Here is a 72,089-nt window from a genome sequence, read left to right on the forward strand (position 1 = left end):
ACGGTGAACTACATATTTTTAAATTGCTCTTGTGAATGTTGTAGGTGGCACACTTTCCCTGGTCAAGGTTTTCATTACATCCGCCGCAGTCCCGAACACACCCCTTATTTTGCCGACAATTGCTGGGGCGACTATCTTTCACGAGGTGGTCGATGAAGATCCTATTGAGTGGAACTATAAGGATGTATGGATCTACTTTCACAACTTTCACGTATGGCTTCCAAAATCAAAATAATTATTACTTAAACTAAACCTTATTTTGTTGGTAATTGCAACTCATGCGCCACCCCTGAAGCATATCGACCGGTTCCTTTATGTTTTGCCTCTATTTGCATTATCAATTGCATGTCGTGGATGTGCTTGGATGGTATGTTCTAATGGCTATGTGAAATACCTATGGAATAAATGCATAGACATTTGGATGTATCTTTTGTGTGGTAAGAATTGTTGCTATGGATTGATGGATTTCCCCACTTGCTTATTACTAGGTTGGATGTTTGAAATTCTTGTGTTTGGCGGAACATAATGTCGAAGTGGAGATGTTGCTAGCCTTGTTTGATGGGTTAATTTACTTTGTTATTTGGTGGAGGACATCGACTAGTAAATATTGTTATGTTAATATCCTATGTTGGGATTTCGTTATAGTGTTTATTGTTTGCAATTATGGCCGATTGTAATATTTATAGCATGGTTGTATAATAAAGATCACAGCAGATTACTTTGTTACGCACAAATTCAATTGTTCCACAACTACTCTTTTTTATGAGACGCTATTTTTTCGAAACAAAAACGAGAAATGACGTAACAAAATGTTGGTTTTGGTGTTTGTTGTTACGACCGGTTCTGTGACCATAAGAATGGATATTTTTGTTAAGGGTTCAATGACGTAACAAAAAAATAAATGACGTAACAAAAAATGAAATGATGTAACAAAAAGTGGTTTTTGGACGTAAAAAATATGAAGGGATATTTTTGTTACGGCCGGTTTCATGACCATAAGAGAATATATTGTTTATTATGACTTCAATGACGTAACAAAAAATCGTAACAAAAAGCGTACTCTGACAAGGGATCAGAGTAAAATTTTTTGGTAACACGAGACATTGTTGTAACAAATATCGTGACTAAAAGACCTGGCACACGCGTGGAAAGCTCGAATTTTTATTACGAGCAAAAATTTGTAACAAATATCGTAACAAAAAGCTTGCCATAAGAAACGTTGACTAAGAGTAGTAGTTACGAAAATGTGCGTGGCAAAAAACATTCATTATGCGAGTACACATTACGGATAAAAGTAGTCACTAAGGCGTAGCAAATACGCAAATTGCACAAAAATTGGCTTTTTGTTACGAATTTCCGACCGTAGCAGAAAATGGTTTTTTTGGTAGTGGTACGAATGCATACCCAAATGACGTCCAAACTTTTCAAACCGATTAGCATCCAACGTCTTCGTAAGAATGGTTGCCTTTTGATTATCCTTGGGCATCCACACCAATCAGACTTTAAAATTTTGTCTGAGTTCTTCAGTAGGCCACTGAATATTTCTGCCATTCATAATGTCCTTCGCCAATCTGAAATATTTTTCAGCTGTATGTCCAAGACATCTGCAGTATCCGCAGTCATTACGTCGTGATGACATTTGTCTAACACCCTGTGTTCTGCGATTTTCATTTGTATCTCTGTTTTTGTTGTTCTTCAAATTCTGCTTCACCATTGGAACTTATTTGTTCTTTGGAATTTTAACATCAGCAAGAAGTCCACCCTGGACAAATGTAGTAGGTTTTCTGTGTGAGGACTCACAAAAACCTAATCCCTTATGATCACCAAAAGATTATCCAATCGAAAGTATTTTATCCAACTTTTCTTTTCCTTTCCGAAGTCTATCATTATCTTGCTTGAGCTGCACATTTTCAGCCTTTAATCTATCAGCTTCAGTTGATTTCTCATGAACATCCTTCTTCAAAATTTCAATTTCATCATCCAACTTTTCCTTTTGAGCTTCCAGCCGGTAAATGGTGCCCAAGAGTTCTTTATTTTTCACTAGTGATTTCTTTTGTTCTGCCACCATCTCCTCATAGGCTTCAATCAATTCATCAGCATCAAGATTCCTCTGAAGCTTTATCAGTAGAAGCACCATCATCTTTAATAGATTCAGATTCATCGGCCAGGAAAGCTACAACTTTGTCATCTTCTGAGTTTTCTTCGCCTCCAACAGACCTTTCATCATCATTGTTACTCTATGTGGCTTGGTATGCTTTCTTCTCTCTTTTCTTCACCGTTGGACATTCAGATTTAATGTGACCAACTCCTCCACATCCATAGCAGGTAGACTCTTGAACTTATTCAGACAACTTCTTCTTGAATCCACAATCGAACTTCTCTTTTGGTTTGTTGTAATTTGATGGTTTTTGTTCAGAGTATTTTCGTTGTGAGCTGGAAGTACTCACACCCTGATAAACACCACGGTTCTGAAGGTTCCTATATTTCATCTTTGCTGCACGTTTCGCACTAATCATCCTTGAAAGTTTTCGACTCAGAATGCCATTTCCTCATCAGATTCGATCAGCTTCATGTCTTCCACACTTAAAGCCATGCTTTTTGGAGTTTCATCTTCGAGATAATTCATTTCATAGCTCACTAAAGTGCCGTATAATTCATCCAACGTCATATTTTTCAGCTGTGGTGGTTCATCGAGCATAATCACCTTTGGCCTGAAATTTTTGTGGGACTTTTAAGCATCTTCCTCACCAGCCTCTTTTCTTCAAAGTGCATTCCAAGAGCTTCTGCTTAATTGACAACATCCATAAAGCGATTATAGTAAACAGCGATTGTTTCGTCCTCATTCATCTTCATTCCTTCGAACAATGTCTCCACATGATCTAGTTTAGATTCTCGGACTTGCGCTGAACCTTCGAATGCATTTTCCAGAATGTCCCAAGCTTCCTTGGCAATTTTGCAGTTTGATATAAGCTTCGCCTGAGTTTCATCTACAACATTAAAAATCGAAAATAGGGCCTTCGAGTTTGCTATTCCAGCAGCTTTTTCATTCAACGTCCATTCTCTCTTCGGTTTGTTCACAAAAGTAGTAACACCATCTTCATCTTGGATGGTTTTCATAGGATCAGACCATGCACACTCAACAACATCATAAACATCTTCACCTTGAAGCATCAGAAAGGCTTCCATTTTGTTCTTCTAACTTTGGTAATTTGTCCCATCGAACAATGGAGGTCTTGATGTTGAACGTCCTTCCTTACTCATGTCTACAACTGTGACCAGATCTACTCAACAAATTAGAGAACACTGATCTGATACCAGATGTTGGGGAAGTGATTTATCGAACAAAACACATTCGAACACTTTAAAGGGCCAACTCCTGAAGAGTGGGCGGTTCACAGTTATAAGTACGTTTCAACAACGAAAAATAATGCAGAACATAAAACAACAATAAGACAAGGTGTTTGTTGACCCGGTTTGATAATCAACCAATCTACATCCGGGGGATTCCAATCCAGGAGACATTCTACTAATCAGTGCTGATTATAGAGTATAAACAATCACAACTCCTTCAACTCAAACTCCTATCATGGTCTACTTGGAAAATACCTCCACAGGTTCACGTTGTCACAAACGCATACTGACAACGACCATATAGCAGAGCCGCTCAGAGTTTGATCATCCTCTCCGGTTGGAACTCCTTTAACTCTGATCACGTCGACCTCTCTGGCGAATTTTTTTGTCAAAAACTCATTCAAAACAAAGGAGAATCGATATAGATAGATGGATGAGAGCTTTACTCAATATTCTTCTCTCTAAAGTATGATCTCCAAATCACTCACATTCCTTGAATAAAAGATTCCACATTAATTTCCCTTTGCACCGAAATGGAAGGAGTGAATTTCCATGTTTTGATCTTTCCTCAAATATGTCTTTTATCTTTTGGAAAGTCTTTGCTGCATAAATTAAGACATCATTAGTTCATATGCCAAAATAACTTAGGGAATTTCCATTCACAATAGGATTTCGGAATTAGATCTGAGATTGGGTTTAGAGTGTGAGTCAAATCGTCATTTTCTTAAATTTATAGCCATGGCCGTCAAGTGGATTGCTTTATTTTACCTTTTTTTTTTATCTAGTTACAAATATGGCCCTATATTGCTTTATAATTACAATTTTCTCTTACTTACCAATTATTTTAGTGTATTTATATAATCTTTTTGGCTAATATACATAAAACTCATTTATGGTACTTTCAATACTGCTTCGAATTATCGTAGTTTCATAAATTCTGCGTTAACCCTTTCAATTGTCTTATGAAACCATGAGGGATTTGACGACAGTTTTGAAAGTACGAGAATTTTGCGCCTTTTTGGAAAACCACATATGAATTTTATACCATACAATCAAAACAAAGTAATATTGGTCAGGTGCTATACTACATGAGCACAGACTGCTCTTAGAAGAGCCCCTAACTAAGAGAGACTCATATTTAAAAGTATTATCTCATTATTATTACATTTTAAATTTTAAATTTTAAAATTAAATCATAAATATATATTTTTTTTTCGTTTCTTTTTCTTTTTAATTATTCAATTTTTTTAAAAAAATTTTAAATTAATTTTTAAATTCTAATTATATATTTTTTGCTATTTTCTTCCTAATCATGTTATTCCTTATTTTTTCAAATTTAATCGTAGCTAAATCCGTATCACCACGCCCATCCACCCTGACCAAACTCGCCCATCTCTCTTTCTTCCTCCTTCAGTCTCTCGGTTTTCAAATCTCCACACCATGGTGAAGCCCCCAGCAATTCGCCTTCCATCTTCTTACCCTTAATCGACACTGTTAGACCGCCGCCAACCTCTTATGCAGCCAACGCTAGCATTGATGATATTATTTTGAAAGTACATTTAGCCTAGTGTTTATAGGAACTGTTTTGAATTTATATCCCGGATCTTTTTGGATTTTGTAATTTATTTGAATCCAGATTGGATGAGGACAATCAACAAGGAACACCGACGGAAGATCTTCTTATTCGGCAGCGAGGTTCCGGCGATGAACACATTGTCTTCCCCGGTGACTGCGTGGCGCTGATCTCCAACAGTGGAGGCAGCGGACAGAAGCTCTTACACCAGCAATCCACCGTCACGGCGCGGCTGGACAGCGACTCCAGGCAGATCCGACTGGCGGCGCTCCAGCGACTCCGATCTGCTTTTGACTCTCACCAGAATCACATGCCGGAAGTCGTCCAAGAAACCTCACCCTCTCTTCTCTAACGATCTCGCCCTCACTCACTCTATCGGATCCTCAACCGCACATCTTGAATCGGTTTTCACCACACCAATAACTAACTCCCACACCTCACTCTCTATATCTTACGAAAATAAGTTTGAGGTAAATGGGTTTGGGCTGCCTTCAAACCAGATTGGGCCTCTATAGACAATAGGCCAAGCGGATAAACGGGCCAAGAAGCTGTTGGGCCTTGGGCCACATGCTTCGGGTTGCTTTACATGGGATCTTTTCCTATCTTTGGACTCTATCCACAAGTATTTGACATTCTTTCTACAAAAAAGTTCCCCACGTGACCTTTTTGATCGAGTCCACACATAGACCTACTCTTATAGAGCAGCTAGGCCCAAGAAGGTGAAAAAATTTGCTTCTCTGTAGACCTTCTCCACGGGTATTTGACTTTCCTCCTACAAAATTGCTCCCCACGTCACCAGACCTACTCTTATGGGCTGCTGTAAGGCTGGGCTGACCAGAGAAGGTGAAAGGATTTGCTCACACTACAAAAAAGTTTTAGCTAAAAAAACTTCGTACAAAAAGGTAATAATTCATAACAAAAATATTTTTGCGACGAAACTCATTTTGTCTCTTATATCTCGTTAGTAAAGGTCTTTGATAATAAATATGACTTTCGTAACATAATATAAGTTTTTGCAATAAAAGTTAAGATAAGAGATATAGTTACAAAAATATAATTTCGTAAATAAAGATTTTTTGCTATAAAATTAAAATTTATAACAAAAGAGTTTTAGCAATGAAATATGTATGATTGTTTTAGCTAATAATTTTAGCTATGAAAAATAATTTTGTAGCAAAAACTTTTTTGTTACGAAGATAGAATTTTCTAGCAAAATAATTTTAGCAAAGAAATTAATTTTGCAGTAGATAATTTATTTGTAGCAATGAAATTATTTTTTGTTGCTAAATGACACGTTGTAACTATAAAAATACTCTTTTGTCATTTCATTTTGAGCATTTGATTGCAAGATCTTCGTTGAGCAAGATACTGATCCAGGCCTGTTCTTTTTTATGGATTATAATTATAAAATAATTAATATATTGATAGAGATAACGTATATTGTTAGAGCATGTGCAGCAGTGGCTTTTCTAAAGACTTCTTCCATCAACTAAAGCTCTTTGATATTTCGTGCTCTTTTTTGGATTTTAAAATTTTATGATGAAACAAATTTATTTTATTTTTCTTTTTAATATTGTTCTCTCTCGTCCGTGTTCTTAAGGTATATTTTTTATTATTTTTGTTTGTTCAAAAGTACAATTTGATATTTACATCAAAATTGAAATAAATACAATTTGATATCAATTTTTTTAGCATAAAAAAATGCACAAAATCCCTCCATTCTACAACAGAGATCTTTTAACCCTTTCAAAAAAAAAAAAAAAAAAAAAAAAAGATAAAGAAAAAGAAAGACACTAAACAACAACAACCATTTGCAAATCCAAAACAAAAGTTCTCTACTATTTTAGAAATGTGTTCAAACCCTTTTCTATCCCCTAAAGCATAAGATTACACTAGACTAGCTTCATCTAAATCTGCCCACATATATATAATCATCATCATACAATCATATCAAACGAACTAATTACCAAAATTTGATTACATTGAATGATGATACATTAATATATATAATTTTTAGTTTAAAAATTTACCTTGTATGTACCCTAATAAGGCAATGGATGTTATGAAATCTACGAATAATTAAGAATCTGTATATGTGCCTATGTCAATGTGATTCTGAAGGTGCTTCAGCCTCTTCAGAGGGACCGTAATGCTCAGCACTATGTTCTTTCCGATCAGCTTACGGGGCCTCAGGTTCCAAGTCTTCACTTCTTCATAGGTGTCATCTGCTAGTTTTGGGTCCTTCTGCAGCACAGGTCTCAATGACTACCAGATCTCTTCTCGTTCACATTTTCCTGAGAGAGGACTGACTTGCCCTCCGTTTTATTGCGCGGATGTCTCTGGCAGCGGAGGTTCTCTTTTGGTGATCGCCGGATGGTGCCATCACTGAACCACCACAGATATAAGAAGATTTGATTATAATAAGATAATTGAAAATTGCAGTGAAATGATGAAGTGGTGAAGATATTACTTATACTCCTCACCACTCACTTACCTGTTTTTCTTCTCTTTCTTATTATTATGATTTCTATAACATACATACATTCTATTATTATTATTATTATTATTATTATTATTATTATTATTATTACACGCATACCTTCTCTATATTATTTTTTACGGAGATTGTTCGATAATTTATTGAAATAATGTTTTTAGATATATACTATCACCATCATTCAAATTTATGGTTTGGATGGTTACAAAAAAATATTCTAAATTACTTTGTATAAAAACAGTATGTATATTTTTTGTATTTTCTAATTAGTATAAAAATCAAAAAGTAATAATTATTACTATTTATATTAAAATTGGTGTCCAAATATTTGACCACATACAATTAGATGATAGATGCAGTATAATCAAAATGTTTGTTTTAAATTGGAAATTAAAGTAGGAATGTGAAAATGAATACATATTAAAATAATATCTACATTTACCCAACTCGCAAAATATTAAAATATATTTTGGTCTGTATTTTTCAATTATATTAGTTTCTTTGAGTGTGTTATACTTGTAATATATAGGAGTATCATCTCGTCCAATATACATATAAGTATGAAACTACACATATCTATCATAACTATTATTTTAACAGTTCCAATACTTCAACGTGCACACAAAATACATAAATTGCTAATAAATGAATGTAAAAAGAGAATTTACTGAACTAAAAAAATAAAATAAAAATCTGTTGAACAACTATGTAAACGAACATTTAGGGCACCAATATTATATGAACATTATATAATAATAGTAAGGTGCTTTGGCCTCTTCTTGGGTTGCCAGGAGGGCCTCCCTCCAGTCATCGAAAAGATATCCTCTTCCACGTCTTCTTTGCTCATCAGAGCGGAGGCATGCTGTTTATTCTTCTTACACTGCAGGTGTAGCGGAACAGTAAAATTGTGGAGCTGTAATTGAGGCTTTACCCGTTCCTCCAAGGAAGACATTGGGAAGGAAGAACGAAATGGCAAGTTGGAAAGACTGAATTTGCAGGAAGGGTTCAAGAACAGAAATAAGAGAAGAATTTTGGAGAAGATGAATATACAAACAAATTAAAATAGATACCCAATATTCACTCAAACTGCAAAGGACTAGAGCATGTTGTGATTTGTTGGTTGAGTGTATAATTTGTATGCATGTTAACCTGCAAAATTCGTTATTGTAGTGATAATTAAAAGCTTTCTGTTATATTTATATCTATTTTCTCATTTATACGTCTGTTTAATAATTTTGTTATCAACTTCGGTACTTTATGCATAACAATAATTTTTTGTATAGTGCTGATTACTAGAATCAATACTATCACTACCAAAAAAAGGTCTTTTTGTAATGATAAAATATTCGTAACTACAACCCATTTTTCGTGCAAAATAGTATTTTGTGTTGACTTTGTTATGGATTATGACCGCTACGAAAAATCGTGGTACAAAAAGTTCGTGTCGCAACAAAATCCGTAACAAATATTAGGTGGTCAACTCTCAAAATAAGCACGTGTTAATTATTTTTGTTACATTTTTTGGTATGTAACAAAAACATCAATCATGTTTTTGAACCGACAAATATCCGACAAAAATACTGCGGAACAAAAGTTGAATACTGTCAGAAAAATATTTGTTACGACATATGTCCGAATCAAGAAATGCGTTACAAATGTCTAATCTTGTCAGAAAACTTCTTGTTACAAGATGTGTCTGTAACAACAATACATTACGAAAAGACTGCCCCCTCCACAACAAAAAATCATGACAAAAGTCAGACAACCATTCATTACCATTTGTATCGGCCACTATCCGTAACTAAAAATACGCTACAAAAGACGTCCCTGTGTGGCATTGTAGTTTTGTCGCCATAAATAAATTCCATTTGTCTGTATTATTAATCTGCGAGAAATAATTTAAAACTTAATCTTATCATAATTGTTTCTAAATCCATCAAAATACTACACATGGTCATCAATACAATGATGTTCATAGTCCAGCCAAAAATAAAATATTAGTTGTCAACGGTGCTAACAAAACATCCTGACAAAACAACAATCCGTACACCAACATAACAACCTCCTAAATAACGATGCGCAAAACCCAAAATTAATACGTAAATAGATAATTCTGATATCATACGGAAGTACGATCTTAAGGGCAACTTATAAACACTACTATGAATGACCCAGCTAGTCGAGTGCAGAATGATGGAGGCTGCAATCACGGGCGGTGAACCAACTGCAATGTGTTTTTAATAATATATAAGCATTTATTACATAAATCGAAGTAATTTAATTTCCAAAAGAATAAAGTAAATAAAAAATTGCGTACATCCTGGTAAATCCATTCGATATTATATCCGTTGAGTACATCACCGAGAATTTTTGCTTCAGCATTATTTGGGAGGATAAGTGCGGTCTCCGGGACCATTACAGCTGTAACATACACCTTAAAAATATAGGGCATCACCTATATAAATAGGTTAAACGAGCGCTAGTTACGAGGATGAATATAATAAAATAAAACTTACGCTCTAGCTTGATCTAGGGACCCTATCTTAAATACAAGTATAATAACAAATAAACTCGAAAAGCACTAATAAAATAGGTTGACCCCTGAACATTATGAAAATAAATAACACAACATAGACCATAGGGACCAACTCCCCTTACACATATACTAATAATTATAAATCACCACGATCATAGATGGACAATCCTTCAGTAAAAAAAAAAGAAACACAGCTCTCCAATAGCAACCAAGTAACCAACAATCAAGCTCTACAAATAACGTTCAACCATACAACTACCTTAAACCCAAATAGACATGCCCTACAACGATATAACAAGATGCTAGATATAACAATCTTACACAGGATCCATTTTATGTCCATTTCACGACGTACAATTAAATGGCCTCAAATATTTCTTTACATGGAATATTTGGAACTAGAGCATGATTGCAACACAAACATATAAAATAAAGGGAAAAATTTGTTCAAGGATAAAAAATTTTGTGGAACATATAAGTCAGCTAACTGTCCTAACTACAAATTTGAGATCAAACAACCACAAACTTATAAACAATTACTACAATGAAAATAATTCCATACAACAGAGCAAGCTAAGTAAAATTATGCTATAACAAATTAGTAGGCTAAAAGATCAACATTGCCTAAATCGCAAGTTATAAATTACAGACAACCTAATGCAGCATTGAAGCAAAACTCCAACAAACCAAAAGTATGTTTGTAGATTATACCGGCAAATCATCCATGGTGGCAAGCACAATTAAAGTGGTTAGCAACAATGAGCTATACGAACAACTAGCTAAACTATTAGACTACAATATCCTAAGGACTCAGAAAATGAACCTAACAACATAACTATATCTATCACTAACCAACAACAACTACTATACTTCTATATAAAAGGATTATACATCGAACAACTAGCAACCAAACAAGGTCACACAACAAAAATATGCAGCAGACGGCAACAGAAATAAAAAGTAAACTAGATTGACTAATTATTCCTACAATAGCAGCAGACAAAATTATACAGAGTTACACTAATCAAATTAAGTAAGCTATATATTGACTTAAATCTAGTTTCTCCTATGCTAATATTAAACTACTTGCAAACTATCTAACAAATATGGCTACAACTAACTGAAGTAATGAGAGAACTAATGCTAGGCTAAGGACTAAACTTAGAAGGCCAAAACGAAACCAAATACTAACATAGCATGGCTGAATCTATTATAACACCACCAGTTGGCTCATACTAGAAATGCTACCGCCACACTGCATCATGATGTCGTCATCTTCTACTTCGGGCCCCACAATACAGTGTTAAGGCTAAAATTAACAATAAAAGCACATTATTATATAACAAAATCTGATTTATAAATATTTACAAAACACACCCCTTAACAAGAGGTTTTTTCGGTTAAAAATTTACATATAATACAATAGATGTAAGTTCACTCACTCAGCCCGTCTTTCTATATCCCGAGACGTCCCCTATCTCGGATGTGTCATGCATACTTGAAACAAATATTTTCTTAAAAGCAGTCTAGAATTAAATCCATTTTAAGAACTACGTGAAATATGTCATTTTATACCTTTTTAAAATAAAGTTTAATTCCCGTTAATCATAAAATACGTGTCATGTCATGCCAATAGTGAAATGATGCAATAAAGATATCAAACTCGACAACAATGCACATCCACATATATATATATATACATCCGCCGAAGTGAGCAGCCGGAATAACCTCGGCTCCATAATCATAGGCTCACTACATCTGTCTAAGTGAGCAGCCGGAATACCCTCGGCCTCGTAATAACAAGCTCACCAGACCATCATCAATAAATAGCCGGAAAATTCTCGGCTCAAGGAAGGACCTAATAAACCCATAATAATATAACGGTCATCCGGTCACTCCCATATACCCGCCATACGACTCCCACAATCAATACATGGATAGCCGAACGTTGTCGCCATTAACCACAAGACGCCCCATAGTCTGTGATAGCGAAGATAGGACCCCCACTGACTAGCCCTATCCCGTGTAATGTAGTAGAATCCGTGCAACCTGGAATCACCCAAGGGAAAACTCGGAAACTCTACTCCTCCTTGCGTGCCCTAATGGGATCACGTTTGGAGTTTGGCATATGATCCTAAACTACCGGTAGACCTCACTAGTAGCTACTCCAATGAAGTGGAACACCACCGAACACGAATGATTAGACCGAATACGTCTCAACTACAATGGGTCTAATCCCTGAATGACCGTGCGACTAAGTCACCCAGTTGTCCGACTACTATTGTCCACTATCGCCAAAGTGTTACGGTACATCGGGGTCGAATATCCTAACCCCAGATGATGCCCTTGCCTAGCACTACCGCACACGGCGACTAAACGATAGATCCATAAAACATATCCGATAAACCGTGCAATATGTGTGCATCATGTCAAATAAGTGAATTTACCGAAAAGGGCTAGTGAGATAGCTCACCTATCCACCTTTTCATAAATTCACCTACACGATCAAATACGTATATCAAATATCATGAACCGTGAAGTCTCCCACATGCATACGCACACATATATATAAATTTATACATGCACTGACAAAATGATTCACATAATATCACGTTAACATATTAATCAGAATCGCATGCAACATGCATACCTAATTTCTTAAAATTAGATTTAATTCCCTACAGCTTACCTCTTATCAACACTCCTTAGCTTTTGCAATCTGACCCAAATCTCCTCCAACGTACACCTGTCCCATTATCTACTCAAATCAGCTGAGCTATATGCTTATTCATAGGAGCTACCTGCTTATTCAAAAGCTAATTTCTATAATTAGCTCGTTGGGTTTTAAACTTTTATATTTAGTAGAATACGATATTCTAGCTATAAAACTCTTATACCTCCTACTATTTATATCGCCCGATTATTAAATAAAAATACTTAAAGATATGAATAAACAGACAGGTGCAATACACTGCCGTTTTCAATTCGACTCGGATCGATATGAAATTCTCAAAATATAATGCTAGGACTACGAATAGGCTATTAGCTAAAGAACTTAGTCGATTAAATAGCCAAATAGCCGGTTATGAATTTTTTGAAGAATTTCTAATTTAATATCTTCAATATCTAAATTCATATTAAAATTCATAATTAAATTCTATGTATAACAAGGAATACAATACCGAAATCGAAATCAAAATCGAACGGCTAAATCTTTTTCTTTCTTCCTTTCTCTTTCTTTCTTTTTTCTTCTTCTTTCCCTGCGTTTCGGCTGCTTCCTTCCTTCGCAGGTAAGATTGATTTATATATATAATTATATTATTATTATTATTATATATTATATTATATTATTATTATTAGTAAAAGTTATTATTAATATTATTATCATCGTCCATCCATATCATCATTATCATCACTTATTATTATTATATTATTATATATATTATATTATTATATTTATCCGTTTAACAGTCATTTCAATCATAATCAATATATAAAATAGGAATAAGATTTATTCCTGAATATTAATTTCTTGATCCCAAAATATTATAAAAATATTTATTTTCGATAATAATATTATTTTATACATTCCAAAATCGGAGTATTTCATCTATACTAAATTACTTACTACTCTAATATCTAACAAACTAATCTAGTTGAACTTACAATGCTAGTAGGATGCAAAATACAGATTAGACTACACTAAGTCTAAATAACTACAACACGAATTATCATAGCCAATATTAGAAATAAATAGCCATACATACTCCCCTTTAAAGATGAACGCCTGTAAGCTGAGAAGTTTTATTATTGGGGCTAATCATAATTTCCTCACATTTGAATTTTTGTCCGCCCTCGAACATTTGCAGTTGACACCGAAGAGGAACTACAGTTAAACCAAACAACAAGTCATGAGTAGCTTTTAATTTTTCCCAAAGCAAAATGCAACAACAACTAAAAGACATTTAACCAAACATATTTAGCGCAAGGGCAATGGCTAAAACTAATTTCAACATCGATCGAAATAAAGCACATTGCAATCATTAGGTATAGCACAATCTAATTTAACTAAAATCGTAAATGAGAACAGCCTATAAGCCAATATATCATACAACAACTCAAACAATATATAAAATCATCATCTGGAATTTTAGAGAGGAATAACTAAAAGTGCAAAACTAAATGTAAACTATTAATAAGTTAGTGCAAAATTATATAAAAACTCTTCATAACGAAAATAAAAAATAAAAAGGATACTTCATTTGTGCATTTTCCATAAAAGAAAACTAGAAAACATAAAATCATTAAAAGTGTGTTTGCAATTACTCACTTTTTTTCTAACCATTTAAAAAAACAAATTTCACCTAGAAATGGGAAGACAATGAAGAGTTCTTCTTTCACAGAGCTAAGCAGAAAATCATATATTATTTCAAAGCCTTTAAATTCATTTAAGAAGAGCCATCATCCTATCATTACTCTGTAGGATCCTCGAAATAATTGTTCATTGTGATTTATTTAATACAGAAACACCTAAAAACTATACAAAATGGATTCCAAAGGAAACACTCGAGTCACCACCAATGCTTATTCACTTCATTATATCAATAGAAATTCAAAAAACAATAGACAACAATCTCATACCAGCTAGCAGAAAGGAAATTGAATTCCATTATAAAAATCAATACCAACCTCGAAAGTAAACCTCAAATTAAGCCCAACAAAGACAATTTACCTCACAAAAATTAAGTCAAAGTTTAATTTAAGCTCAAAAGGTTTCATATTTGAATCCACCATCAAAACTTTTTGCAACCACAAACAATAAGTCAAAGAAGAAGACTATATTCAAGTTAGAATTAACAATGCCTATCATTATGAAATATCAATCCAAATCATCGAATGTGCCTAAAAATAAGCTGATTTCACAAAACATCAACTAGAAACCACAAAACAAGAACAAGAACTCCCAAGAAAAACTAAATTCAATTCGAAGTTGTCACTTAGGCAGTATCAGTCCAAAGCAACTAACTACATGCCCCTATATCACACCAATATTCTAACCAGGCTGAAATTCCTTAAAAATCAATACCAATCTTAAATCAAACACAATAAGAACAATTAACCTTATAATCGTGACTGAGAAGAGGGGAAAAAAAAAAGAAATTTCACAAAAATTAGTGTTCATAAATAAAGTACAATTGGAACAATTTTACCTGATAATCAGTTGAAGGGGAAGATAGAAAAATAAACAAACAAACAATTTTAAATGAGAGGAGGAGATGACGGCATCGGTTGGATTTGTTGGGCTGGGCGAAGACGCGGCCACGGTGGTGGAGACTGAGAAGTAAGGGGGTGGTTCGCGGTGGCCTTAGCTCGGTCCAGGAGACGATGGTGGATGGAGAGGCTGTCGTCGCGGTGACAAGTGGTGGTGGAATGAAGATGGTCTGGGCGGCGTTCCACGGCTGGGGGTGGTGGGGCATCGGGTTTGGGCAGAGGCAGTCGCGATGGTAAGGGGGAGCGGTGGTGCAGCGTTGACCTGTTGAAGTGTCGCCGACGATTGGACGGTGGTGAGAGGAAGAGGAGTAGATGGTCGAGCCGTCGAGGGCACCGTCGATTGGGGTCTGCAGATGGGAAAGAATCAATTTAGGGGAAAGCCCTTTCGAATCGATGTGAATTTTGTCTTAGTATACTTTTTTAGTAACTTTATTTATTTATTTATTTATTGAATTTTAAAATATATTTATATAGTTTTTTAAATTTTTATTTATAATTATATGGTTAATCTTTTTGTTACAATCTAAAGTGCATAACAAATATAATTAGTTAGGATAATATTTCGTTTAATACGTAGTTGTTACGGATAATTATCAAAACAAATGATTATTTTTTTCTTAAATTTCAAAATAATTTTATATGAATTTTTCTATTTTTATTATAAGTAAAATATTGACTTTTTATTACGGTTTGAATTTTGTAACAAAGACATATAGGATGACATATTGTCCTATATGTATTTGTTACGGATAACTTATCGAAGCAAAGAAAAAAAAAGTTGACTACCGAAAATAACTTTTTGTATCGATTAATTTTGCAACAAAAACTTCTTTTTGTAACGAACTTATTGCTACGGGCAGTTTAGGCGCTACAAAAAGTCAATTTTTTGGTAGTGATATATGCTGATATGATTTGTGCCGTACATCTCAAGATTATATCGAGATTGGAGTTAGGGATTAAAATATAATTATATATTATAGTAATTATGAAAATATTTAATTATGCCTCTTTCCCAATAACAAAAAGAATTTATGATTTTTAGCATGCTTTCCATATAAGCAATATATGATGTAAACCATAGAGGAATATGCTATCTAAAACTGTGAAATATATTTTAGCATATATTATAAACAACCACCTCCAAATTGTATTTATAAGCTTACTTGCCTTTGAGGGTGATGCAAAAGCATTATGGTCATAAGCAACAGAAGGATTTAGCTGCATGTCTTCTAAAATTTATTCATCTCCTTCACATGGCAAAAAATGATCGAACCGATGGTTGAGAGAAAAATGTCTAGAAAAACAATGGCCAATGTAAAAAATGGTAAAAATTTTCATGAAAAAAAATATTTTAAGAATACTTTCTTTGTTAAGAAGAATATTTTTTTTTTTAAGCTTGCAAAATGTTTGCAATTATAGTAACGGATTACATAGTGCAGTCAGACATATATGTTTGCAATAATTTTTTTAATCCACCCAATACGGGTACCACGGCTCTGATATTATTTTAAGAAGAGATTTGGGCTTCCAACCTAAAACTAATCGGTGATAGGCGGAGTGGCCTTCACCCTTATAAGCCAAAGGGGGATTCCACATTTTTCCAATGTGGGATATATTCAACACATACCAAGATGAAAAAAAAAATTGAAAAATGATCTACAATTTATACAATATATTGATTATTGTTGCAATAAGGAATAATTCAAGACAAGGAGCATGCTTGATATAGTAAGCTTAGAAAAATATTTCAGAGGATGTAAGCACATCTTGTAAAGATACGAGATTAAGGACAACACATGAAACAAGAACCGGGTGTATGTCGAAGATAAGATTGCAATATAATTTGGAGTCCCACACATACTATATAATAATTAATATTCAAATATTAACACGCAAAAAATATGTGGAAAAATTGGTGGTCGAGCGAGGGAGTACTATCAATAACTTGTTCAACATATACCATATATATAGAAACATATTAGGAAATTACGAATAAAATGTGTATATATTGCCGATATCACAATATAATATGATGAAAATTTGGAAAATATTTAGAATCATAATTAATACTAATTTTCGTAACTATAATAAGTGTGTAATTAATATAATATCGATTCATTTTCAGAATTAAATTGTTTACTTAAATTAAAAATAGTACCAAAAGTATTTCAATTTTATCATAATTTGTCATAGATAATATATATATATTTTAATACTATAGATAACATGTACAACATACACCACATAGAGTAAAATTATATCATGAACTTATGAATAGCGTGTGTATAAAATATGGATAGATATATAGCATGATCAAGATTTGTATAAAGATTCATAATTAATGTTTGTAATTAATGCAATGTTACTCTTTTTTTTTTTTTACTAGGTTCCTTTACTTAAATTAAAATTTTTACTAAAATTTTTTCTATTCAAATTTACAATATTATCCTTGTTTATTGATATTCATTGGATGGATCATTAAATCTGATCCTACGGCTATAGGAAAAATAAGTAGTGTGTTGACAGTTTTATAATATAAGCACCTTAAAAGCAGCAGTTGGCCTGACGGTAATTGATAGCCGTCACATGTTATTAATAATTAATATATTGATAGTGATTACGTATTTTAAAAGATAAAATTGACAGTTCCGTATTTTATATTTGGCTTGCCATCGCCATTTTGAAAAGTAAAATATTTTGGGTTTTGTTAGAGCATGTGCAATGGCTTTTCTATTCAAGATTTCTCCCATAAGTAAAATTTTTGATAGCTTTTCTATTCAAGACTTCTCCATAAGTAAAGTTTTTGATATTTCATGTTCTTTTGGAATTTAAAACTTTTTGATATTATACTCTCTTTCCGGTGTTCTTAAGGTATATATTTTATTATTTTTTTGTTCAAAAGTAAAATTTGATTTCTATATCACAATTGAAATCAATACAACTTGATATCAATTTTTTAGCGTACAAAAGTGACCAAAATCCCTCAATTCTACAACATGAGATCTTTAAAGCCCTAAATAAAAAATGAAATAAAATAAACAACAACAACAACAACAATTTCCAAACCTAAAACAAACGTTCTCTACTATTTTATAAGTGTGTTTGTTGGATTTCTTGTCCAAATGGATCCATCCCATATAATACACAAACACACTCATTCTCGCAGCCAAAGTGCACCTGGGCCCAGACATATGACACAAGCCCACGATCCACTTACTTACCTTGGCCTGTGACCCGCTGCTTCACCCATTCCCGTGAACCTGCGACCCGAACCACCTGACCCGCCTGTTTTGACCCGCGTCCCTTTTATTAAACTAGATCTCAACCGTCAAATCTAGGGTTGAGATCGTGGCCGTCCATCCCTTTTTAACCTATAATAGAGATGACAAAGACCGCCGTCCCTCACTTCACTTTCATAATCTTCTCTTTATAACTTTCCCTCTCTAGCCTCTCATCTCGTCTATCTCTTGCACCACTTTCTGGAGACGATTTGTCGGCGGCTCTTCGATAGTTGTCTTCCTCTTTATCTGTGGAGCTTCTTGGCATATTTTTTACCCGTGTTGTTGATTTGAGCCGCAAGGGGCTCTCTCAACGTGTAGGCTTCTGTTTACTTTGTTTCTTTGTTTGTGGGGGTTATATTTCTTGTGTGTCGTAGGTAATAGGCCAGTGTACTTGTGTTCATCGCGTTTTTCGGTGTGTTTGTGTCGATTTTGTGTTTTCGAGTTGGTTTGGAGTTGAGCCTACAAAAACCAAAACTAGTTCATTATTTTTACTCAATTTCGTAATAAAATCTTCAATCCATAATAAAGTGAGATCTGCTCATCCACATCGAAATCTAAAACAAAAATCAAAATCAAAAAATCAAACTTCCGATAGTTCATAAAGGTGATTTGTATTTCATAAAGGTTTCTTATGAATTTGTAAATTTTGTTTACCTACTTATGGCTGGTTTGGTATTGCTAAATCTGTTTACCAGGAAAGTGTTGTGGCTGTAAAAATCATTGCGATAAAGCAGGAAAACTTGCTGGCAACCGCTTCTCATTCCTCTATAATGAGCTCCACAATCACCATACACCGAAACAAGGATCTGCTCTTCGGTTTCCTTGAAAAATGGTGCGAGACTACCAACTCCTTCATTTTTCCCTGGGGAGAAGCTACTCTGACGCTCAAGGACATGGCGGTGCTCGGCGGATACTCTGTGTTGGGGGAGAGGGCGCTGCGCACTTCCGAAAGGGGCGAATTAGGGGAAATCGAGAAGAAACTGCACAAAGCACGGTCGGTGATTTCTAGATGCAAGTCGAAGAAGCCTATGTGTGGGGCCATGGATGGAGAAATTCATGGGGAGCCGGAGCGAAATCGAGCACAAAGCGTTTCTCGTTATTGGCTTTCGAGATTCGTCTTCCCCATTGCTTCTGGCATCGTTAATGGAGATGTGCTCTCCATCGCCGCCCGCTTGGGTCGAGGGGCTAAATAGCTCGTCGGACTCGGCTCCGACCCAACGGTCTGTCTGTATCTCTATTTCTTATCCTTAAGCAGAAGTGAACGCTAATGTTTTCTGAAGCTATTCGATCCCTTTATCCTTTGGTCGCTGAATATTTTCTGTGATTGACAGGCATAGTTTTTTTATGAAGATGGAGGACGAGAGTAGCCAAGACGGCACCAGTCCTGTCTTGTTTGTGCACACAAAGCCTAAGGATAGCACGCAAATAATAAAGTTATGGGATATTACATGTTGGCCGTTGCTGTAAAGATTTTTTTGGTGGATTGTTGCAAGACACAAATCATCATCTATCTTATTGCTGCTAGATTTATTTGTCACTTTGTAGAAGAATGACGTAAAATTGACTACTGTTAATGAAGATGATATATAACACCACAAATATTTTTATGTATACTATTATATGCATAAAAAAAAAATAGAAAAATGACAATAAAAAAGAAGTGATTACTGTTGAAAAATATATTTGTGTTAAAGGTCACAAACTATTATTGTTACTAATTACAATTGCTAGGAAAGTATTGAAGCATTTAAAATTACTAGTTTCTGTTTTCTAGGTTTGTTGGTTGATTTTATATTACTATTGGCAGCCATGGCCATCTGGGCCCACTCTCATGGCCCTGAATATGTATATAAACATATATATATATGTATAAATCAAAATGTATAAATGTATGAATAATATTAACATATATATATTAAAGTTTGTTTTTGTGTTTGAAGTTGAGTTTTTTGTTTAGATATTAATTTAAATATATTAACAAACTATCTTTCACCCGAACTACAATATATCATTTTCTTGAATGAAAGCACCTGAAATGAATGTAGTTTTGGAAACAATGCTGGTGGTTCTTCAGAACTTATAAAAACCTTAATAGATTCTGATATGTATAGATAGTGGTGGTTCTCGATCCAAAATATATTATGTTTCATTGCCTATAAAATAAACTCATGCACTAGTATTAAAACACACAATTCCATTCGGAAGTATAACAGTTCTATGAGTAAATTGTATCTCAATTCTTTAAGGCATCAATTTATACAACCCCAATTGCTTGTACAATGAATATGACATTAAATTTATACTTGCTCGTAAGTCACATAATGTCGTTTTAGATTCTAGATTTCCTAATGTACATACAATTATAAAAGTCCCGAGTCTCCCAGTTTTGTTGGTAGTCCTCCTTTAAAAATTGTGTTGCATGCCTTTGTTAATAGAATTGCGCCTCCATCTCTAGAAATGCTCGCCTTTTAGCCAGAATGCGTTTTAGAAATTTAGAGTATACTAGAATATGTAATAATGCATCGGAAAAAGGATTATTGATGTGTAATTATTCAAATATTTTAGCAAATTTAATGAATTTCTTATCTCTTTATTTTTGCTTGAGTGGCTAGGGGTACAAAATTCACGAGAATATCTTTGAGGATACTTGTGAATTTCCAACCTCGTCTTTTTCATTCTCAGATTTTTTCTCCTTTGTGTGTTCACGATTAATCCCTTAGTGGGAGAATGCATTATGTTAATAGGAGTTCAGGAAGAATCTTTACCTTGATATGGATTCGGGAGCTGTTTGCCACTTCTTATATCGATTGCCTTTGAAACTCATTTGGTTTTTTGTCCACAATACAGGGTAGATTGCCCGGTATTTTGACTTTTAATTGTTCGGTGACCTATATCAGTTATTTTTCTAGCAACTTTGTTCTGAAGGCTGTGTTTTTTTGAAATTGCATGCTGTCTTGTACTTTTTTCTTCATCTTGAAAGCAACTAAAGATGGAATTTGCAGGATGAAGGGCTTCTACGGTTGGTTTTGGTGGTGCTGGGGGGGATTGTAGTACAAAGCTTGTGAGTGTTGTTATGGATGCAGTAGGGTGGACAAGGTCCTCCTTGAGCTAGCGGTGGTTTTCCTTGATAGTGATGTTGCGGTTGATGGTATTGCGGGTCGTATTGCTACTAGAAATTCTGATGCTGAGGCTTTCTGTGTTGATATGGAATTTGTTGAGTAGTTGCATACCATACAGTTTCTAATTTCTGCTCACATTCAGCTAGCACTTGTGGCTTCCCATTTATTTCCCCTGTTTGTTCTTGATTTGCTACTTCTATCAGTTGATCTTTCTTTGGATTGAGTTGATTTTTCTTAATGAATTTTGTTAGCTCTTTGAACTGCATGCTAAGATTATCAAATTTGGCTTCATTAGCAATGACATCAGATACCTAATATAATCCCTTCCCTGTTGGGCGACATACTTATGGCCAGTTGCTTCTACTGGCAGACATTTTCTCAATAATTTTAAATGCATCCATCGCACCTCGACTCATTAAAGAGTGGCCAGCAGTTGAGTCTAGTGCTGCTCTTATCTGAACATCTACCCGAGTAAAAAAATTTTGAATCTCCAGATGGTCTGAAAGTTCATGATGCAGGCAGTTGCGGAGAATAGATTTAAAAATGCGACCAGGCTTGCGGCAAAGTCTCATCTGCTCATTGTTTAAACTGAGAAATTTCTAGTCTTGTTTATGCGGTCTTACTAGCAAGATGAAAACAGGAAAAAATTTGCTGAATTATCTCTGCAAAGGTGGCTGGTGCTGGAACAGAGTTAATCCACTTGCGAGCTTCCTCATGGAGTGAAAATAGGAATAGAGTAAGCTTAGCTTCATCATCCGATACTCTATTGAACTTTAAAATTGAGCAAACTTTGACGAAGGTTTCACTACCAAAAAAAGGTCTTTTTGTAGCAGTCAAAAATATTCGTAACTAAAACCCATTTTTCGAGCAAAATAGTTTTTTGTGTCGACTTTGTTACGGATGATCGTAAGGACTTTTTTTTCAAGCTACTAGAAGAATCCTTGTTTACCAATGAGATTAGAGCTGGCTTAAAATTAAAATTTCTGCGGATTTGGGGCATCATTAAGGGGCTTGGTTGCATCTAGCAATGCCTTATAATGCACATCTATGATACATTATCACACGGGGACTGCGGATTTCTAGCTCCATTATGAAGTTCTTGTGCATTACCATTGGATATAAGTGGCTAACCGTTGTAAAAAGCTTGATTCTGAAGGATTTGTGCTTGTTCCACTATGAGGACATGATCCCTTAACTCATTCATTGCCTATTGCGTAGTTTACACTGTTTGAATCAGAATAACATTGATAGCAGGTGGTTAGGGAGCAACTTCTAACTTAAGGACATACAACATACGAGGAATACATGCATTCTTTTCATACGCCATATCTTGTTTCCTTGAGTTTCTTTTAAGATTTCGCTAAGTTCGAGCAAATAAGTTGTGAAATACTTTCTTTCTTGAGGTCCCTTCCAAAATAAATAACACACAATTAGCAATTAGAATTGGAATATGTCTTCTAAACTACAATAATTATCATAAAATATATATCCCTAGAACAAAGAACCTGGCAAAGGCGCCACAAATTTGATGATTGAAAATTGGCTTTTGGTAATGGATATAGTATGAGAAGTGTACTGCATTAGTGTGTCAGATTGTCGTGTTGTAGGCCAAAACCTTTTCATCAAATAATAGATTTTTCTCATGTTAACCGGTGAATGCCGAGTCGAACTCAGGCAAAAGTGTAAGGGAAAATTTGAGTAAGGATGAATGCGAGCATATGACTCAAGACTTGAATTGAAGATGCATTGAATGTAATTCTCAATTTAAATGCGAGTACATAATTAAAGTGAAAAATTCTAAGATTTTTCTAGTCTTTAGGTACATTGGAAAGACAAATTAAATGTTGATTATTGAGCTGATAATCCATTTCTATATTCATATTTCACTTCCCTGCAAGCAATTCTCATCGACACTCCCAACTAATGAATCAATTGATCAGTTCACCACTTGCTTTTTTACTATATTTTCTAAGCCAAATTGCGTTCAAAAGGTCTCTTTTGTGAGAGTCCTGAGTCTACCTAGCACCGTGATTTCCTTTCATATTAATCTAGGTAAATTTGGTTAAATGACTTATATTCATGTTTTAGTTATATTGTTTAAGGTACTTCGTGAGTATTTAACTGTAGTATATGTCATCCAGGAATAATAGTGTGATGGAGAAATTATAGTATTTCATTACCTAGAAATTAAATAATCTGAATGTTGCAATTACATTATGAGTGTAACGTGGCGATTTAAACTACAAATTTATCTTGTGTTTTATATTATAAAGCTTGTAAATTTATCTAAATATAGAAATTAAATAGGATGGGTGGCGAGCATGCGACTCATGTTACGAGTGTTGCTGACCACCCACTTGTAGCGTCCAGAGTTACTTACAACTTGAGCTCTTTCTGAAATAGATACGAATTTTAGATTGTGAAATCTTGAGAAATGAGCTCCGAATTGGATCCTATTTATAGGTGTCGGCCAAGCTTCTAGAAGATGGAGGTTGCCATTGACAGCTGCAAATTGATTCTCCACCGTCCAATCCTTCAGATGAGTTCTAATCAACGGTCAGGATAAATTTTGACACGGATTGAGACTTGTACTTTTATCAATGCAGCCCCTTTTTTCACACAGACAGCTTACCTCACAAAACTTTGCATCTCAAACAACTTCTGAATTGTGATTAGGTATCAGAAAAAATTGGCTCACATATTTCTCATGCATTCAGGATTAATTTCAGCACACATTCCCTTTTTTTTCATATTTTTCCTCATCTTGCATCTGAAACACTTCAAAACTACCAATGCGTATCAAATCATAGAAGAATGATGTAAAACACATTTAGCAAGGCATTTTGGCATAGGTTATGACAAGTTCAGTATAAAATTGCAAGATATGCTTATAGAAATCACTAGGAAAACATGTACAAAATTAGTGTTTTCACCCCTCTCAACCAAGGGCATCAAGATGTCTATACACTACAAAAAAGTTGAAATTCAGCTAAAAAAAAATTGTAGCAAAAGATAATGATTTTTTAGAAAAAAAGCCTTTTGCGAGGAAATGAGTTTAATTTCTTGTACCGTGTTGGTAAATGTCTTTGGCAACAACTTTGACTTTTGTAATGCAAGATAATCCTTTGAAAATTAGATATATTTACGAAAATATGATTTCTTAGCAAAAACTCTTTCGCTATAATAATAAAAAAGAAATTAACAACAATAATGGCTGATATTTCTAGCCAAATGGTTTTAGCAATGAAAATAAGATTTCTTAGAAAAACAATTTTAGCGAAAAAAAATTAAATTTTTAGTAAATAATTAGTTTTAGCAACAAAATTAAATTTGGTAGTTGAATAACACTTTTTAACTATGAATATATATTCATAGTTAAAAATATTGTAGCTAATTAAATATTTTTTTATAGTGATCTTATAGTTACAAAATTCACACTAACGAAAAAGAATCCAAGCACATGATGGTGGAGGTAATAATTTCTCATTGTTGCCTTCATGATTCTCATTATTCCTTCTAGTGCCATGTAAGGGTACGTACATAGGTACTACACTACATTTTGTTCATTATGAATTAGGATCCCCACCTGTGGTTGCTGCTATAAATACTTGTCGTGAAACAACATACAAGAAATTTTATGATGGTCAGCCAGAAGTGAATGCCAATAATTAAAGTATTAATGACCATTGTGTTTCCAACAAGTCTTTTTTAAAAACTGTCATGGACTTGGTTGGAACATTTGAGAGCTAGTTGAAAGGTGGAACAATTGAAAAGCTTGGCTCATATGCTAGCACTAACAAGTTTAATATATATTTCCCCTGTTGGACTTATCTTTGAGGTGATCTAATCCCAATAGCTCTCTGAACCAAGTAGATGGTGAAAAAAAGTAGCTAAATCATTCTCTAATACATTTGCCATTACTAATTTTTTTCTTACTTCTTTTCTATTTTATGATCGTCATATTTCATAAGAAAATTTCCAAATACTATGCAAAATCTTACCTCTGTGTACCTTGAAAAGATATTATATTTCGACAAAAGCTTTAGGCTTTTCCATAGCTCACTATCCTTAATATTTTTAAATAAAATTGAAGAGGGGTGTAATTTACATCTCAAATAAGGAATATGAAGGGCCAACCCAAACTGTGACCTATGTAGTTTGGAGATAGAATTTCCCAGATTGGGGCCTAAAATTAGAGTTTGTTTTTAGTTTTTGGATGAGTTATAAAGCAAGTTTAACAAACATTCTACAACATGTGATGTGATGAATAATAACTAATTCAAAGGTACATAGACAAGTCACGACAGTCCTACAAGTCAACATCACCAAGAAACTGTAATCTACACAAGAATCAGTGATTATGAAATCAATTCTAACTGACAAGTATGCAATCAAACCCTTCTAGTTGTTTGTTTGATTTTATTTCGATAAATAGTTCTTGTATATGAAATAGCAATATTTTTTGTATGCTTTTACTTGCGTGCTTTGGACTTTTTTCCATGTTGTCAATTTATCCTTGGTTTAGATTCTTTGAGTTTCACATTGTGCGATAATGGGATGATGCTCTATTGTACATTTGTTGGTTTGATGAATTTGTGTAAATTTACTTTCAAGAGTATTGTTTTTAAGCTTGATTGAGGTAAAAATGAATATCTTAAAAAATACTATATATAAATATGGAAGCTTGATGGAAAGTTGGGGACAGGGCTGTGCGTAAATGTTTATATGGAAGTAATAATTTTCCTATTCATGTGATCTAAATATTCTACACGGTGTATAGTTAATGCAACCGGCCTAAACTCCATCATGTTCCTTCTTATTGTGTTTTCGGAGTTTCTCAGAGAAATGGTTTTTTGTTAACTGTGTTTGAATGTGATTCCAACAATATTTCATTTTTTTGTAGATATAATTAATTATTACAATTTATGAGATTGTTGTTGGTTTTTTCTATACTACAGTTGTATTTATGTTGCATTTCAAAGATGGAATATTCAAAGTCTACTAAGATTGTATTTATGAAACTTTAGAGACTCGGACCCTGAATTCATGCTCATGGTTTATTATCTTGTGTTTAAGGATCAAGGAGAGCTAGAAATGATAAGGCCCGAATTATATGATCTAGACACTGATTGAATCTAACCATAAGCTTAGAATGGCCCTCAAGTAAATTGCCTCTACTCATGCTTCATATTCATAAGGCATGCATCCTATATTGAATATTTCTTCTAAGTTCATTCTTTTTATACCTATTTCATCCTTAATGGCCAACATATAATGCCTATTGCTCAATATTTTTCTCCATCAGGCTATGTAATATCATTTAGCAGAAACAATAATAGAATTTTCTAACCTTTTTGGCTTTGCTCTAATGTGATTTTAGTTGTGTTATATATAGCCATCATCTATTAAAACGCAACCGAAATCATATTCGAGCAAAGCTAAAAAAAGTTAAGATTCTATTATTGTTGTTGTTGAATTTATAGAGCCTGATAGAAAAAAAATATTGATCATTAGGCATTAAATGCTAGCCATTAGAGATGAAATAGGTACAAAAAGAATGAACTTGGTAGAAATGTTCAAGATAGGACGTGTGACTTTTGAATACGAAGCATGAGAAGAGGCCATTGACTTCAGGGCCATTCCGAGCTCATGGTTAAATTCAGTCAGTGTATAGATCATATGATTCAGGCCTTATCATTCCAAGCTCACCCTAACCCTTAAATAGGAGATAATAACCCAAGAGCATGAATTCAGGGTCTGATTTTCTAAATTTATCTTTTACACAAACTTAGTAGACTTTAAATACTCCATCTCCAATTGCAACCTATAATAAACCAACAATAATCTTATAAATTGTTGTAATTAATTATATATAAAACAAATTGAAATATTGTTGGAATCACATTCAAACCAAGTTAACAAAAATATACATATATTGGAATCGCATTTATAAAAAGTAAACAAAATAATAAAAATTATTGAAAAAACATGAACATGTATGAAGTTTAGGCATACTGCATTAACTATACACCGTGTAGATAAATATTTAGATCGCATGTATAGGACAACCATTACCTCCCAAAACATTTACGCGTAACGTTGACCCCAACTTTCCATCAAGGTTCAATATTTATACATAGTAATATGTTTAAAGAAATTTACTACACCACAATTAACCCATTTCACCACAATCAAGCTTAAAAAAAATACTCTAGAAAGTAAATTTTATACAAATTCACCAAAACCACAAAAAGGTAGAGTAGAGTATCATCCCACCACCGCACTAGGTGAAACTCAAAAGAATCTAAACCAAAAATAAATCAACATGGAAAAAGTCCAAAGCAAAAACTTAGAAGCTTACACAAAATATTGCTATCTCATATGCGTGAACTATTCACTAAAAAAAAAAAAAAAAACAACTACAGGGTTTTGATTGCATACTTATCTGGTAGAACTGATTTCATGATCCTTGATTTTTGTGTTGATTGCAATTTATTGGTAAGATATAGTTGCGAGATTGCAGTGGCTTGCCTATGTACCTACATATATTATTCATCTTTCATCAGATCACAAGCTGTAGAATCTTTGTTAAATTTGCTTTAAAACTCATCATCAACAAAGTCTCATTTTAGGCCTCCATATGGGGAAATTGTAACTCCACAATACAAAGGTCACTGTTTGGGCTAGCTTTCATAACCCTTCAATTTTGAAATGTAATTACACCCATCTTCGCTTTAAATTAAATATATTAAGGATACTGAATCATGGAAAAGCCTAAAGATTTTCTGGTCAACAATAACATCTTTTCAAGGAATAAAAGGAATAGATATTATGAAGTAATTATAATTTTTCTTATGAGATCTGATAATCATAAAAAAGAAAAGAAGTAAAAAAAAAAATTACCTAGAAAAGGTAGGTGCATTAGAGAATGATTTAGACTCTTCTCTTCGTCATATACTTGATTCAAAGAGCTATTGAGATGGGATATCGTCAAAGATAAGTTCTACTGAAGAAATATTTTAAACTGTTATTGCTAGCATTTGAGGCAGGATTTTCATTTGTCCCACATTTCAATTGGCTCTCAAAAGTTTCAACTAAGTTAATGACATTTTTACAGTAAGACTTGTTGCAGACTCAATGATCATTGATGATTTGATTATTGACATTCACTTGTGGCCAACCATTATTAAAATTCTTGTATGTTTCTCCACAACTAGTACTAAAGCAACATCCATGACTGGGATCCTATTTCATAGTGAGGTAAATGTAATGTATTATGTTTGTATGTACCCATACATGGAATTGGAAGAAATAATGAGAATCGTGAAGGCAACCATGAGAAACTATTACCTTTGCCCTCATGTGCTTGGATCTTTCTCCTTTCTGTGAATTTTGTAACTACCGAATATTTTTCATAGTTAGAAAGTGTCATTCAACTACAAAAATTAATTTTGTCGCTAAAAATAATTATGTACTATAAAATTATTTGTGTCCCTAAAATTCTTTTGCTACAAAGATCTTATTTTCATAGCACAAGAGTTTCAAGTACAAAATCATATTTTCATAGGTAAAACCATTTGACTACAAAAATCATGTATATTTTGTTGTTAAAATCCTTCTTATTTTTTTAAATGAAATTTTATTTTTATAGCGAAAAAACTTTAGCTACAAAATCATATTTTTATAGCTATATCTTGTTTCTATCATCGCAAAACGTTATCTTGCATTACAAAAGTCAAATTTGTTGCCAAAGACATTTACCAATATGGTATAGGCGACAAAATTTATTTTGTTGCGAAAGCCTTTTTGCTATGAAATCATTATCTTAATAATTTCGGTTGTGAAGAGCAATGAAATTTCTCTGTGTGTTCCTTCATTCTTCGGGTATAGGCTATAGACACATCTCCGAGCCACTCTGAAATTACAGCACCATGAACAACTATTAGCAAAACCCGAAAGGATATCAAAATCTAGTCAAGAACTACATCATGGAGATGAAAAACAAAAATAAATAAAAATCTATTATAAGCAGAAGCCATAAATGCGATGCCTATGCAAGAAGGAAAATTTGAGTACCTAATCTAGAAATTATGCTAAATTTATTGTAAATAAGCAACCAAACATGTGGAACAACTAAATCTCAAATAGCAAATAAGTAAATAAATAAGTAAATAATAGCATATTAAAAAAAAAAAAAAGAAAAAAAGAAAAAAAACAATCAACAACGCTCAAAATTGATAACCTAATCATAAAATTAGGCTAAATTTATAGTAAAATAGACATGCAATTGTGTTTCAATCGACTACGAAGAAAATTTAAATTTTATCGAAAATTAAAAATATTGTAATTCTAAATACCCATAAAGATCCCACCGACATATATTATAATCATAAAACTCTAGTAAAATAAAAAGATCCTTAGAGAACACATCTAGCAATTTAACTATAAAAAATTGGAGGAGGACACTCACCCTTGGGCTGGAGCTGGGGCTGGGGTGGGTCAGTAAGAAAGAACAAGGATGATTCTGGAAACAGTAGGTATCTCTTATATAATCTTTCCAGTGGTGACGTAGTAGGGTGATTAGGTGGTGGGGCTCTGGCGGTGAGGCGGTGCGGTGCGCGTCCTACTTCCCACCTGTATTCGACCATAAAAACAATTGAATTTTCTAGTTCCCAAGATGAGCGTTAGAAACATAAATTTATATTAGCTCATTCATTAAATAATAATAATAATAATAATAATAATAATAATAATAATAAAATTAAAAAAAAAATTAGACATAGCTAACCATCCACGTCAAATACACATATATACGATACATACATGCATACATCCATATATACGATATATACATCCATACATACATAACATCATATATGCACATAAACATACACGCGCGCGCGCACACACACAAACATATATATATATATATATAGAACATCTATACATGCTTGATTGAAAAGGCTGGAGTAATACGGTTGAATTGTACATAAAATCAAGAAATTATTGATTATTATTTGCATTAGATATGAAATAAATAATGTCATTTTTGTGGCTCAATTTATTGGTTCCCAAATAATGTGCTTATTCTATTTTTTAGGTGAGTTTATCGATCAAAATCAAAGATTTTAAGTTGTATATTTCTAATAAAAGTATGTTGGAGTCTAATGAATATAAAGCATGAATTAAGATGGTTATTCTAGGCAACATAATTTAAATCTTCTTGAGAACAAACTAGGATAACAACAAAGTAGGTCTAAGTGAGGTTAATGGTACATAATTTAGCGGGAAAAGTAGAAATGCGTGAGCCTGGTGAAGTTTATAGTATTATGACCAAGGAATGAAGTGATCATGGATTGTGAAATATCAAGCATATATATATATATAAGCTTAGTGTTGTTGTATGGAGCTTCTGGATGTTAGAGATAATGTTGTAAGGTAATATAATTTTGATGTTAATGATGAGGGAAAAAGTGATTAAATGTTGGTTTAGAATCCTGCCAAGTAGAAGTGATAATGACTTGAAAAGAGAAGATATGTAAAGGATGGATTAAGCAAAAGAATGAGTGCAGTCACACTAGTCATTTAAGTGAAAACTATTGGATCTTTTGGTACTTGATCTAAAGGGCATGTGGACCATTGAGTTCATAACTAAGACATTATTAGCTAGGACATCCTCTATCTTAGGACATAGCTGCGATCTTGCACACTTTGCCTATATCTAGTTAATTATCTATCATTTTGCTATTTTTCTTTATTTTACGTGAAATTATGCCTATGAGTTTGATAAGGTTTATCGATTGCTTGCTCACTAGTGACAATTTAGACATTATTTTTGGCACATTACAAGACATGGATTGACAATTTAGCTCTTCTGCAACATAACCAACAAACATAATTAAATACCATAAGCGTAAGTGTGGAATTTGTGATCACTAGTGATATGGGTGATTTAAAAAAATATATATTTTATTTCTAAGAAATTTAAAAATTAACAACTATATTAAATTATAAAGTAGTAATATGTCATAAAAGAATTCCGAGTGAAGAATTTGAAGTCTATGGTGGAGTCTCTACCACATATGGCCTCTAAACGTGTTTGCTAGATCAAACTCATTATAGTTTGAACTTTGCAGAGAATTTTACACTTGACTACTAGAATGACTGAACTTAAATTACAAATGACGCAAATCAGGCCGCTACTTATAGACATTAGGGCCAGAGCATCCACTGGTCTTTTGGTCAGTTAGTGTAACTATGATAAATTTTGTAGAAATCTTATCCATCCATCTTATTGATTCATCAACCTTCGTTTCAAATGTATTAATCTTACTCACAGTCTCTTGATACACAGTTTGGGTAGCCTTAGAATGGAAGTCTTTCTAAGGGGAAAAAATCCTATCATAGTAAATCTATTGGACTCGCTTGATCGTCTAGATAGTCGTTGACAACAGTTGAGCTTTGCTTTAATCATTTGGATGCTTGGTTTGATATTAAAAGTTTGTTTGCCAAAAATTGCCTTGGTGTCGTGATAGATGGTTTACTTAACAGATTGTTTGCTTGATAGACTCCTTTCTTAGGTATAGTCATTTAGAATCCAGAATATAAGCAAACCTTTTCTTGAAATGAGGCACTTTTCACTTGAATTTCTACCTTGTCGTCTTGGGTTATTTCAAATGAAAAAAAGGAATCCCAAGTAGCATGTAAACTTTTATTATGGTGTAAGGAATTCCAAATGTCTCTATGTTTCTTACATTCTGGATTACTCAATTTATGTATTGCTATAGCTATGAGCCAATGACAAGTTTATACAAATATTTTAAATATATATATGCTAATTCAGTCTTCATTGCTAGATTTTAGTAAAGACAATACGCAATTATGCGAATTGCTAGGAAGAATATTAGAACATTAACAATAGCAACTTCATCAATTATTTGATTAATGTAGTTTGTGTTTAAATCACAGAGAAGAAACAATAGCAACTGTCTATGTAAACACATTGTATGGCCAAACAAGATAATTTCCTTTTCTTGAGGCATAAAGAATATTATGCATTTGTCAATGCCAAAAATATATTGTTCGACAAGATGCCACATTTTCATCTTCCTGCATGAGATCAGGTGCCACTTATCATATATCCTCATCTTTAGATCACCAACACAGACACGCACATAAGAGTACCAACCGATGTGTATGGTTTAAGGTTTCTTTGTTTTTATTTCAAATAAAAAAAAAAAAAAAAAAAAAAAAAGAAAAGCATTTTTATTCAATTCGTACATTTTCCTAATAACATACTATCTTAAAATACTATCTAAACTAAAATTTAAATTCAAAACAAAACCAAAAAAGCCCTATGAGTTTATAAATGTAGTGTTCCAAACATAATGAATAATATTACCGTAGAATATATATACATAATATATTTATTTTAGAAAATACATTATCATTAATATTAGAAATAACTTTTTCCCATTTAAGTTGTCTCAAAAGAATTTGTAATATATTAAAAAAAAGTTAATATTATTATATTAGTGAGTGGATTTGTAAAATAAGATGAAAAGGTCAAAATACCATAATTTAGTGAGATCGAGAGTGAGATGTGAGGATATTTTGGTAAATATGAATAAAATTTGTAGAAATTAGTAATTAAGTGGAAACTATGCAAAATATAAGTTGAAATAAATTATTTAAGTACCACGACTCTCTATATATAGTAAGTGAAATTATTCATGTAGAAGGAATGAAACTACTTTTATGATTAGCATCAATAACTAATTCCAAATATACATAAATAAGACAAATTATGTGGCTATAATCAATGGTGAATGGTTCTCGTATTGTTCTGAATATAAGATTCAGGACATCCTGAATGTTTTGGAGCCGTCAAATCGGAGGTTAGAGCAATGGATGAGATTGGATGTATAGATAAATCTATAATTTGCTCTAAATAATAATTAAGCAAATAGTTCATTTGTGCATAATTTAATAGGGTGTATATATACATATAAAATTTGTACAACAGTGGTCATGGTTATAATTCAGAACAAATAATTTCATACCCAAAAAAGAGAACTATATGTTCTCCGCCAATGTCGATAGAAGAAAAAATATAGATTTGAAACCGGACCGTCGAACAAGATGAAACCAAATGATGTGCATTTCGGTGAATTCTAGTACGCCATAAATAAAAATAATGTTCAAGAAAATTTAGAATGCGGTAAGTTTTTCTTTTCCGTGTATTGAGAAATTAAAGTAACATAGTATCTACTTTATATTATATTAAATTTTTACCTTATGAACAATATGTTGTATAGAGATATATATCATGATGATATTACTCACACAAAATATCAATATTTGCAACTATGAATATTGAAATATCACCCCATAAATAGAATGCAACTCGAGTTCATTTATAAATATTCCAAAAATAAGAAATCACATCTGTAGTAGAATTGATCAAGTTCTAACGAGATCCAAACGCCTATAATGGGTGGTTGGAAATAGTCGTGACAGCAGCCAAGTGCCCAACACTCATTTCATTTAATTTACGGACATACATAACTGTTATTGCTTTTTTAGTGTAATTATGACTTTCAATTTTGAGAAAGTAAAAAAATATCTTAATTCTTCATCGCATTATCATTAATGGTTGACACATGCTTGAGATAATCTTTTTTCGAGGTTCCATGAATTTTGATTTAAAAGCAACATAATCTAGTTAGATGAATCCGAGAGGAAATCATGCTGCTATGCTAGCAAGAACCAAGACCTCTTGCGAAAATGACTCATTGGATTTAATTTGACTTAAAATATGTAGTAAAAAGTTGACCAATGAACTAATCGCTTAATTCACCGGTTGCGAGTGTCGATTAAAACGAGATGTAGGACAATAAAATAATTCTATATAATAAAACATTAGCTCAATAATGAGGAATTAGTGTCTCTCTCCAGATTATTTATTTCTGTGAGCAAGACCAAGACTATACACAGTTCGTGATACAGTTGAAGAATATATCACACAGACATAATGAAAATAACGCATCCAAATATCTTCCGAGCTTCCAATAAAAATTCTCGAACACCAAATTGCCGCGTAGCAAGCGCTGACGAGGTCGACCACAGGGACTGTGTAGTTTTAATTCAGGTTTTGTCACAAATTCAAGTATTGTGAGGAGGGCCGGGAGAATCAGATATTCAACTAAGGTGATTGATAAAAGCGATGGAAATAAAAATTGGATTTTAAAGAGATTAAATATCTATCCCAATGAGTGAATAAAAACTCGGATTAAAGATTCAATCAACGATCATAACGCCCATATTTTTCCTTAATTTATTGGCGGTAATCGTACGAATGATTAGCCACTTTCCTAATCATAGAAATAATACAGGTACGACCATAAATTAATTTCTCCAATAAAATATAGCACGAGAAAGATCCAATTCAAATATTCAATCAATTACGAAAAGATTAAATTATTTGATCAGAAAATTCCTAGGCTAAGTTTCTCAACCTATTGATCAGTTCATCAAATAAGTACATAATTACGGATGCAAATGTTCGATTGGCACACAATTATTAAACCAATATAAAATCCGACCTCTAGAAAAGATTAAATAAAACAATTGTAAGTATGAATCACATAAATTGCACAAATACCAATTTAATAAGCAAGATTCAATTTAAATCAAAACATAATCTCATAAATCCAAATCCGGAATCTAAATTCAACCTTGGACTAGACTTAAAAAAACTAGCTACTCATAGTCAAAGTAAATGAAAGCGCTAAAATGGTGATCCTCTGGTGGTGCTTTCTCTCAAAATGTCTCGCCCAATCCTCCAACTTAGGCTTGAAGTGTGAGTGTAAGTTGTGATGGTTTAGTCCAATGCCTTGTTCTTCTTTTATAAATGACATGGTCTTCAATCGCGCCTTTAATCACTCTCTTTCTCAATCATCACGCCTACAATTACGCCTCAATTCCAGTAATCCATCACTTTTCTTGACATGCAAGCTTAAACCAAGCTCTTTCATTATTTTTTGACCGGAAATTTGGCATGGGCGTGAATCACTCCATTCCATTGCACCAATCAATAATATGCCAAAAGTGAGTAGAAATCTATCGAAAATGCTAATTATATTTTATAATTTATCTATAGAACTATAGGATAATATATGCTTTATCAAAATCAATTCTCAAATCATAAACTCATAAATATTTATGCTGGAATTTCACTTCACATGAATGCCATGAGTTCGACCCGGCACTCTCTGATGATTAATATAAAATCATCTATTATTTAATACACAATATGTACACTCTCATACTAATCCATACCAAAAGTTAATTTTCAAACATCAATGGGGATCAAAGGCGGTGTGCCAGTTCTTCACCGAACAGTTCTCTAAGGAAATAGGTTGTTGTCCCTTAGTAAAGAACATATGATTGAAACCTCAATCAGATGAGCAAAGGACGGGGCTTGAAAGATCTATTAACGCAGATGAAGTATGGGAGGTAGTAATGGCATGCCCTGAGAATAAGGCCCATGGGCTTAATGGGTTTAACTTAAGCTTCTTTAAGCAATTTTGGAGTATGTTGAAAGATGAATTGATGGAATTGATCAAGAGTTTTCAGGATTCAAATTCTATGCCTATTGGATTTGAGGTAGTATTCATTACATTAATCCTATAGAGAACTTGCCCAGACTCCTTTGAGAATTATCGTCCAATTAGTTTACTTGGAATTGGATATAAAATAATAGGAAAGGTGTTGAGCCTCCGTATTAGGGAAGTCTTGGATGAGATCATCATTCAAGAACAACATCCTTTCATTAAAGGATGGAAAAGTTTGGATGCAGTTTTGATAGCATCTAAAACTATTCATGAGACAAGAAAGGGGAGAGAGTAAAGGGTTTCTTTGTTAAGGTGGATGTGTCTAAAGCTTATATTGCATGGCATGGAAGGTGCTGGAAAATATAATTCCGGAAATGAATTTCAATGAAAATTAGAGGCTTTGGATTGTGAAATGATTATCATCCTCTTCAGAAATTGAACAACTCGGTGTGCCCGTAAGTAATATTTAATACACAGATAATTCTATGTTTTTTGTGAATGAAAGAATGGAAAATTTTGTAGTCTTAAAGATAATACTCAATTTTTAGGCTATGCACTGAATTTAAAGTAATCTTTTCTAAAAGTCCGTGTTTGGCATTTGGGTGTCTGACGACCAACAAAAAAGGCTAAAGATATATTGGAATGCAACAAGAGAGTGTGGCCATGCTTATACCTAGGAGTACCTATTGTAGGGATAAATAACGACAAAATTGTCTGAAGGCTAATTCTTGAAAATAATGGACAATATTTTGTATTATAGAAAAAAAAGATCCCTTTCGAAAGTGGGGAAGCTCTATCTAATTCAGCCAGCGATAAATATGATCCCCTCTTATTTTATTTCATTATTCTGAATTTTAGTAAAACCCACATGAAAAGTTAGAACAAATGAAGAGGAAATGTTTTTGGGGTGATAAGGAAGGAAAATAGGAATTATGATGGATAAACTAGAAAGTGATCAAGGACGCCGAGGCATAGGAGGATTAAGGGTGGGAGAAATCAATGTATTAAACTTAGCCCGCTTATATAAATAGGAATGAAGCTTTCAATTTGACGGGTCGATTTGGAAATATGTGGTCTCAAGCTTAGAGAGGCACAGGGGGATTGAAGATTCTCAGTTACTCCTAGCACTTGGTCATGCACCTCCATCGAACTCTACTTAGGGATGGATGAAAAAAGGATAGGGATGCTTTAAAAAGATCAAAATTCATAAATAAATCTGAAAATCTTTATTGGCAATGGAAAGATGAGAATATTTTGGGATGATATTTGAGTGGGAGAGAAAGGCCTTGAAATTCACATTTCAAAGAATATTTGTTTTATAATTAGTTAATAAGGGAGGGGGAAGGCAATAGATTTTGGACAATGGATAAAGGCTGAATGGGTTTGGAAAATTCAACTCAAAAGACCGTGATTCAATTCGAAAATACAAGTTTGGGATGTATTTTTTGGCGCTATCAGCTCTTGCAGCCCTAAATAGAAGTGGATGATTTAGTCATTTGGAAGGGAGCTTCTATTCTTTTAAATTTGGACGAGCTGCTTTAAATTGGAACCCATTTTCAAAAGGATATGAATAATAATAGCACCTTGAAAGTCTCTATGTTTGATGTGGCGAATTACGCATAGAGGTGTCCCGGTGAGGGATGCTTTTAGATAAGGGATATACTTGACAGCGTGAAGACGGATGTTTGTTTAGCCATGCTTCAAGGGAGATGCTAGATCATATTTTTATCTGATGGAGATTTTACAAATAAAGATGTAAGCTATAAATATTTTTTTGTATTATTAGGCCTGAGCCTGCTACTATTTATATTCTTGTAAACTATTATTTTCGTAATAATGCAATTTCATAATTTTTCCCCAAATTCTAACATGATATAAGAGCCCGAATTTTCAAATTGGAAACTCTAGCCACTACCACCTCTGTTCACCATCCACCGCTATGCTTCGACCCACACTGCCCACACCATCAGAACTTCCGTCCTTCGGCGACCCAGCCAGCCAAAATTCATTGCCAAACTGCAGCGCGTCTGGCTCACATGCGCCGCCGACACAAATCAGCAGCATCATAATGCTCTGTCATTCCGACGCTTCCATCTTCAAGCCACACATGGTGGCGCGTACGCCCGCCTCTGGTTGCCATCTTTCAGCCTCTGCCTCCCGTTTTGATTCCCTACGTCGTGGTGCGGTTGGTTTTATTTTACGTCTATTACTGGAATGGCTTCCTCAATCCGGAATAATCATGACTCTCTCGCATCAAGTTCTTGCTTCTAGTTTCTCCTCTATCATGGACAATTTGTGGTATTTTGATGCCAGTTGCTGCAATCATATGACACCTACACTTGGTCTCTTGACCGATGCACATTCTGTGTCCTTTTCACTGCCTATATAGACTGTTAATGAGAGTCGCATGAATATCACTTTTTTAGGATCTGTATCTCTACCATTCATATAACTTTCTAATACTTACTTCATTCCTTAATTGACTTTAAATCTTGTATCAGTTGGTCAACTAGTTGAGTAGGAACTTACTATTACTTTTGTCAAAAAAAAAATGGGTCAACTATTTGAAGTACAGTCTTTGAAACTTCCTCTCCGTAATTTTTCTGCTACTACTACTCATAGTCCTCCTAATACCCTTCCTTCTCCTAGTTTACAGTGGCACCTTCGTCTTGGTTATGCGTCTTCCTCTAAAATTTATTCTCTTGTTACTAAGGGTCATTTGAGTTGTACTTGTTTAGAGTCATTTGATTGCTTACACTGTCATTTAGGAAAACAACCAGCCTTATCTTTTCTTCAGAAAATATGTCGATCACAAGTAAATCATTTTCCTTGGTTCATTTTTATATTTAGGGTCCTTCCCATGTTCTCTCTATGAATGAGTGTTGTTATTATATCATTTTCATAGATGATTACTCCCGTTTTACATTGATATATTTTTTGAAACACCGCTCATAATTACCTTAAATATACATTCAATTTGCTTAAATAATTAGAACTCAATTTTCTATTTCATACTGAACCTCCATAGTGAACATTGTTTTGAGTATAGAGATTCTACCTTATAAAGTTTTCTCTCTGCTCAAGGTAAATTGATTCAAGGTTCCTGTTCATAAACCTCTTAACAAAATGGTCGCGCTGAGCGCAAACATCGTCACATTATAGATATTGTCCGTGCGTCTATTTTATCTGCCTCTTGTCCTCATACATTTTGGGGGGAAGCTGCCCTTACTGCTGTCTATACCATAAATTCATACTCCATTCTCGGTTGTCCATAATAGTACTCCTTTTGAACGCCTATATGGTTAGCCACCTGATTATAGTATCCTTCATCCCTTTGGTTGTGTTGGTTTCGTCCTTATCCCTCTGCATGAACATTCTAAATTAAAACCTCGTGCACATTTATGTTGTCTTCTTGGTTATGCGGTAGAGTATAAAGGTTAGGCTGTGGGATCCGATCTCTAAATGGTTGTGTATATCTCGTTATGTTACTTTTTGAGAAGGTGTCATGTTTTTCACCTTGTCTAAATTCCATGTCTCATCTATTTCTGGTTAACCTTCATTCCTATCGTCATGTCTTCCCTTGTTTCCTGACCCTGATCCTACGACTCCATCTCCACCGATGGATCTTGTTCTAGTTGAGACCTCTGATCCACTTACGACCTCATCTCTAGATGGTGCTCCGTCTGCGGTGCCTGGATATGTCATACCTCGTTGATCATATAGAGTAAGTTATGGACCTGCTCATTTGCATGATTATCAATGTTACTCCTCCATATTATCTCATCATGAGCCTAGCTCATTTCATGACTCAAGTGCTGATCCATTGTGGCAGCAAGCTATGACTGAGGAATTGCAGACTATGGAATAGACTCACACTTGGGATTTAGTGAATTTTCTTTTTGGCAAGACATCTATTGGGTGCAAGTGGATTTTCAAAGTAAAGACTAATTCTGATAGTTTCGTTGAGCGCTACAAGGATTGTCTGGTGGCTAAGGTTATTCTTAAGAATATGGAGTTGACTATGAGGAGACCTTCGCCCATGTTGCTCGTCTCACTACTATTTGTCGTAGGTCTTTTCTTCAGTTAGATGTCAATAATGCATTCTTACATGCCACTCTTTCTGAAGAAGTTTATATGACTCCTCTTCCAGGTTTCCCATCTTTTAGAAAGGTTTATTGCTTACGCCGCACTTTATATAGGTGAAGCCGGCCCATCGGGCCTGGTATGCCACATTTAGCTCTGCACTCTTAGAGTTTGGTTTTACCACATTCAGGTACGATTCCGGTTTATTTCTTCGCCGTTCTTCCTCAAGGGTAGTCATCCTATTACTTTATGTTGATGATATGATCATCACGAGGGATGATGCGTCTGTTTCTTATCTACAGACATATCTTCGTTAGCAGTTTGAGATAAAGAGCTTGGGTCCCTTTCGTTACTTTTTAGGACTTGAAGTCTCTGATTCTTTTGATAGTTTCTTTCTGTCTCACAAACTGTCAGATAGCCTCCACACCTCTTGCCTAGGACTTCGACTTACCCTTCATGATGGTTCTTTTCTTGATGATCCTACCATATATCGTTAGCTTGTTGGGAATTGATCTATTTGACTATTACCTAACAAGATATCGCTACTTTATATGGTGAGTCAGTTCGTGGTCGCTCTGAGGACATCTCACCACTCTGTTGTCTTACATATTTTTCGTTATGTGAAAGGTACTCTCCTTCATGGTTTACACTTTTCACCTCGCTCATCTTTGACTCTTATCGGTTACTCTGATGGTAATTGAGCTGGTGATTCTACCGATTGCCATTCGACCACTGGTTTATGCTTCTTCCTGGCTGATTCTTTCATCTCTTAGCGTAACAAGAAACAAACTTTAGTTTCTTGCTGACTTTACATCAGAACTTTTATGGCTTCTTTGATTACTCATTGATCTTGGTTTTCCTCAATCATCTTCTACGGCTCTTCGCTGTGGTAGTCATAGTGCTCTAAAAATAGCCCCACAATGATACTTTTCAGGAGCTCACCAAGCATATTGAGCTTGATTGTCACTTCAATTGATCGCATATCATCGGTGGGGTTGTCCATCTCATTTCGGTCTCCTCTACAAATCAAACAACAAATGTCTTCACCAAGTCCCTTGTTCCCAGCCGCTTCCGATTGCTCTTGGACAAGCTCAAGTTGGTCTCTACGAAGCCTACTAAAGTTTGACGGGGGAGTCAGCTATATATATTTCTTTTATTTTATTAGGCCCGAGCCCACTAGTATTTATATTCTTGTAAACTCTTATTTTCGTAATATTGCAATTTCATAATTTTTCCCCAAATTCTAATAAAAGAAAAGTGCTCTTGAGGTATGGGAGATGATTTTGGTTGCCTCAATTTGGAGGATATGAACAGCCAACAATAAGCTAATATTCCAAGGAAAATAATGGTCATTATTTGTAATAATTAAGAGAATCAAATGAAATGTATGGAAATGGGTTAATGGGAAGAACCCTTCGGTAGAACTAGTGTCGACTATCCTTTTCAGAAATATGTCTCTAATATCTATGGAAAATGACAAAAATTAGATTAGGCACCGAAGTAAAGTTCCTAGGGTGCCACCGGAAGATAGAAGTTGGAAATTAATGTCGATGGGTCAACGCTTGGTAGTCTAGGGGGTTGGATTGGACTGGATAGTCATTCAAAATCATAAGGGGGGTATTTTTTATACTTTTAAAAAACACGTGTTGCCGATTCCCATTTTGTAGAACTTGAACCCTTGCAACAAGGGTTAGTTTGGTTAAAAATTTATATTGGATTTTCCTAACCAAAAACAATAACACGGTGATTTTTATTATCGGTGTGGCCTGGTGTGGAGGTAATAGTTCATCCTTGGAGACTAGATCACAAACTTCATGATGTACGTGATTTGCTGAATCTTGCTAACGGTTTTGTAATTAGTAATATTGTAAGGGATGGTAATACTATGACGGATAGCTTGGCAAAACATGGTGCAAAGAAAATGCCAAATTTAGAGGCTTGGATTTAAGCACATGAAGAGATCGGTGAGTTGAGATGGCATGTTAGGGGTGATCGGATATGAATATTTATGTACAAACTAGAGCACAAAAAAAACCATTGGGTCAAGGATATATGAATGGAGGTCTTGACAGCTTGATATTTATTTATGATAATGAGTTTTTTTGAATAGGTAAAAGTGAAGAAATTGAGTGATATTGTGACTATACCTTTATTCCTAGTGTCCTGGACCAAAACTTTGGCCGAGGAACGTCGAGGAGTGTGCAGCAACTTACCAAGGGGATGCCGAGGAGCGGTCTGCAGTGTGCGAAAGCAGAAAGGCTAGCGAATATGACCGAGTTAGTATCTATCCATTCGACATAGTTTATCCATATTTTTTTATATAGCTTACCTTATCCGTATCTTGTATAGATAGAGTCTATCCGAGTGTTGATATACTTTGGCCTATGTTAGGCTCAGTTCGTTAGAGTGTCTATATAGGGGGGAGGACCCTTCAGTTGTACGTCACTTCACTTTTTAGAGAGCTAGCTAATATACACTCTACTTTGTAGGATGCATCTTGTGGTGTTCTTGCTTTCTAGCTTAGAGTGGAGTCATGTGCAAGGATATATTTGCGAGTTTCTCGTGAGTGTTGAGGAATTGCTAGGCCGACATGAAGGTGTTTGGGGAGGAATCATCCAACCTGTTACAAGTAGTATCAGAGCTGCGTTTGAGGGATGACCACCGAAAAGTTTGATGCTGAGTTCGTGATTGAGAATCAGGTCCTGATGCGTAACCAGAGGAGCACGAGGGACAAGTGTGCGGATATCATGGGATCATTCAAGAATAGGTTGGCTAGGGTGAAGCTAACCATCGGGGATCATCATGAAAAGCTTGAAGAGGTTGAGCAACGTATCTGCAAACTTGAGAGAAACGAGTTGCATGATGGAATACTGGCCTCGATCGATTCCGAAAGGGATGAGTCTTGAAAATGGGAATTGACGACGGTGAAGCTTACCGAGGCGCTGAAGGCCGAGGTGGTTCATCGAAGATTTTTGGAGAGATTTAAAAATATCATTTAAGATACAAAAAATGATATATGTATAAAATGAAAATAGTGTCGTGCGTGTTCGTGTAGTAACTCCAAAAAGTTTGTCAAAAATAAAAAATCTCTTTAATCGGTGAGTGTCTGGGTCGAACTCAGGGAATATGCGAATATCCTATATTTAATTAGAAAAAGTGCAATGAGTTAATGCAATCGAAGAAATTGAAAAGATAAATTGCAGAAATTAAATCTAACTAAAAACCGATAAAATATACGTATCTCGGAAAGGATGAAGCGAGGCATTTGTGTCTGACTTTTGTGTTCCTTAATGGCTAGATTTTCATGGATAAAATGAGCGGGATGACGATGGCATGATAGTGAAAAATATATGTATAATTGCGGGGCGGCTCTAAGGAATGAACGTGATCGCATTTGCTCGCTTAAGCTGATGCTCGACTCGGTTGGTACTTGAACTTAGGGGATTTACAACGAGGCTTCAGCAACACCCGGAGAAGAACATTACAAGCAAGAAACTCTACTGTCACTAGAAATTTCTGTGACCCAATAGACCACCGCCTATGCCCCATGAATTATTCTTCCAACCGTTCCGCTAGTGGCTCTACCCCTTTGACACCTATCTTTAATCAGAATCGAATTCAGAACAGCAACTAAGCAGGTCGACAAGGCTCCCACGTACTTAGCTATGTTGAACTACCCGGAATCTATTTGTGACACGAAACATGGCTGAAATAGTGGATTCTTCTATTGCCCTTCCGCCACCTTGTCGAAATCCAACTTGAACAATTCAAATCTAACATGAATTTTTGGGTAAAGGTGAGGTGGAGAAATATGATAGGAATTTTACTAGCTAAAATAATATGCAGGAATTAAAAGAAAATGAGGAGAAAATCGTTTGCTCGCGATACAAAACTGAAAATCTCGTATTATTAAACTAGATAAAAATATGGGAGAAAAGAAATGGAGAAAATGGAGTGTATGAAATGTATATTATTGTGTATATATGGTGCATATACGTGTTTAGAGGGGATATTTATAAGGGGAAAAGCTTCTAGAAGCTTCGTGGTTACAACCGCCCACAATTAACTATTTCTAAAAATAACTACTAACTACCTCTAAAAATAGCTACTAACTACCCCTAAAAATAACCATAAATAACTACCTCTAAAAATAGCTACTAACTAACTCTAAAAATAACCATAAATAACTACCTTTAAAAATAGTTACTAACTACCTCTAAAAATAGCAACTAATATAACTATTAGTAACTTACTAAAAACTACCTATTTTCTAGAAGGTTCTAGAATAAATATTACAAAAATAGCAAAAAATTGGCTATGTGATGATGCATGAATTAAATATGGGAGCTGTGTGAGTGCAGGAATAAATGCAGGAGCTGAGGGAAGTTGGGCGGATTTAGTGCAGCCGCCGCTTATTTTCCGCATAGCCGCCATCGCTCACTTTCATGCAGAGATTCCTGCTCCGCTCACATTTCCGTGCAGCCGCCGCTCACGGAGTCCTCGCCAGCCGCCATTTTCGTTTTTTAAAGCCAGTTTTGAACTCCCAAACAAGTTTTCAACTATTATATCACATATATAAATAATAAACACCTTATAAATATTTATTTAAATAAATAATAAATAAAATTAGTTTAGCCAAAATTAAATACTTAAATAGCACATAAATAATGTTTAAAAATATAATTCAAGAAACATATCAGTTAATTTAAATTATACACCAAAATAATTATAAATTACACCTAAAAAATAATAAATTAATATTATACACACAAGATGAAGTAAATACAATTATTAGAGTAAATTAACATAAACAATACCAAAATTCAACATAAATAATTAATTAATTAAATAAATATAATTTATAAAATATGGCAAAATCAAGAGTTATCAAACTCCCCACACTTAACCTTTATTCGTCCTCGAATAAATTCAATTAATGAAATTAAACAAAGTATTTTCTAAATAAGGACTGAATATTGTCGGCAATATCAATGGTGGTGTGTAAGTGAATCTTAGCTAAAGTTCATATCCTTAAGCCTTTTATCTCCCAAAATATTTTCAAACTTTAGTATTCAGAGTAGCTTCTAAAAATGATGCGACGACTCAAAGCTTTAAATAAACCGCCATAATAAATCATAAATTAAGAAACAAGGCGGCCCGGTGGACATTGCTACGGATATTAAATTAATTTCGACATTTTCTGCATCGATTTTTTTTTTTGCCAAGTCAAGTCGCATAAATATAATCGGTATCCACTACATAAAAATAATATATTTGTAATGGAATTCCGTCCCTAACGTTCACGTAGCTAATGTAATTTCATTCCTATTTCCGTCTCTAATGTCATTAGTAACGGAAAAAGTAGATTTAGAACAAAAAAAATTTGTTACAAAAATAATTTTTTCTTGTAGTGATCCTCCTCACACTATTCGTTCGTCAATCCCATTTTTAAAGAAACTTAATTCATCCTCTCCGCTAACAAGGGTAGCTAAATAGACGAAAGTTCTAAAAATTAGAATAAATTGAAATTAATGAAACGAAGGGGATATCAACCAACTTGATCAAAATCCCGATTTATACTCATACTCAAAAGATGAAATAAATACAACTATTAGAGTAAATTAACATAAATAATACCAAAATTCGACATAAATAAATAAATAATTAAATAAATATAAGTTATAAAATATGGCAAAATCAAGAGTTATCAGTAGTCACTCTAAAGGAAACCATAAAGGAGTGCAAGGTCCAGATCGCAAGGCTGGAGAAACCTAAGGTTGCAGAACGTTTGAGTGTTCAAGAGGAGGTGGCAACATTGAGGGCCGTGCTAGCTGAACTCTAGGTGAGGAGACCGATTAGGGTTGCCTTGGCAGCCCCAAAGGGGAATAAACCGTGCCCGGAGAGTTAATCTGGAGAGTAGAAGGCTCGAGTTTTGGATAATTTTCTCTATGATATGGAGAAATACTTTGAGGATTCTAGCATCGTGGGAGATGAACCTAAATTCGAATGGCATCTCGGTTCCTTAAGGGCTTGGCCCGTACTTGGTGGAGGCGGAACAAGGGGATGCATGGAAATGAGGGAGGCATCACGACTTTAAGGATATTCAAGCATGAACTTAATGCATAATTTGCACCGGCCGATGCAGAGGAGGAGGCATGATGTACAATTCATATGTTAGGGCATCGAGAGGGTTACTTGAATGAGTACATGAAGAAGTTCTCCGATCTATTGTTGGAGGTGCCAAATATGTCCCATAAGGAGGCGATGTTGACGTTTTTGGATGGCCTGAGGCCGTGGGATAACTTTAGGATTAAGGAGAAGCTCCCTTCAAATATCAACGATGCGGTCATGTACGTTGAATGGTTGCTTGAGGTTGAGCGAAAGGAGCCAAGTAAAGACGACTAGTCAAGGAGGGTTAACCAAAGCAGAAGTGGGGGAGACAAAAACTAGCAGACTCCACGGGTTAGTGATACCGGCAAGACTTGGCAACAACCCGTGGCTAGGGTCGGGAATGCGAGGAGGCCAGGGCCAACATATGACTAGTGCTTTGTCTGCAGAAGCAAGGATCACTATTTGAGGGATTGTCCAAGTCGGAGAGGTATTGTGGTGGGGGACGTACAATAAGAGGCGACAGAAGGCCGAGTAGCCTGCACAAACTCGGCCCTTGCTAATACCCTTAGAGGAAAAATGCTCACTAAAGCGTTGATAAGTGGAGTGTTGGTGACATGCTTACCTGACCAAGGAGCGAACGACAACTACATGAGCGAGCAACTGGCCCGTAGGATTGGCCTACAGTGGGTACTTCTTGGACGATGATTCAAGGGAGTCAATGGTAGGTTGACTCCCATGTCTGGTGTAGCTAAAGACGTGCCCATTCAGCTCGGTGATTGGAAAGCTACGGAGCTATTTAATATAGCTCATACGGATTATTATGAGGTATTTTTAGGAATGAGGTTCATGGACCATGTCAAACCCATAATGGTGCTGCACGAGCAAAAGTTCACAATCACAAATGGTGGGACACTGTGTAATGTAATGGTTTACAAGGAGATGGAACTCAACCCAAAAGGAATCAAGAGGGATCGAAGAGAAAGAGGGTTGAATCTAGCAGCTATTCAGAGCAACGAGAACATCCCTGGAGATGATGAAGAAGATACTAGGAGGCCTGTATAAGGACTTAGGGCGAGTCCCTGAGGGGGTGAATGAAACCACATGAGACGATCTACTGAAGTGGCCAATATACATTGTTAGTGCACAGGGCCCAGGGTTCACGGGAAAAGTTTAGATGGAGCCCTCGGGGTTAGCAAGCTCGGAGTCGAAGGTGTCGAGAATGATATACCCCTGAACCGATGGATTGACGGAACAAGTCATTCATAGAAATCAAAGTCCGAGAAAGGGCCCATTCGAGGTAGTATTTTAGTCTCAGCCCAGAACACCGAAGAAACTAGTGGGAGGATACGAGGGAATGAGTCAGCCACCATTCTGCCTTAGTAAGCTTGACGAGGATGTGCGCGAGTTTTCAAAGTCAACCTGGAGAAGTCTGAACAAGGAGTGAAGACAAGGACGGGCCAGAGAAGGGTGTTCCGAAAGTCTAAAGAAGGAGACATAGGGCTCGTGAAGATACGAGGGCTTGGCTATGTTCGAGAAATGCATAAGAGTCTGATGTACAAGTGCAAATACTTAACCCCGATATGGAACATAGCTGGCATGGTGACAGAAAAGATCGTACGAAACAAGAGGGCCCAACACTAGAGTCAACCTCCGTCGATAAAGTACCTGGCCATATGGCATGGATTATCCGAGTCCGAAGCGAGCTGGAGGAAAACCAAAGACTCATGGCAACTCGAGGGTTCTATTCAGATTCAAGGCATTGGGGGCGATGCCTAGCTCAAGTGGGGGAGAATGTCCCGGACCGAAACTTTGATCGAGGAACGCCGAGAAGTGTTCTGCAACTTACCAAGGGGACACCGAAGAGCGGCCTGTGGAGCGCAAAAGCAAAGAGGATAGTGGATATGCCTTGAGACATTTCGGAATATTCTGGAAGGTTCAGAAATCTTTCAGAATATTTCGGAAGTTTTCAAAAATTTTCAGAATATTCCGGAACATTATAGAAATATTGAGATCGCCCTTTTGACCGAATTAATGTCTATCCGTTTGACATAGTTTATCCGTATTTTTTTACATAGCTTACCTTATATGTATTTTGTATAGATAGAGTCTATCCGAGTGTGAGTATGCTTTGGCCTGCGTTAGGCTCGGTCCGTTAGAGTATCTATAAATAGGGGATGACCCTTCAGTTGTACTTCACTTCACTTTTCAGAGAGCTAATATACACTTTGCACTACAAGAAAAAATTATTTTTGTAACAAATTTTTTTTGTCTCTAAATCTACTTTTTCCATTACTAATGACATTAGAGACGGAAATAGGAATGAACTTACATTAGCTACGTGAACGTTAAGGACGGAATTCTGTTACAAATATATTATTTTTTTGTAGTGCTAGTTTGCCGGGTACATTTTATAGTGTTCTTGCTTTCTAGCTTAGAGTGGAGTCGTGTGCGAGGCTGTACTAGCGAGTTTCTCGTGAGTGTCGAGGAATTGCTAGGCCGACGAGGACATTTGGTAGAAAAAATAAAATAGATGTATTTTTTTTTCAAAAAAATAAAAATAAAAAATAAAAATAAAAACCTTGCCTTACTTGTATATTTAATTTTTTTTTATCATTTAGAGTGTGTTTGACAATTATCTGATAGCTGTGAACTATTAGTTGATTCGATTAGCTGTTAACTGTTAGCTGTTAGCTGATTCGATTAGCTATTTTTATTAAAATGTTTGGTAAAATAGCGGTTTGATACTAGCTGTTTATACGTAAAATGATAATTAAGGATATTTTATATTTTATTTTCAAAATATTTAGTTGAGTTTTTTCGATGGGTAGACTTTTTTACAATTTTATTATTAATTTTTAAAATTAGAAAAATTTTAGTAGTATATTTTTTTCTATTATTTTAAAAATATTTTTGTAAAGAATTAATGCAAGCTTATTGAAAAATATACTATATTTTTTCATTAGAAATAGTATAAATATAAAAGAGCAAAAATTTTTATTATATGTATTTTTATTAGATTAATTTCTAATTAATATATATTTATATTAAATTTATAATTTTAAATAAATGTATTCATTTTTAATAAAAATACTATGCGATAAAAAATGCTATATAATTGATTCAATAATATTAATATTTTTATATTATCTTTATTCTAAAAAATTATAAATAAGATAATTGACATATAAAAAGATAATTATTTTAAATTTATAAATATGAATTTACAAGTTATTACGAGAAAATATATCTAAATAATTAATAAATAGTGTAATAAAAAAATATATGAATATATGTGAAAGGAATTAATTAATTTTAAGGGCAAATAAAGAATAAGAAAAATAAAAATTAAAAAGCTAATTTATTTGGACCCAATAAGCTATTTGAAAACGCTAATTTACAAAATACCAAAATTAGCTGTTTTACCGGTCAAACAGCTAAAAACTCTTCAATAAGCTAAAAATTTTTGAAAAAATTGTTTACCAAATACCCTCTTAATATTTCAAAATATATAGTCACTTATATATCACATTCAATATTATTTTTATTTAGAAAATAGTATATTTAAAAACTATTTTATCTAAAAAAAATACAAATAAATCAAGTTAAAGCTTGGGTAAGATAGAAATTTTTAAAGTATAGAATTTCAAAAAAAGTTTAAAATAGTAAAACATTGAATATTTGGTATGATATTTTTTTATGAAAGAAAAGAGTTATTTATTGTGTTATTTCTTTTTAAAAGGAAAAACAAACTATCATTAATAAATACTATCGAAATTTTAAAAATAATTTAGTATAATCATAGGTTAAATTATTTTCTTGTAACAACAAAAGTAATACAATGGGACTGAAAATGTGGATAAAAATAAATAAGTTCACATGAATATACTGTTCATATCACATATGGTATTCATTTGCATCACATCACATGTGCCATCATCACCATACTTTGTATATTTCTGGATTTTCAGACCCAATTTCATTTTGTTTTAAAATATTAAATTAAATAATTTCCCCTCCCTTAAAAATATGTGAAAACTTTTTATATGAGAATTTTTAAAAAATAGTAATTTAACAGATATTGCATATTTTTTTTTTTTTGTAAGGATAGATTGATATTTTTATAGGATTGATAATGTAAATTTTAATTAAAATCGTATGAATGGTGATAATATTGTAAATAAAGAACAAATAATGGGTAAAGATTCAAACAAAATTTGTATATATATATTTTTTCACTAAATATGATCTGAATATACTTTTGGTAAATAGAGTATAATGATAAATAAGCATAATTTTACTTAGATAAGGAGAGTATTTATTTTTATTTATTTTTATATTATATTAAAAATTAACTTACATTTACAAGATTATATCAATATTTATTTATATGATATTAAAAAACTATTCTAGTTCATTATAATTCAAAATTCGAACAGCGTGGAGGTAGAAGGCCCACGGTTTGTGAACTTTTTCCGATTAAGAAGCAATGACAGTAATAAGCATCGGCTAACTCCATGCCAGCAGCCATAATAAGACAAAGGATGCAAGCGTTATCCGATATGATTGGGCGTAAAGCATATGTAAATGACTTATTAAGTCTGTCGTCAAATCCCAGGGCTCAACCCCGGGCAGGTGGTGAAAACTACCAAGCTAGAGTAGAGTACGTTGTAGATAGATGGAATTTCCAGTGAAACGGTGAAATACATATAAATATGAAAGAACACAAACGATGAAAATGCTCTGTTGTGCTGATACTCATATTGATATTGATATTGAGAGATGAAAACTAGGGGAGCGAATGGGATTAGATACCCAAGTAATCCTAATTGTAAATGATCATAGATTATGTTTTAAGTTGAATGTAAAAATAATTTTTAATATAATATAAAAAAAATGTTTAATTTTAGATTTTTAAAGAAAAATTATTAATAGTGAAAATTTAGTAGAACACGGGAGAAAACAAGCTTTATTTTGAACATTAATTTTAAATTTTGGTTTTAAGAAAGATTTGAAGTTGATATTTTATAGGATGAAATCTATGTTTTTATAAAAATTTACAAGTGAATGTTAATATGTTATAATCACTAAAAAAAAATTTACGGAAAATACTCTTGAAATTAATTCCGTGACTAATATTATGGAATACTCGAATTACTCACAAAACTAAATCTATGAATAATTTACTCATGGAGTTACTCACGCAACTTAATTCCGTAAGTAATTGTGTAATTTACTCACGAAATTACTTAAAACACTGTTTCGATGAGTAATTTAGTCACGGAATTACTCACAAAACTTAATTTCGTGAAATACAAAAATAAAAACTCTTATATTTATTCATTTTTAATAATTTTCTTTTATATTTTTTAATTTTTTTTAATTTTTAATTCTATTAAAAAACAATTAATTTTAATTTTAATTTTATTTATATATATTTATTATTTATTTATTATGTAAAAATTATATAAATAATAGTAATAAGTAATTTTGTTACAATATAAAAATAAGTAAATAATAAATCTAATAAATAGTTAAATTAAATTTCAATTAAAAATCAATTATTAAAAAATATTAGTATATTAGATAGTAATAAAATTTAAAATGAATGTTGTTACAAATTGACTCCCACACCATCAAACTATCCTTTACAGGACAAATATTAATATTATTTTATTCTTATAAAACAATAATAATATATAATAATGAATACTTTAGCTTTAATCAATTATCAATTCAGTAGACATTCACACCTGCGATCGCCCACACCAGGTTCTTTCTCTATCTCCTCTTTCTTCCCCAATTCTCAACTTTCTTTTTTTATCACTTTATTCCATTTCCGTATTCTCAAATCTCTTCTTCACTCACCTGTTTCCAACCACCGGTTCAAAACCGATTGAGCAAGTCGAATTTAATATGCCCTATTCCAAAAAATATTCTCACATTACTCACCCACACAACTACTACTTCAAACGTCGCCAATTTCTTCAACTCAAACTCCAATCGGCTCGCGAAGCTCGTCCACAATATTCTAACCTTTGCTGCTTAGAAGTAGCACAAAAACTGACTTACCCCAATCATTTCCATTTTTGGGGCGGCGAATCCTCCAGACCTGGTGCAACTTGCTCCACCAACAGATTGAGAGACCATGTAGTCACAACTGTATGACGGTTGAAAATTGAGTGAAGGGAGTTGTCAAGCGGTTGGAGTGGGTCCAACGGTTGAGAATTAAATAGAGGGAGTTGTCAGACGATTGGAAAGAGTGGAAAGAATAATTCTAACCACTTCTTTAGTAGAGAGAGCAAATACTTGGTCTTAGGATTAAATCTAGTAAAACACATACCACACATGACAAGAACACATCCCTTCTAACAAATCTTTATCATTTTATTAGTTTATCCATAGATTTAGGAGATTATCCAATTATATTCTAAGTCATATTTTCTTTTGTTGATTTCTTTCTAATTTATGTTTCCAATGTACTTTTATCTAATTTTCAGTAGATTTATCTGTGTTGTAGTAGATTTTAGTTAACTCCATAAAAATTGGCCGTTTAGGCTCAAAGCCATGCAGGCTCCACTGAAGGAGCCGCTCCAATCCGACGATGGACAAGTTCTTTGGAACCTACCGGAATCCACACGACGGAATTGATGAACGGTTTTCGAGCCTCTGAATATTAGATTCCAAAATTTCTTTCTCTCTTTCTCTTATTTTTTGTTACTGCTTGTCGATTTTGGAAATTGATTTTCTAAGAAAGAATATACGTTAATGGAGTTTTACTTCGTACATAAATATTGGCAATAAGGCTTCCAAAATGCTTGTTATGTGTTGTTATTATTATTATTATTATCATTCTTTCTGCAATCAGAGACTCTACATAAATTGAATGGCTATTGCACTAACTCTGTATGTAAATTACATAAATTCTGAATACAAACAAAACTAAATGGATCTTTAAACATGAAAATTCTATTTTCTCGAAGGCTTCCTTGCAAAGCTATGCAACGTGACTATGTACTGTGCATGTTAATTTGTCGGGTTGTGAAGGCTGCTTAATTGCATGTATTGTTGAAAAGACACTACAAAAAATATATACATTAGCGAAGGATTTTTGTAAGGAATTTTATATCCCTCGCAAATATCGATGAATTTTGTTTTTACGAAGAAATTTTGTAAGGAAATTAATTAATTCGTAATTAACGAACATAATTTGCAAGGAATTCTATTAACGAAGAATTTTGCTAAAGATTTATATTCCCTCACAAAATTACAAATTAGTATTTTTATTAATAAATAATATTTTTTAAATTATTTTTAAAAAAATGATCAAAAGTAAAAAAAAAAAAAGTTCTTAATAAATTCTGGATTTTATTAAATTAATAACAAAATAATTATTATGAAAATTTATAAAATATAATATAATTTTTTATTAAAAAATACAAATATTTTTAAATAAAAAAATAAACATATTTTTATATAACAAATAAAATACTTTATTTTATTATATTAGTATTATTATTTTTTTAATATAAAAAACAAATAATAATATAAAATAATTTTAATTACAAAAATATTATTAAAATTATTGATACCAAACTTCTAACCTAGCCGCCACACCACAAGTCTTTCTTCTTCTTCGGTCTTTTTTCTTCTTTCTTCTTCTTCTCCTCTTTGTTTATGTTTTTGTTTTCATTTTCTCCAATCCATCTATTACGAAGAGTTAGAGTTTTGATTTGCAATTATTGGTTTTGTTATGTGTTCCTAAGATGTCCAGAGCTTCGAATTAATCCTACATATCAGAGTACTCGAAGATGAGCTCTAAATCCTATGGTAATTTATATATGATCTGTTTTTGGAGTTCTTATTCTGATATATATATATATATATATATGAGCTTCAAATTGCCTTTTCCATTAGAATTTTGTATAATTGCTATATGAACTTGGATGATTATGTAAATTCAGGTGAAGTTCATGCTAGATTAAACTCGAGGAATAAATTTGGACATTGAATTGCTTTCTTGTTGTCAGCGTACAGAAATGGGGCTTGTTATGTACAAAAATGGGGCTTTCATGTACGAGGTTGATTCAGGGAGCATTATAGCTGCAGGTTAGCTTCTTCATCTGCTCTACTTGTTTAACATTGACAAAGTTTTCAATCCGCATCAGTGATAATAATGTTGTGTTCTTTTGCTTACTTACGATATGTTGTATTCATGATGCTGGCACAACAAAATTAATTGCTGGCCTTGTTTATGCTTTTAAATAAAATGATTATTCAACTAGTTCATCCGTATATGTGCATTTGTGTCAAACCACATCAATTCGGCATTGAATTATCCTAGAGATTGATGCAACTAATGAATAAATACATAAATGAATAAATGACAAATCTGCCACAGGCCTGTTGTTATAATAAAGAGCTGTGAACTCGTTACTTCTTTCTGAGCTACTTGAGCAACTAAAAGGCTGGATGGAGACCACCACTGGAGTGCAGGCTATTCCAGTGATGCAGCTCTTCCATAGATTGTCATCAGCTGTTGGGGATCCCTTTGTTGATAGTGTAGAAGCTGAGAGCTTAAATTTGGAGAAGCTGATTAAGTGGTTTCTTGATGAGATGAAAATTAACCAACCATTTGTAGCCCGCACCCGCTCATATTTTGGGGAAGTTTCTATTCTTATCTTCATGTTTTTCACCATTATGCTTCGTAACTGGAACCAACCGGGCAGTGATGTTAGTTCATCAAAATCTTGTGGGACAACAGATACATCAGAGAAAATGACAATCCAGACTCACTCTTCCATGTCATTATCCAGTTCATCTATGTCGGATGGCCAAGAAAAGGGTGACTTTACCTCTTGTCTTCATAGAGCATGTGGCTATCTTAGGCAGCAAGTATTTGTTAATTATCTCATGGATATCCTGCAGCAGCTTGTGCATGTCTTCAAGACTCCTGTTACTGCTGATACTCATGGATTGACCCATGGTTCTGGCTGTGGTGCATTGTTGACCGTTAAGAGAGAGCTCCCTGCTGGTAACTTTTCACCATTTTTCTCAGATTCATACTCAAAATTGCACCGTTCAGATCTCTTTGCCGACTATCACAGACTGTTGTTGGAGAACACATTTCGTTTGGTATACTGTTTAATTCGCCCTGAAAAGCATGATAAAGGGGGGGAAAAAGATAAGACTTACAAGACTTCTTCTGGAAAAGATTTGAAACTCGATGGATATCAGGATGTTCTCTGCAGCTACATCAACAATTCAAATACGACGTTTGTTCGGAGATATGCTAGGAGGCTGTTTCTGCATATATGTGGGAGTAAGACACATTACTACAGTGTGAGGGACTCTTGGCAGTTCTCAAGTGAAATTAAGAAGCTCTACAAGCACATCAATAAGTCAGGTGGATTTCAATCTTCCATCTCTTATGAAAGGAGTGTGAAAATAGTCAAGTGTCTCTCAACCATTGCTGAAGTTTCTGCTGCAAGACCTAGAAACTGGCAGAAATATTGCTTGAGGCACAGTGATGTCTTGCCTTTCCTCATAAATGGACTTTTCACCTTCGGAGAAGAATGTGTTGTTCAAACACTGAAACTTTTAAAGTTGGCCTTCTACACAGGAAAGGATGCCAATCACACTTCACAGAAGGCTGAAAGTGGAGGAGATGGAGGTATAAGTTCAAATAAGTTGGGGCTTCAATCTGTTGAGTCTAAGAAAAAGAAGAAAGGTTAAGAAGGAAGTGAATCTACTGCAGAGAAATCTTACATGGATATGGAACAGGTGTTGCATGTCTTCACTGACCGTGGTGACGATTTTCTGAAGCAATTTATTGACACATTTTTGTTAGAATGGAATTCAAGCATTGTGCGTGCGGAAGCCAAATGTGTCGTACTTGGTGCTTGGCACCATGGCAAACAGCCATTCAAGAAGACACTGTTATCTGTGCTCTTGCAGAAGGTTAGGCATTTACCATTATATGGACAGAATGTCATTGAGTATACAGAGCTTATCACATGCTTGCTTGGAAAATGCAAGATAGCAGCTTAAAGCAGCAGAACATTGAAATCACAGACAAGTGTTTGACTTCTGATGTGATTAAATCCATTTTTGAGACACTCCACACACAAAACGAACTTCTGGCTAATCATCCTAACTCAAGTATTTACAACACCTTGAGCGGTTTGGTGGAATTTGATGGTTACTATCTCGAGAGTGAGCCCTGTGTTGCCTGCAGCTCACCTGAGGTTCCTTACAGTCGCATGAAGCTTGAAAGTCTGAAATCTGAAACAAAGTTCACTGATAATCGGATCATTGTGAAATGCACTGGTAGCTACACCATTCAGAGTGTGACCATGAATGTGCATGATGCTCGAAAATCAAAATCAGTGAAAGTGCTGAATCTTTATTATAACAACAGGCCTGTGGCGGATTTGTCATTTATTCATTTATGTATTTATTTGGGCTTGTTAATTAACTAGTACGTTGCATAGAACATAGAAGCCATGGATGACTCATGAGTTTGAGTTGATATATATTTTTTATTTTGCTTATTATGCCCCTTATTATCGATCAAAATCATATAATATAGGTGGAGCCAAAGACACGATTGCAATTGGTTCATTGAGTTTATTGTAAGCAAACAAAGAAAATCTGGCAACTGCAGTCCCAAAGGTATTTTCCTTGAATTTGTATTATATTCTCTAGTAGTTTCTTTTTTATTCTTTGATAACAATGAATACATTATGAATAAATTATGATTGAAGATTGTGTATGTTTTTAATATAAGTAATTATTCTTTATTATGAGCTTAATTTTTTCTTTATATATCCATTCTTGTTTATTAATGTTTTGAAAATCATTTTTAGAAATTTGTATTTTCTGCAGAATATAAATGCAACATGAGTACTACGCGGTCTTGGATGTACAATAGAATGCAAAATGGTATTCTGAATAGGGATTTTATTGTTGGGGTAGACAATTTTCTTAAGTACTGTATAACCAGTCCAGAGGTGTATAGGATTGTTGGTAACATAAGATGTCCATGTAAGCGTTGCAAGAATATCAGATTTCTTCCTTTCGATGATGTGAAATACCACTTGTACTCAAGAGGATTCATTCGTTTTTATGAAAGATGGACATGTCATGGTGAGGAGCATGACGGGAGTGGTAGCTCTAATCAATCAAACAGACAAGTACCAGAAAGTTTTGTTGAACCTGCAATGGGTGATTACACCCAAATGGTGATGAACGCTGGAGGTCCCGATGTTGAGGCACGTGTTGTGGAAGCTGAAGAACCGAACCCAGATGATAAGAAATTATATGACCTTCTCAGTGCGGCTGGCAAGGAGTTATGGGAGGGTTGCAAAAAGGCAACTTTATTATCCACTGTGGCGAGGATGCTAACTATCAAAGCAGATTTTAACTTGTCTGTGCGATGGTATGATGCACAGTGCCAGCTAATGCACAATATCATGCCAGAGGACAATTGTTTCGTGAAGAATTTTTATGAAACAAAAAAATTGATTGAAGGTTTGGGATTTCCGGCACAAAAGATTGACTGTTGTCAGTTGGGATGTATGTTATTCTGGAAAGAAGATGAGTGCTTAGAGTGTTGTAAGTTTTGTGAAAAACCACGTTATAAAGTAAAAAATGGGCGACGGAGGCCGATACGGTACATGTTTTACTTGCCCATCACACCAAGGTTGAAATGTCTATTTGTATCTACAAGGACGGCTTCGTATATGCGGTGGCATGCGGGTCATCATCATGAAAGTGGAAATGTGTTGTGCCACCCGAGTGATACAAATGCTTGGATGCATCTCGATGCACTATTTCCCTCTTTCGGAATGGAGGCAAGGAATGTACGTTTGGGTCTTTGCACCGATGGATTCCAACCATTTGGACAATCAGGAAGACAATATTCTTGTTGGTCCATAGTTGTGACACCGTACAACCTTCCCCCAAATATGTGCCTGAAAGATGAATATTTGTTTCTTTCTGTCGTAGTACCGGGTGGTGCAAATCCAAAACAAAAGATTGATGTATATTTGCAGCCACTTATCGAGGAGCTGAACATGCTATGGTGCACTGGAGTTGAAACATTTGATGCATCTCGTGGACAAAATTTTATCATGAAAGCTGCACTATTATGGACTATAGGTAAAAATATGCACATTTCTCTATAAGTAATTGTCCTCAAATTTTATATTAATAATAAAACTAATTTTTCTAGGTGATCTACCTGCCTATTCGATGATGTCTGGGTGGGGGACCTCTGGAAAGACTGCTTGCCCGATATGTCAGGAACAAACAGTGGCTTTCACTCTATTAAATGGTTGCAAGCAGTCGTGGTTTGATGCTCATCGTAAGTTTCTTCCCCAGAATCACCCGTACTGTTTTGATCAAAAGAAATTTAAAAAAGGAATTAGTGACTTCAATCCCCCGCCGCGTATGAAAACAGGAGTGGAACAACTCCAAGAGATAGATGGTTATGGGTTTTTGAAAGTAACAGAGTTAGATGCTACTGATGTGAATCAAAGGCTTGCCCGTGTGTGTGGATGGCGGAAAAGAAGTTTTTCCTGGGACTTACCTTATTGGAAGGATTTATAGGTACGACATAATCTGGATGTTATGCATATTGAGAAAAATGTATTCGAGAATATATTCAACACGGTAATGGATGTGAAGGGTAAGACAAAGGATAATGCAAAGGCACGGGCAGACATAACAGAACTTTGTGATAGAAAAGAACTTGAATATGACATTGTCAGTCAATACTACCCTCCAGCTACGTATACATTGGATAAACCTCGTAGGAAAGAATTCCTTACGTGGGTTGAAAAGTTGAAGATGCCTGATGGATACATGTCCAACCTCGGCCGATGTGTGGACATGACGAAATATCGATTGTTTGGAATGAAGAGCCATGATTTTCATGTCTTCATGCAAAGGCTCATTCCAATTGGGTTTCGAGAGCTATTGCCTAAGAATATTTGGGAGCCACTAACCGAGTTAAGCAACTTCTTTCGTCGGCTTACGTCAAAAGTTGTTACTGTTAGTGATATGGAGATGTTAGAGTCTGTAATACCCGTGATCCTTTGCAAATTGGAGACAATATTTGTTCTAGGTTTCTTTAATAGTATGGAACATCTTCCCGTCCATCTACCACACGAGGTAAAAATTGCTGGGCCTGTTCAAATTTCATTGGATGTATCCTTTCGAGAGGTACATAGAATCAATCTGAAATGTTCTTTCATGTCACCTTTAGTGTATACTTAAACCCGTTTGCATAACCTACATGACAATGTTGTTTTCTTTTCATAGGTTTTTGAATTGTCTCAAAAGGATGGTTAAAAATAAGGCCCATGTTGAAGGGTCAATTGTAAATGCATATCTCGTAAGGGAGGCTAGTTTCTTTTGCTCGCACTATTTTGAAAAACACGTCTATACGCGTGCGAGGAATGTTCCTAGACAAGATGACGGTGGTGCACCTATTTATGGAAATAGTGATACATTGCCTGTGTTCAACCATCCAGCCCGATTGCAAGGCAAACCCAAGAAACGGTTTCTAACTCCTAGAGAAGGGAATGCAATTCAGACATACTTTCTCCTGAATGTCCTCGAAATAGATCCGTTCATATCGTAAGCTTTTTGGGTTTCCTGATTACAATTTTTGTCTATATGTTATTATGTATTAGTGAAACTTGATGTTTTTACTGTAGGATCTTTGACAATGAATTGAGGCAATCGAATCCACGTATTTCAGAGGTCGAGGTTGCTTCGCAGCTTCAAAAGAACTTTATAACATGGTTCTACGAATATGTATGTATTTGGTGTTGACATACAACAACTTTACTGCTCCAGTAATATGGTATAATTATCTACTTCTCTATGTTAGGCGGAGAACCAACATGCTTTGGATAAAATTTTTCAAGATATTGCGCACGGCCCGTTGGTGGAGGTTATCACATATCCAATTTTTTTTATCAACGGTTACCGTTTCCACACGGAGACACATGGATCAAGCAGGTCAACTTATAACTGCGGGGTTTGCGTAGATGCTGGAGGGTTAGAGTATTTTGGAAATATTCAAGAAATTATGGAGGTTGAGTTTCATGCACTACCCATAAAACGATGCATCTTCTTTCGTTGTGATTGGTTCGATCCAACTAGTGGTGTCGGAACAAAGAAGCATGAAAATTACAACTTGGTTGAGGTAAACAAACGGAAAACATTATGCACTTATGAACCTTTTATACTTGGGCTGCAAGCTATGCAAGTCAGCTATATTTCATTCCCAAATTTGAGAAAGGACAAAGATGATTGGTTGGCTGTTTGTCGGGTGAAACCTCGAGGTTGGATTGAATTGGTAGACGGAGAAGTGTTCACTCAACCAGAAACTGAGACGTACCAAGATCCAGTTGTTGAAGCATGCATGATTGAATCTGTCAGAATCGGGGAATCTATAAATTTGGTATCAACAGGTGGCGTAGTTGGTAATACCCTTGCAAATGTCTGATGACTCTGATACAGAGGAAGAAGTCTTTCTTGAGACATATAGTTCTGATGACAATCAATTTTACTCCTTGAGTTCGGATGATGATGTGCCTTATGACTAGGTTATAACTTTATAAGATTTAATCTTATTTATATTTTCTCATAATTCCGAACTATATTTAAGATTTTTGATAATGTACTTTCAATTGTAGATGTCGCAAGGATCCAATAAAGAACAACGAAGCCAGAACATCCGCCGTCTGGCAAGGTCACAAATGTTGTTGTGGCAGGCGAAAATGCAAGAGGAGCAACATGAGCCGAGTTTTTCTGAGAGCCAAGTAGGAGAAGGGTCAGGTAAGAAAGATATAAAAATTTCAATATCTTTAAAGTTGTGCAAATTTAAATAAAATTCATAACTATTCATTATGCATGTACGTCTGCAGATGCTACATCGGCCGAGAATACACATGCTACCACATCACGTAAGTAAATTTTATGAGAATGCTATAGTTAATTTTTTTTAGATTACATAAAGCTCTTATTCGAACAGATGTTGGAGATTCTCAAGCGGATATTGTTGTTGGAGACGACCCACGTGTCGAAGTGAGAGTCGAGTCTGGTGGGAGGTATGTTTTTGTCTAAGATCTTTTTGCTAGCATTCAACTTGGTATTGTAGTATTAATTTAAAATGTATAAAACTTACAGCATCTTCTGGCCACGTGATGCTTCGATTAAGTTCCGAGATGTTTTCAAATCAAAATTAGTGAAGGAAGGAAGCAAGTGGCTCTCCGTACCAGAAGATACACGCCGGTGGTATAAGATGAAGGTATGTCAACTAATTATGTGAATTCTTAACATACTAATTTAGATTCACTTCCATTTATTCTAACATTTTTGTATTGTGTACTCTAATCAATGCAGAAGTACATCAAGTGGGATCCGGCTCATGAGGAAAAAGTCTTAAAGAAACTTAATACTAGCGTACAAGAGGCTTATAACAAATGGATGAGTGATATTCGAGGTGGGCGGGATAAAACCGCACACAAGATTATTCCCACTGCGGTGCTCGGTGCATGGAAAAGGGCTTGGAGCTCCAATGATGCACAAAAAAGGTCAAAGACTGCCAAGACTAATAGACGTCGGGGCAATTTAGCAAATAATCTAGAGTCGACGCATACCGGGGGATCACGCTCGTTCATGGAGACGGCAAAAAAGTTGGTTAGTAGTAATTTTACTTATATATAATTGTGTATTCTTTTGGTTTGATATTCGATATACAATGCAGAATCTTGAGAAATGGGGAACGTATGAGTGGGCTCACACGAGGAAGCAGGATAAAAAATCATGGTGCAACATGAAGGCTACCCAAGTAGCGGTATGAAAATCATATGTTTTAAAGCACTATTTAAAGTATTGCATATAATTCATGAATATATTTGTATTTTTAGGATGGAATGAAACATATTGAAGAGGGGATGTCCTAACTTGGGGACAATGACTATAGCAAGGACGAGGCGTTTCTAAGCTTAGTCCCCCGTGATAAGAAAAAACGTATATTTGGGTTGGGATCGTTGGCATCAACGGTTCCTACTGAGCAATCATTGTTTAACAGTGACGGCCGCACCCCTACAGTTGAACCTACAGATATGGAACGCATAATGAGAATAGAACACGAGCAGCAGATTATGAAGGAACAAAATATGACCATCATGGAACAGTTACGGAAGATTCAGGCTCACTTAGACCGTCGTAATCCGGACGGCGATACCGGTGCTCCCCCGATCGCGTGATGTATGTTTGCTTTATATTTCGTTTACTTTTGGTGTTTTCTGAATTGATGGACTGTTTCCTTCATATTTCGTTTACTTTTGGTGTTTTCTGAATTGATGGAATGTTTGCTTCATATTTCGTTTACTTTTGGTATTTTCTGAATTGATGGAATGTTTCCTTCATATTTCGTTTACTTTTTGGTATTTTATGAATTGATGGAATGTTTGCTTTATTTTATGTTATCATATGGCATTGGAGATGGAGTTTATTTTGTTTACATGGTGCTTACTATTTGGATGGTTAAAATGATTTCTTATAATGTTATTTTGTACTTGTTTGAGACAAGTATACGAATTTAAAATAAATATATTGTTAGTTTGTAATTATTTTGAAAGTATAGGAATTTGAAATGAACTAGTGATGATAATATGTAAAATGATTTGCGATGGATATTTGCGAAGAAATGAATTTCCTCGCAAATTTTGAATCAATTTGCGATGGATATTTGCGAAGGAATGAACTCCATTGCAAATTTTGAATCAATTTGTGAAGGAAAACTATATCTTCGCAAAATTCCTTCGCAAATATTTGCGAAGGAATTGATGCTTCGCTAAATTTCCTCACAAACATTTGCGAGGGAATTTTTCTTCGGATCCAAAGTAGCGAGCAAGTGTATAGCGATGACGTGTATTCCTTCGCAACTTCCCTCGCTAACATGTTTTGCAAAGGAAATAATTTGATTTGCGAGGGAATTTTTCCCTCGCAAATCAAGAGTTTTTTTGTAGTGAGAATGGCATGTGTGAAATTTTTTTGTTGTTTACAATTTTGTAACTAAGATTTATGTGATATGGTGTTGCTACTCTTGAATTTTAGAGCACTGAAAAATAAACTATTGTTAGCCATTCAGAAAACTGAACCATCGTAGTTCCTTTGTTATGGTGAAGAAACTAGAAAATTAGTTAATTATATATATATATATATTGATGGGTCCACTAGATGTATTTCTACACCTTAAACTCCAATCCTGATCACTCTTGAACAATGTAGCGGAATGGATTGCAAACTCAAAAGGTTTGCTATGTTCAGAGTGACGTTGTCTGCTTGAGATTCAAACAACGAACAAGCAACAAGAAGTGCAGTGCAGAGTAAATCGAAACAAACAGCACACCGAAGTTTGTTGACCAGTTTGACCCTCAACCGGCCTACATCTCGGGGGTACCAACCCAGAACAATTCCACTATGAGTAAGGCAGGAACAAGATAGAAAAACTCCTCACACAAACTCCACAAATCAACAGCCACAAATCCAACTCAAATGTATTGGTTTTCCTACAACGAACAAGTGCATCTTTCCTTCGCAAAGGCAAGCATGCAAGGCCTCGACCTCTATTGGTTGTGCTCAGAAATGGGACGTTGTTGTAGGCAGCTTCTCACCTCCTTCTCCTTCGACTCTTTTTGGAATCCCATTTGAACCAAACAAACACTCGGCGGTTTATCGACACAGCACACTGCTATGATTTCTTCAGGATGTGATTTTGGCTTCAAATCTCAAGCAACTTCGACATGGTTCAGACCCAATGTAATAGATAAAAATCCTCCCAGATTTTTCTACTCAAAACATGGTCTAACCTCCCACAAAAATACCTCAAAATAAAAGAAAACACTCCCCCTCAACTAGAAGTGAAACTCAACTATTACACCATAGGATTTGGGCTTTCCTTTCAGTGAAGATGAATAAAACTCTTCAAGTTCTCACTCGCTACTCAGAACGTGAAAGATATTACATTTTCTCTCTTAGAAAATTATGAAAGCTCCCTTTTTACAATTCCATGGGTAGTGTATATATATACATACACAAACCCACTTCTTTCAATTAGCATTCGATAACAAATTGACTCAAAATGGTCAAATATGTCAAGACACATCTCATGACACATATCTATGCAAATGGGACAAAATTGATATGTCAAACTCCACATAAATGCCTAGAAGAAAAAGATAGTCAAATATTACCTCTTTTGGTTATAGGTGTTGGAAATTTTTTTCTTCCTGTATTTTTTACCTTCCTTTTGCATACAAATTCGTGGAACAAAGCCCTTTTGTCTTTATATGAATTAGGACAGTGAGATATATATTTTGTCTCACATTGAAGCTTTTTCAATGCCTCGAACATCAGACCTTGAACCATGAACTCGAGCAGGTTGCAGTCTTGCAGATAGCTAAATGGATGTCTCATCTTTCTACATATACAAAACGGAGTGAGTTTCCCTTCCTTTTTCTTCATCTCTTTTTGACTTTCCATTTTGATACAAGCACGAGGGACAAGGTATTTTATCTTTGATTACAGTAAATCATTGAGATAAAAAAATTATCTAATGTTGGAGCTTTTCAAAGACTAATATATCAGGCCTTGAACCGAGCATCAAGAGCAGATTTGAAGACATGCAGACATCAGCTTGGTGGTCTGATATGTCTGATATGTCCCTTCCTCTTTCTTCATCTATTTTTTTTTTACTTTCCAAATCAATGCTTGCAAATTTTTCCTTGTGCCATTTATCAATAAAACAAACAGGATTTCAATTGTTTTTTTATCTCTTAAAAGCACTTTTTCAAACTCAAAAAATATGTGGAAAAATATTCCACATCAGCAGCCAACGTGGACAATTTAGCAGCCATACATGCACCAATTGGTTGTTTGAACATTCTGCAGATCTTCGATACATCAAATAAAATTTCATACGAACATATATATTAGTTACTGGATAAAATAGCGGGAATCAAGATATTTCTGAATATTAACTAATTAGTTCCAATTCGACGTTAAATAATTAGTTGCTCAACTCATAATAGATATCCATCCAGACTTTAATTAGGCATATCATATTATATCATATCATATACTACACACATATATGTTTGTGTGTGGATAAATTAAGACTTTTGTTCTTTATATGTATATATATATTGGTGTGGTATATTCTTGGTTGTAGTTTGGATATGAGATTCCATCCCTTTTAATAACATCTACATAGCAGTCATTTAACGAGATTGTTTCCTTGTTTATTTCTTTGCTTCTTACTCTTGTGTTGAATGGAATCATCGTAAAATTCTCCTTAACATTGTTCACTACAAAAAAATATCAATTTTATAACAAAATTTTTTCGTTGTTAAATCCACTTTTTCCATTACTAATGATATTAGAGACGGAATTAAAGATGGAATTACGTTAGCTACGTGAACTTTAGGAACGGAATTCCATTACGAATATACTATTTTTTTGTAGTGGTTACCTTCATAGTAGGCTTCTCTACTTTCTTTTGTTCCATCGCAGTTGCTAAAGATAACAGAAACCTCAAAAATTACTGCTAGTGATCGGTCACCATCATCAGTTCGGTATTTCGCATTTTACTAGCCTTTTATTTATATTATCATTTTTGGGATGATTTAGTTTTTATTTTGAATTCTCTGGTCCTTTTATGCTTGTGATCAGTTTCACCAAAATTTTCATGTTGGAAGTCCATCCATAGAGGAGAAACCTTGTTATCTAATTTTGGCTTCTGCTTTGGAAACATAACAGGGGACACCAGAACAGGTAAAAATTTTCTTTAATAAGTTATAATTTTAAACTGAATAAATGGCGATCCTTATTTCAGGAAATTCATGGCTTTAATATTAATATTTTGTTAGTAGTGATTGTGTTTTAAAATGGATCAAATACCAATTTTATGGTGAATGAAAGGGGCTCGTGAGGTACTAAATACGTATAAAGTAAAAGTTTTGTGGGGTTTCCAATTACATCAAGTCTGAATCTGGATATTATCCTATTATTTGTTTTATTATATTTTTACTTAGTATTTTACTGGTGAACTTATAGAAATTATTTGTGATGATGAGGTCAGTGTACTTTACTTTGATTATCATGAATTGTTTAGCAAGTTGTTGTAATGTTGTTTTTCTTTTTTTGCATTTAAGTTGTTGTATATCAGTTTTATGAACCTGATATGGAAATAATTACATTTCCAGCGTATGAAGCAACAATTTCATACAATATATGATATGTACGTTTTTTAGGATATTGACTCTTTAATGGTTCAATATTGACTTTAGGATACCTATTGCTAGTGTTACCATGATGTAATTTTCTTAGAAGTCTTTGAACCCAATGTAGCATTGTTTTTCTCTGACTTGAAATCTTAATTATAAAAATGTGAATTACATGTTGCCTCACTGTTTGAAGTTTCTATAAATGACCTCCTGGCTTGTTTCTTTTACAGTGGTTGTCTGTAGGGTTTGTACTAATCAACATATTTCAAGTTCACGAACCATATTACGTTAATTGATTTGGAATTGCGTGTAAATGACATGTTCCGCTTTTGATGATTAGACTATGTAGCATGTATTGATCATATCTATATTTTGGGATGTAGGCAAACATTTTGAGAAGTTTCGTGAGCTCTATAGTTATCTCTAGAAATGCAGATAGTTTTAATTTGCTTTCTTTGGCTTCCTCAGTCTTATTTGTCCCTTATTCTTATGGTGTAAGAATCTTGTGGTTATCTACAGGTGTGGTTTGCCTTTGATGAGGTTGAACCTGGAATTATTGTTGTGAAGTTGACGCACAAAGACATGCTTGAGGAAGATAGGTTAGTCGTGTGAGTCGCTCTTCTATTGTTGTTTTTGCCTGCTTGTTTATTTCACTACCAAAAAAACCATTTTCTGCTACGGCCGGAAATTTGTAACAAAAAACCAATTTTTGTGCAATTTGCGTTTGCTACGCCTTAGTGACGACGTTTATCTGTAACGTGTACTCACGTAACGAATGTTTTTTGCCACGCACATTTTCGTAACTACTACTCTTGGTCAACGATCCTTATGGAAAGCTTTTTGTTGTGATATTTGTTACAAATTTTTTTTCGTAATAAAAATTCATGCTTTCCATGCATGTGCCAGGTCTTTTAGTCACGATATTTGTTACAACAATGCCTCGCGTTACCAAAAAATGTTACTCTGATCCCTTGTCAGAGTATGCTTTTTGTTACGATTTTTTGTTACGTCATTGAAGCCGTAATTAACAATATATTCTCTTATGGTCACAAAACCGGCCGTAACAAAAATATCCCATCATATTTGTTATGTCAAAAAACCACTTTTCGTTACATCATTTCATTTTTTTGTTACATGATTTATTTTTTTGTTACGTTATTGAACCCTTAACAAAAATATTCATTCTTATGGTTACAGAACCAGTCGTAACAACAAACACCAAGGACAACATTTTGTTACGTCATTTCTCGTTTTTGTTACGAAAAAATAGCGTCTCATAAAAAGAAGTTGTTGTGGAACAGTTGAATTTGTACGTAACAAATTAACCTGCTGTGATCTTTCTTATACAACCATGCTATAAATATTATGATTGGCCATAATTGAAAACAATAAACACTATAAGGAAATCCCAACATAGGATATTAACATAACAATATTTACTAGTCGATGTCCTCCAGCAAACAACAAAGTAAATTAACCCATCAAACAAGGCTAGCAACATCTCCACTTTGACATTATGTTCCGTCAAACACAAGCATTTCAAACATCCAACCTAATAATAAGCAAGTGGGGAGATCTATCAATCCATAGCAATAATTCTTACCACACAAAGGATACATCCAAATGTCTATGCATCTATTCCATAGGTATTTCATATAGTAACCTACCATCCGATCACTTTCACGACATGCAATTGATAATGCAAACAGAGGCAAAACATAAAGGAATCAGTCGATATGCTTCAGGGGTGGCGCTTGAGCTGCAATTACAAACAGAATAAGGTTTAGTTTAAGTAATAATTATTTTAATTTTGGAAGCCATATGTAAAAGTTGTGAAATTAGATCCATACATCCTTATAGTTTCACTTAATAGGATCTTGACCGACCACGTCGCGAAAGGTAGTCGCCCCAGCAATTGTCGGCAAAATAAGGGGTGTGTCCGAGACTACGGCGGATGTAACAAAAATCTTGACCAGGGAAAGTGTGTCACCTACAACATTCACAAGAGCAACTTAAAAGTATGTAGTTCACCGTATATATCAACACATTAAGGCTGTACGTAAAACATGTCATAAATTATTTGAAGTGTATATTTCCCCACTTATATACCACGAGTATGTACATTCGGACATGTACTACGATACATGATATTTGACCCATTAATTAGGCACCAAACTACACTACTTTCTAATTTTCAATGCGTTTGCAACTCAAACTATAAACCAACCATCCACAAATAAATCCTACGTAAAGCAGCAGATCATGTACAATATTAAAATAATAATTTCAATAATTAATAATTCCTTACGGTTACCCCCAAATAGGACTGCTCCATGTATGTGTTGTAGTATCATGCCATTTGAGATTAATTATCATTTATGCACTAAATATGAGCAGACCCCCGCAGATGAGTTCAAGTTCAGAGTAACGACCACTGATAGATCAAAACATATTTTAGTGATCCTCATCACATAAAAACCTATTGTGTGCAGGTCGGGACTACACAAATACTCAATAATAAAGAGTCTCCCGAACAGCCGGAGTCCGCCCTTCCGGGGGAATCTTGTTTAGCTCATTCTGCAAATATGTCTACAACAAAAGAATCAAGTGAGACCGACCTTGCACATATATTAATAGAGGTAGTTAATTTCTAAATTGTATTAACATAGGGAATGAATTTATTATATCAATATCTCTTCGGTTTGTTGATTGTCTGTTCCCTTGCCCTGTGTCCGACTGGATATCCATATCTCTAAACTATCGGGGTCCTTCCCCTTCGCCTTGATCTGCATCAACACAAGGCATTGCGTCATTGAAAAACCCATCAACTATACAAAAGGAAAATGTATGGATAGAGCATAACATAGAAACAAAGAAATTTGGACTGATTTCTTAATTGTAATAAAAGCTACCTCCTCGGCGAGAGTCGTGAAGGACTTCCGCCTAGTACGGTGCGGGAAGCTTCTTTTCTGTATGTTAGATGCATTTTTCTTAGATTGAAGCTACATTTATATGGATTATTTAGATCTCAAATAGGACTCTGCCAATATAATATTGAATTATTGTTCGTCTCTATTGCAAACCTTAACCTTTTCATCCTGCTAGTACTCGACCAACTTCGGCCATTGATCGGCTACAATCCGGCTAGAAGGAACCTTTTTTAATGCTTCATTGTCATCCTGGATTCAGTTGAAGTAAGTTGATTTGATGTTGTATTTCCAATGCCTCCAAACCTCCCGTAAGTCAACCAAGACCAGTTTCTCTGCTGAGTTTGGTAATCCATTGTTGCTCTGGTAGGACATGTGGCGTGGTTATCGCCCCGTCCAGACAAGATAGTATAAGAGTAAATAGAACTCTAAAAAAATTGAAGGAATTTATAATTAATGAATGTTGCATCACCTGAACCTCCATCCATGCACCCTGTCTTTTTGTCTCCGGTATTTCAGCAAATGTCGGGTAATGCAGAGGAAGTCGAGCTCCATTGCGTGAAATCACCCCAATAGCGGTCTGGTACTCGTTTACGTCAGGTCCAACAATGCTTTCTCCATCCGGTGATGTAAATACAAGCATCTTGTGATCTTTTCCCCATCCATGTGGCATTCTCGCTGCCCCCTTCCCTGTTTCTTCTTCGAGGAACCAACTAATACAAAAAAGATACTACATGTTATTATAAGGAGCGTGTGTAGCACTTTCGTCATTAGTTAATGCAAGACATAAATTGTCAAGGATGATTTCCAAACCGCCATCTGATGTTATCCCATCCAAGTGTGCCATATCGCCCGCCTCGGTGTCTTCCATCGCCACAAAGTCGGGCCCCAATTCCCCACCCAAGAACAGCATATCACTCTCTCCAGTCTCCATGTCTTGTGTCAGTGGGATTTTTTCGTCATCTACTTGTGTGGGGGGTATCCTTAGCATTATGTTCCTGTTGGGTTTAATACTGTAAGCACATTACGGACTTATTTCAATCACAGTTAAGAACCAAGTGACGCAAAAGAACAACATTACCTCTGCAGGCCCCTGTGAATCCTGAAGTACTGCTCGTCGAGCGGACGACGTCGTTGATTTGGTGGGAGCATGTATATTGCCCCATTTCTCCCACTCTGATGTGACGGAGCGAACTTGCTAGAGCAATGGTGAGACCCGCGTTCCCTTTCGTTTTGTCATTTTCTTTGAAGTTTTCCGCATAGGTGATGGGTTCTTGCTAGCTACATTAGTTCCATCTACGGGGCTATTGCGTGCGGATGCCCGGGTAACACGTCTTACGAGCGAGCCAGTCGGATGTTGGGACCCTCCTACGGCACCTCGTTTAGTTTTTGCCATAACCTGCAACATATAAGCATTAGGGAGTTGTGTGAAACAACACAAAAGTCACAACATAATAAAACAAACAATGCATGTAGCTGACGAAGAACATACAACGATAGAAAACAGAGTTGATGAAATGAGATGATTGACTCAAAGTTGTTACCTAAGGCGTACTTGAACTGATACACCCTTACGACAAAAGTACCATATGTTGAGATGTGAAATTTATTCTGATGCTGGAGCTCAAAAAGGAAGTGTGGTTCTCACACTGTCAAAATGGGGGCGTTCACCAAGCAATATTTACATACAATAAAAAATGCCCGCTTTCTTCCTTCACTACTAAGCATATTCATCTTTGGAGGTTTTCTCCGAATGCCGAGCTGAAATCTCTGCATTGTCAATTTGTGTTGTTCCATCAAGTAGCTGGCCCTCAACGTCTTCCCTTAGCCAATAGTCGGCAACTTCTCTGGTGTTGCCTCCGTCATCTAAAGCGAACCTAGTACTGAATCTATGATCGATTGTACTATACAAATCATATGTGTCCCTCCGAGTTACCGGAACAACAACACTCCAGTCCTCCTGAACCGGGTCTGCAATGTACCAAACTTGATTGGCTTGGGTTGCCAGGACAAATGGCTCATCAGTGGGCAAGTTCTTCGGGTATATCAGATGATTGAAGTTCAGAAGCTTGTACTTGAACTCATCTTCTTTAACACCTCTCTCTGGATCCACCCAATCACATTTTAAAAGAAGGTACTTCTGTAGATTGTCATAGTACACCTCTACAATGTCTGTAACAATCCCGTAATATGCCACAAAACCTTCTCGTGGGTTATGGTCCCTAGCAGAGGTGTAACTTACTGTATCTGCCGTAACCATAACACCTGCACATTGTGTCCTCTTTCCCGCATCCCGATCTTTAACCCGATAACATATTCCAGAAACAATGCACGAAGAGTACCGTGTTGCACTACACAATGGACCACGGGCCAATGCACGTATCCAATCCAAGATTGGGCAGACATCGTTATGCGT

The 72,089-nt window shown here is 34.7% G+C and overlaps 3 protein-coding genes and 1 long non-coding RNA gene across 28 annotated transcripts; 2 read left to right on the forward strand and 2 right to left on the reverse strand.

Annotated features, from left to right (window-relative positions):
• Nucleotides 1-9,325: 9,325 nt before the first annotated feature.
• LOC127250641 (uncharacterized) lies at nucleotides 9,326-15,615 on the reverse strand. The gene is made up of 4 exons (XM_051274024.1): nucleotides 15,168-15,615; nucleotides 13,793-13,843; nucleotides 9,739-9,876; nucleotides 9,326-9,645 (listed from the first exon to the last, which is right to left on the reverse strand). Exons 1-4 carry the CDS (start codon nucleotides 15,432-15,434, stop codon nucleotides 9,628-9,630), a joined length of 474 nt encoding a protein of 157 aa, XP_051129981.1. The 5' UTR covers nucleotides 15,435-15,615; the 3' UTR covers nucleotides 9,326-9,627.
• A 2,781-nt stretch (nucleotides 15,616-18,396) lies between these two features.
• LOC127250642 (uncharacterized) lies at nucleotides 18,397-19,885 on the forward strand. Of its 2 annotated transcripts, none has more exons than XM_051274025.1 (2): nucleotides 18,397-18,823; nucleotides 19,205-19,885. In XM_051274025.1, the coding sequence occupies exon 2, from the start codon at nucleotides 19,280-19,282 to the stop codon at nucleotides 19,700-19,702; it is 423 nt and encodes a 140-aa protein (XP_051129982.1). In that variant the 5' UTR covers nucleotides 18,397-18,823; nucleotides 19,205-19,279; the 3' UTR covers nucleotides 19,703-19,885. The 2 variants fall into 2 exon arrangements, with proteins under 2 accessions (XP_051129982.1, XP_051129983.1); XM_051274026.1 differs by lacking the exon at nucleotides 18,397-18,823 and adding an exon at nucleotides 19,006-19,113.
• Nucleotides 19,886-22,766: 2,881 nt separating this feature from the next.
• LOC127250644 (uncharacterized) lies at nucleotides 22,767-30,264 on the reverse strand. Of its 11 annotated transcripts, XR_007838722.1 has the most exons (4): nucleotides 30,099-30,264; nucleotides 28,532-29,543; nucleotides 28,070-28,167; nucleotides 23,273-27,452 (listed from the first exon to the last, which is right to left on the reverse strand). It is a non-coding gene; the product is annotated as an uncharacterized LOC127250644 (long non-coding RNA). The 11 variants fall into 11 exon arrangements; XR_007838719.1 differs by adding an exon at nucleotides 22,767-23,035 and having other exon boundaries at nucleotides 24,009-29,543; XR_007838721.1 differs by adding an exon at nucleotides 23,129-23,243 and having other exon boundaries at nucleotides 24,009-29,543.
• A 23,783-nt stretch (nucleotides 30,265-54,047) lies between these two features.
• LOC127250747 (auxin transport protein BIG-like) lies at nucleotides 54,048-62,929 on the forward strand. Of its 14 annotated transcripts, none has more exons than XM_051274183.1 (11): nucleotides 54,048-54,264; nucleotides 54,465-54,543; nucleotides 57,026-57,108; nucleotides 57,322-57,378; nucleotides 61,146-61,287; nucleotides 61,377-61,415; nucleotides 61,484-61,559; nucleotides 61,639-61,759; nucleotides 61,855-62,151; nucleotides 62,219-62,308; nucleotides 62,382-62,929. In XM_051274183.1, the coding sequence occupies exons 4-11, from the start codon at nucleotides 57,376-57,378 to the stop codon at nucleotides 62,415-62,417; spliced, it is 804 nt and encodes a 267-aa protein (XP_051130140.1). In that variant the 5' UTR covers nucleotides 54,048-54,264; nucleotides 54,465-54,543; nucleotides 57,026-57,108; nucleotides 57,322-57,375; the 3' UTR covers nucleotides 62,418-62,929. The 14 variants fall into 14 exon arrangements, 11 of the variants coding, with proteins under 11 accessions (XP_051130140.1, XP_051130141.1, XP_051130142.1 ...); XM_051274184.1 differs by having other exon boundaries at nucleotides 54,472-54,543; XM_051274185.1 differs by lacking the exon at nucleotides 57,322-57,378 and having other exon boundaries at nucleotides 62,382-62,927.
• Nucleotides 62,930-72,089: the final 9,160 nt, after the last annotated feature.

Source organism: Andrographis paniculata, unplaced genomic scaffold (assembly GCF_009805555.1).
Source record: "Andrographis paniculata isolate CXL003 unplaced genomic scaffold, ASM980555v1 Contig37END, whole genome shotgun sequence".
NCBI lineage: Eukaryota > Viridiplantae > Streptophyta > Magnoliopsida > Lamiales > Acanthaceae > Andrographis > Andrographis paniculata.

Excerpts from the sequence above, each read along its gene's own strand:
- LOC127250641 (XM_051274024.1), bottom strand. The coding sequence starts at position 15,434 with ATGCCCCACCACCCCCAGCCGTGGAACGCCGCCCAGACCATCTTCATT. Across the intron at positions 13,844-15,167 it reads CCCCTTCAACTGATTATCAG|TTCCTCTTCGGTGTCAACTG; the intron begins GTAAAATTGTTC and ends GTTTAACTGTAG. Across the intron at positions 9,877-13,792 it reads GGGCGGACAAAAATTCAAAT|GTGATGCCCTATATTTTTAA; the intron begins GTGAGGAAATTA and ends CTATTTATATAG.
- LOC127250747 (XM_051274175.1), top strand. The coding sequence starts at position 57,657 with ATGGGTGATTACACCCAAATGGTGATGAACGCTGGAGGTCCCGATGTT. Across the intron at positions 58,597-58,669 it reads TGCACTATTATGGACTATAG|GTGATCTACCTGCCTATTCG; the intron begins GTAAAAATATGC and ends TAATTTTTCTAG.
- LOC127250642 (XM_051274025.1), top strand. The coding sequence starts at position 19,280 with ATGAGCTCCACAATCACCATACACCGAAACAAGGATCTGCTCTTCGGT.